Source organism: Eubalaena glacialis, chromosome 17, assembly GCF_028564815.1.
Source record: "Eubalaena glacialis isolate mEubGla1 chromosome 17, mEubGla1.1.hap2.+ XY, whole genome shotgun sequence".
NCBI classification, from domain to species: Eukaryota; Metazoa; Chordata; class Mammalia; order Artiodactyla; family Balaenidae; genus Eubalaena; species Eubalaena glacialis.
This window is the reverse complement of record NC_083732.1, coordinates 29,990,058-30,062,146: the sequence shown is the minus strand read 5'-3', so window position 1 is coordinate 30,062,146 and position 72,089 is coordinate 29,990,058. Positions and strand designations below refer to the sequence as shown.

At 38.7% G+C, this 72,089-nt stretch overlaps 1 protein-coding gene across 1 annotated transcript; it reads right to left on the bottom strand.

Moving 5' to 3' along the window:
* Nucleotides 1-23,661: 23,661 nt before the first annotated feature.
* ATP6V0D2 (ATPase H+ transporting V0 subunit d2) lies at nt 23,662-69,897 on the bottom strand. Its single transcript, XM_061171555.1, has 8 exons — nt 69,639-69,897; nt 57,609-57,780; nt 36,120-36,298; nt 34,837-34,916; nt 33,301-33,378; nt 27,292-27,468; nt 26,010-26,087; nt 23,662-24,386 (listed from the first exon to the last, which is right to left on the bottom strand). Exons 1-8 carry the CDS (start codon nt 69,766-69,768, stop codon nt 24,225-24,227), a joined length of 1,056 nt encoding a protein of 351 aa, XP_061027538.1. The 5' UTR covers nt 69,769-69,897; the 3' UTR covers nt 23,662-24,224.
* Nucleotides 69,898-72,089: the final 2,192 nt, after the last annotated feature.

The following is a 72,089-nucleotide window of genomic DNA, read 5'->3' as shown; positions in this document are numbered from 1 at the left end:
CACAGTTCAGTTATGACTATTTCATAGAAATAAAAATTCATCATTTTGGAAATGAATTGTGATACTATCTCAATTGTGATACTATACTAATTGTGATACTATCTCAAGTGGAAAATAGAAAAAACTAATAAAAATAAAAATGTAAAAAATATATTTGTTCAAGAAGCAAAACATATTTTTATACACTCAGTCATATTGACATATTATTTTATCATTTTTGAGGCATCCTTATAGGCATCACATTGTTTTGAGACTTATAAAATCCACGTGAAGCAGGTGTTTATTCAGTGGGTGCTTATGGAGCACCTACTCTGTGCCAGGCACTGCTAGGCATTGAAAACATGATGTTGGGTCACTGATATCTTGGAGTTTGTAGGAAGGAAGAAGAGCCAATATATTTGCTAGTTCTTAAATCGGAGGAAGTATGACTTATTAGAGGAGCTTAAAGTTGGTCAGTGTGGTTGAAGCACAGAGTGCAGGAGGGAGTCTGAGGCTGGAGAGAGGAATAGGCAGTGGTTTGCTGGTAAACTTGTTCTCCCAGAAAAAACAAAAAAGCTCTGCTTTGTAACATTAGCCAATTTCCATAGGTTACTTGTTCCTACCACAGGCAACTTTAAACTACCAGTGGTTCAACAATCGTTTTCAAAATTCCAGAAAATTTAACCATCTGCATGCTAGTGTCAGCCAGTGTGAGCCAGCTCCAACACACCCCTTTTCTCATACAGGGGCAGATCATTGAGGTCCTTGTATGCCATGATATGGAGTTTATTATCTTAAAAAACACATAAAGCCATAGAAGGAATTGTATTTTTTAAATGTAACTTTGGCAATAGTATGAAGAAAAGATTGGAGAGAAATAGGATAAGATGTAATGAAATAAGTTCTGAAGCTGTTGTTGCAGGGGCCCAAGTGACAGAGGATGATGGCTTGGACACGCGTGATCAGGTGATGGAAATGGAGAAAGAGAAATAGAAAAACTCAAAAATGTTTTGAAGGTAAAATCAACAGGACTTAGTGATAGATTAGGGTATTAAAGAAGAGGATGGTGTCTAGTATAATATATAGGCTTCTGACTTGCAAAATTGGATGGGTGGTTTGGTGGTGAAATCAAGACAGAAAACCCTGGGGGAAAAGATCATGAAATCAATTTTGGATCTGTAGGTTTTGAGTTGCCTTTCAGATCTCCAAGTAAAATGTTGAGTGGGCAGTAAGATATGCATATTTGGAGATTAAGGAGAGGTCTGGGCTAAAGATAACCTTTTGGGAGTCAAGGGTTCAGTTAGATGATAATTGATACCACGTGCTTGTATTATTGCCTAGGAAGAAAATATAGAGTGAGAAAAACGAGGGCATCTAGGAATAAGCCTTGAGGACTTACAGCATTTGAAGATCAGGCAGAAGAGACTGAGCCAGCATGAGGGACCCCCATGGCCAGCAGAGTAGGAGAAAGGCAGGAGAGTGCGGTGTCACAGAAGCTGAGATAGAGACAAGGCTTCAGGATGAACGGAGGGAGCAATATTGCTGAATGTTGATTGAGGGAAAAACTTGTCCAAACTCACCCTGGGGACTGGGAGCCAAGCATTCTCACTCTGTGTTAACCAGGAACAAAATCTCAGTATAGTTAGGCCAAATAGAAAGAAAGATTATTACAAAGATACATAGATTTCATTAAGAAATAAAGACAGAATCTGGAGGATTGTTGGGAAATGAAACTGGAAGGTCAACTTTTATTATATGTCATTTTATTTTATTAGAAATGTTAAATTATATTTAATATATTACATACAATTATATTAACATTAATTGTTAGTTTACGATGGGTCAGACATTGCTCCATTTTACAGATGAGAAAATAGAGTTTTAAAGAGGTAAAGTAACTTGTGCAAGGTCACGCTAGTTGATAAAGAGCTAGGGCTCGAGCTTAGGTTTAAATGATTCTGAAGCTCATACTCTTGAAGAGTATACAGGTTGGCATGAATCAAGGTAGCTACTCACTCCATTGTCCTCTCTTTCAGGGGTCCACAGTCACTTCTGCTTCTCTCCGTAGGAGTCCTCCAATCTCTTCTTTTTGATGGCTGGCTTCCTCAGCATTAGCTAGCACATCACCCATCATAGTCTCAGCCCTGACTCTTCATGAACTCAGTCTCTGCACAACTAAATTACAAACCCCACAAAAGAATAAGATCAGACCAGCTCATCCAGGATATAGAAGGAAGCCAGGTGCCCTTTCATGAACCAAACAGCATGGCCAGGGATTGAGGTCACAGAACAGTAGGGATTTTAGGCAGGACTGTTCCTTCAGAAGAGAGCCATGGGCAAATAGAAACAAGACTGTCATCTGAGGTACATTCTCAAGTTCTCAGTCTTTTGGTATCTTCAACCTTTCTTTTGGTTTTCTTCCTGAAACATATAAGCATGATGCTCTCAGTATTAATTGAACACTTTTGATGGTAAATGACAGAAACACAGCTAGAATTTACTTAAGCAGGAAGGGGATTTTTATTATAAGGATCTTGATGATCTCACAGATCTCAAGGGAAAGAATGTTGCTGGGTCTCAGGAACAACCAGAAGCAAGAATCTAAATGTTGCTAGTACACTGACCTTCTTTTCTTTCTTTCTGTCAGTCTTTAATCTCTATATTCCTCTTAATCCTAACTTCATTTGTCTTTCTCATTGCAGGTTGCTTTTCAACACATGATGAAAAACGTGGCTGCCAACTTATTTTACAGCTTATAGTTTCAACCGCTGGAATGAAACTGACTTGCTATTTCTCTGGTAGGAAACCTAAAACTCCCATGGTAGGGATACTCTGGCTCACTTTAGTAAATTAGCCACTCCTCATTCATACAAATGATTTGTGGGGTTGAGTTCTTTGGATCAATTTGGATTAGATTTACCCTTGACCAATTAACTCTGACCATGAAATGGGTTATATAAGAACATGACATCTCAAAAAAACCCCATAAAAACCAAACTGCTTTGGGAGGAGATGGGAAGAGGGAACAGTTTTCAGGAGAAGAAGTTTTCTCCATTGTCATGTTTCTGATGGGTGCCTCCCTCTGCTGCAGCCTGCACATGGCCCATCGAAGACTGAGCCCTGACCCTTCATGAGCTCCATTCCCATGACAGTGCTGAGCTGACTGATTTCACCTCTCACCTTCCCTTTCACAGCCCAGCTTGTTGAAACAAAATCTATATTCATATTCATTTCCCTTATCTAAAAACCAGTTTTCTATCTACTGTAATTGGACTTACATTTTCATCACTACAAGAAACTACGTTTGCCAAGGTTGTCACTAACTAATTCAATGAATACTTTTCAGTCCGTATCTCACAAGAACTCTCTTCAGTTTGTGTCATTGTTCACCAACTCCTGCGTGGCAGAAATTTCCAGTTTGCTTTCAGGATCTGTTTTCCCCTTCTTAGCAAAATAGGGCTCTATTTTCAGCTGGACTCATGGTTGTCCAGAATTTGATGTACATTTCCCAGCCTCCTTTAAAGGCAGATGTGGCCATATGGCAAAATTCTGCCAATAGATGGAAGAAGTGTCAAGTGTAGAGTAATGTCTTTCAAGGGAGCGGTGCTCCCTTCTTCAATGTGTCCTCCTTCCCCTGAGATGAATCTTGAGGAACCAAGTTGGACTATCAAGATGCTGGGCAGAATGCAGAAAGAGCTGGATTATAATGGAGCCCCCATACTGGTACCAGCTGCTTAGCTCCACACCTAGTTTATGTAAGAGAGAACTGTAACCTGCAGCTAAGTCTCTTCCTAACCAATATGTACTCTTCCTTGAAACTCTCTTCCCTTTCCTCTGTTTACTTTCTGTTATATCTGCTCTTTACTGGTCTTCCTCCTATTATTCTTTTTTTTTTAATTTTTGAATTTTATTTTATTTACTTTTTTATACAGGAAGTTCTTATTAGTTATCCATTTTATACATTCCTCCCATTATTCTTGATTTTCCAATTCAGTCTTCTTTTCCTTGGTCCATCCCTTAATTATAGTCTCCAGGGTTCCATTCTGAGGTCTGTGCTTATTCGAAATATTCTATGTATGAAACCTCATCAATACCCACACTCTGAATGGCTATCTTATGCTGTTGACTCAGAAATATCAATGTCTCTCTTCTGACTCCAGACTCATGTATGCACTTGGCCTCTGAATGGCTTCAACATTCTCTTCAGTTCCTCCTCCCTGTTAGTGACCCCACCATTTAGTCTGCTGCCTGAGAAAGAAGACTCAATTTCCCTGGACCTCCCTTTTCTGCTTTTTGCAGCTTCCATGTAGCAGATCTTCTTCTCTTGTTCATACTCTTTTCCACCTACTGGAAAAGACCAAAGTGGTCATTCTGAAAACAACATTGACATGTCACTCCCCCAAATCACAACTCCTTTACTGACTCTCTGTTGCTTGAAGCATCTGGTCCATAGACCTTAATATTATATAATAGAAACTTCAGGGACGTGCCTTTTCCTCCAGACTTATTTTCAGCAACTTCCCCTTCAGATTCTCAAACTCCAACAATACTGGATTATTCACATCTCCCCAGTGAGCCACACTGTCTCTTACTTCTACCCTTTCTAAGTATTTTATGCTTCAAAAATGCGTTTTTTGGGCTTCCCTGGTGGCGCAGTGGTTGAGAGTCTGCCTGCCAATGCAGCGGACGTGGGTTCGAGCCCTGGTCTGGGAAGATCCCACATGCCGCGGAGCAACTCGGCCCGTGAGCCACAATTGCTGAGCCTGTGCGTCTGGAGCCTGTGCTCGGCAGCGAGGGGCCGCGATAGTGAGAGGCCCGCGCACCGCGATGAAGAGTGGCCCCCGCACCGCGATGAAGAGTGGCCCCCGCACCGCGATGAAGAGTGGCCCCCGCTTGCCACAACTGGAGAAAGCCCTCGCACAGAAACGAAGACCCAACACAGCCATACATACATACATACATACATACATAAAAAAGAATGTAAGCAGCCAAGAATAGCATTAAAAAAATAAAAAGTAAAAAAAAAATGCGTTTTTTCTGTAGGGCATGCCTCTCATCACCATTTCATAATGAATTCCCACTTATCCTTCAAGACTCAACTCATAACCTATAATGGAAAATAATCTGAAAAAAATTTATACATATAACTGAATCACTTTGCTAAAAATTTGAAAGTAACACAAGTAAATCAACTATACTTCAACTTTAAAAAAAAGACAACTCAAAGATTCTTTCCTCTGAAAATCTTTCCCTGACATCTTCAGGTATATGTAGATTGATACTTTTCTTCAAAGCTTCTAATAATTTCCTAAATATGCACAAGCCTGAATTATATCTGTTATGATGCTAATCATTACTTACACATCTGCAGCTCTTACTGGAGTGAGAACTTACCTTTTTATTTTTTATTTATTTTTTAATACATTTATTTATTTATTTATTTTTGGCTGCGTTGGGTCTTTGTTGCTGTGAGCGGGCTTCTCATTTCAGTGGCTTCTCTTTGTTGTGGAGCCCGGGCTCTAGGCACATGGGCTTCAGTAATTGTGGTACGCAGGCTCAGTAGTTGTGGTTAGTTGCTTAGTTGCTCTGCGGCATGCGGGATCTTCCTGGACCAGGGCTTGAACCCGTGTCCCCTGAATTGGCAGGCGGATTCTTAACCACTGCACCACCAGGGAAGTCCCAGAACTTATCTTTTTATACCTGGAGTTTTGTCGTCTCCCTGGCACACTGTAGGTATTTAATAAAGTGTTGAAATTATTCATTAATTTAAAAAGATAAAAATATAGGAAAACCAATTGTCTGTTTATAGCTCCATGAATATAGAGCCTGATTATGACATCACCAATAACAGTAGATGGAATGGGGTTGCTGCTCAGTGCACAATGATTCTCTGAGTGACCTTGACCATATTCCCTTCCCTTTCACTCTCTACCCTTTATCCTTGGCAGTGGCTGTTAATCCAAGGGTAGAGATGCTAACTGTGCCTGGGCCAGTAGGATGTTCCTTCCCCAGACATTTGACAATGAATGGAGATCTGCAGACACTGAAGCTTCTCAGAGTTGAGTCACCTGATGTGAGTCCTAAGAGAGGAATTTCGTGAGCAACCAACCTCAGTGATTTCCCTGGATCTGCTCTGATTTCTGTCCTCTGCAAAGTCTGCACTGCCCTTCCTTTGATTTTGTGAGCACCCCTTTAACACACTCTCCTAATTCATTTGGATTAGCTAGAGTAGGTTTCTTTTGCTTGAAAATGAATAAATCTTAACCGAAGTGCCAATTATAAAAGTACTGAAGGATGGCAAACATGATTGGCAGGTCCTCTGTTCCATGGGTTAATGACTAGGTTCTTACAAACCCACACAGTGAAGCTCTTTGAGCAGACAGATTTTATAGCCCTCTAAGAGATTAGATTTAGCAGAAACAAAAGGGGATAAATACCCAATAATCTTTTCCACAAACCATAATCAACTCAATTTAAATCATTTTTTCCTTTTCAGGTGTCCTATTCTCAAGTTTTTCATAAAAAGAATATATCTTTTCCCCTTCAAGAAGCTGACTTTTCACTTCAAATTTAAAACGTCGCATCAAGTTAGTAAAGAATTTTGGCTTAAATTGTTCCTAGAGATTAGGTCTACTTTCCCTCAATGCCAGTTAAAATGACATAGTCTGACAGAATGTAGTATCATCTGATGTTTCCATAACAGCTGGCACTAAGCAGCTTTGCTTACTAATTAGCCTCACAGTACAGTCTGAAATACCCTCTACCCAAAGACCAGAGGTTAGAAGATACAGCCTTTTTGTAAACATAACTTTATATGACAGGAAACCAAAAAAACAAAATTTATCCGGACAAAACAGAAAGGGGAAATGTGCTCAGCCAAAGTGTTAATTCAAGCGGAGAGTTGGCAGAACACTAGGAAGAAAATATCCTCTCCTGATTTGTTATCACACACATACTCAGTGGAATACTTAATAATCAGAAGGAATTAAAGGCTTGTTTTTGTAATGCAGTTTAGCAGTTGGCATCTCCAATACCCGAGGTCTTTAAATTTTGTCACAAGACATGATTTAACACTGATTTAGAGGACATATCCGTCTGCTGGTTCAGCAACACCACTTCCTGTCAACAAGAACAGTAATATTATAAAACTCTTCATGTACCCAGTGGTTATTTAACAAAGTAAGCTCAGCTCTCAGGAAATAGAAAATAATCCATCAAGCCAAAGGGCTTAGTGAGAATTCAAAACTGCATCATAACACCCAGGTACTTAAGCTTACCCTGAGCTCTATTACGTATCTTTTGGACCCATTTCTAATTGGTATAAAAGTATAGTTTTATTGCTCCCCTTAGGTGAGCAGAAAATCAGATATGATAGAAGGAAGCTAGAGAAAAGTAATAAAAAATAATAATTTCTATTGCACTGACAGTGAGAGAAGGGGCAAGAAAATTATAGAAAAAGCAATCATAAGACTACAAAACATGGACTTGTCTGGAGTCATTTCAAAGAAAGGCAAATGGGCTTATTCAGCTTAGTAGCTCCCGAGGCAACTCTGTATTATTATTGTTTTTGGCCTTTTTTTTTTTACCCCTTTTTATATTCTGAAATTATAAGGAAAGATACTTTCTAACAATAATAATTTTAGGATGGCAGCTGTAAATTTTTTTTTTAAACATCTTTATTGGAGTATAATTGCTTTACAATGGTGTGTTAGTTTCTGCTTTATAACAAAGTGAATCAGTTATACATATACATATGTTCCCAGATCTCTTCCCTCTTGCGTCTCCCTCCCTCCCACCCTCCCTATCCCACCCCTCTAGGTGGTCACAAAGCAGCGAGCTGATCTCCCTGTGCTATGCGGCTGCTTCCCACTAGCTATCTATTTTACATTTGGTAGTGTATATATGTCCATGCCACTCTCTCACCCTGTCACATCTTACCCCTCCCCCTCCCCATATCCTCAAGTCCATTCTCTAGTAGGTCTGTGTCTTTATTCCCGTCTTGCCACTAGGTTCTTCATGACCTTTATTTTCCCTTAGATTCCGTATATATGTGTTAGCATACTGTATTTGTTTTTCTCTTTCTGACTTACTTCACTCTGTATGACAGACTCTAACTCCATCCACCTCACTACAAATACCTCCATTTCATTTCTTTTTATGGCTGAGTAATATTCCATTGTATATATGTGCCACATCTTCTTTATCCATTCATCCGATGATGGACACTTAGGTTGCTTCCATGTCCTGGCGGTTGTAAATAGAGCTGCAATGAACATTTTGGTACATGACTCTTTTTGAATTATGGTTTTCTCAGGGTATATGCCCAGTAGTGGGATTGCTGGGTCGTATGGTAGTTCTATTTGTAGTTTTCTAAGGAACCTCCATACTGTTCTCCATAGTGGCTGTATCAATTTACATTCCCACCAACAGTGCAAGAGTGTGCCCTTTTCTCCACACCTTCTCCAGCATTTATTGTTTCCGGATTTTTTGATGAAGGCCATTCTGACCGGTGTGAGATGATATCTCATTGTAGTTTTGATTTGCATTTCTCTAATGATTAATGATGTTGAGCATTCTTTCATGTGTCTGTTGGCAATCTGTATATCTTCTTTGGAGAAATGTCTATTTAGGTCTTCTGCCCATTTTTGGATTAGGTTGTTTGTTTTTTTGTTATTGAGCTGCATGAGCTGCTTGTAAATCTTGGAGATTAATCCTTTGTCAGTTGCTTCATTTGCAAATACTTTCTCCCATTCTGAGGGTTGTCTTTTGGTCTTGTTTATGGTTTCCTTTGCTGTGCAAAAGCTTTTAAGTTTCATTAGGTCTCATTTGTTTATTTGTGTTTTTATTTCCATTTCTCTAGGAGCTGGGTCAAAAAGGATCTTGCTGTGATTTATGTCATAGAGTGTTCTGCCTATGTTTTCCTCTAAGAGTTTGATAGTGTCTGGCCTTACACTTAGGTCTTTAATCCATTTTGAGTTTATTTTTGTGTATGGTGTCAGGGAGTGTTCTAATTTCATACTTTTACATGTATCTGTCCAATTTTCCCAGCACCACTTATTGAAGAGACTGTCTTTTCTCCACTGTATATGCTTGCTTCCTTTATCAAAGATAAGGTGACCATATGTGCATGGGTTTATCTCTGGGCTTTCTATCCTGTTCCATTGATCTATATTTCTGTTTTTGTGCCAGTACCAAACTGTCTTGATTACTGTAGCTTTGTAATATAGTCTGAAGTCAGGGAGCCTGATTCCTCCAGCTCCATTTTTCATTCTCAAGATTGCTTTGGCTATTCGGGGTCTTTTGTGCTTCCATACAAATTGTGAAATTTTTTGTTCTAGTTCTGTGAAAAATGCCAGTGGTAGTTTGATAGGGATTGCATTGAATCTGTAGATTGCTTTGGGTAGTAGAGTCATTTTCACAATGTTGATTCTTCCAATCCAAGAACATGGTATATCTCTCCATCTATTTGTATCATCTTTAATGGCAGCTGTAAATTTAACTCCTGGACATAAGTACATACTGTGCACTGAAAGAAAAAATGCAACAGCACCCAAAGAGAGGGCTATGGAGAGAATAATTGCACTTGGGTGGGCTCTGGTGTGAGGATGTGCCTATAAGTATCAGGTGAGAGGGTTGGGGCACAGCAGAACACATTCTAAATGCTGGCTGCTCTGTGGATGCCCTCACCCTTCCTGGTACAAGGAGGTGTTCTATGTCCTTGGAAACGAAGCAAGGGCAGGACTCCAGATGTCCAGGTGCCCTGGGACCTCTTTTCATCTCAGACTTTGTGACCCCACAGATATTTTCTAAAAAAGGTAAATCATTAAAATATAAATTGTGAAGGCAAAACAACAAAAAAAATTGAGAAGCAGGTGGTGGAAGGAAGGATCTCAAGTCACCGAGAAGAGTTTCCATCCAGTGTGGAGGCTTCTACTTAAGAACGTAGGGACATATTTATGTAATTTTCTATTAGAATTTATTGTAAGACTGAGTTGAGGCCTGGGGAGGGGAGGAGACTAAAAAAAGAAGAGCGATGAGTCCCAGGAAACATAATAGGTGACATGACTATGGGCTAAGTGGTTTTGCAGCAGACATGCAGTGAAGGACTTGGAGAGTGAAGGGCAAGGAGAGCTGGAAGCAGTAACTGGAATTGCAAGACCAGAACACGAACTGCTCTAGGATTTTGGGGAAGGGAGTCCACGGACTGGAACCAGAAGAAATTACTGTACACGAGAGACCATATAGTGTTGTGCAGGCTGATATGGAAGGTGACGGTCCTCACTTATTAGAATTAATTAATCTGGGCTTCCCTGGTGGCACAGTGATTGAGAATCTGCCTGTCAATGCAGGGGACACGGGTTCGAGCCCTGGTCTGGGAAGATCCCACATGCCGTGGAGCGACTAGGCCCGTGAGCCACAATTGCTGAGCCTGCGTGTCTGGAGCCTGTGCTCTGCAACAAGAGAGGCCACGATAGTGAGAGGCCCACGCACCGTGATGAAGAGTGGCCCCCACTTGCCGCAACTAGAGAAAGCCCTCGCACAGAAACGAAGACCCAACACAGCCATAAATAAATAAATAAATAAATAAATAAATAAATAAACCCAAAGTTTAAAAAAAAAAAAATTAATTAATCCGCAGCCAACCTGGGAATTAAGTAAAATTATTTTGGTCATATATCTGTATATGTCAATATCCAGTAGCAAAGTTTGATTTTATTTAAAAGCATGTATGATTGATTTTAAGCAAACATTGTGTCGTGAACTAATGGAGACACAAAAGCAATTAAGAGATGGTGCTTTCAAACTGGTGACTGGGACAGTCACATGCACAAGTCATTCAAATGCAGGTCTGTCCAAAGGAGGTATGAATAGGACATTTACTGAGCTCCTACTTTTTGCCAGGTTGTGTACTAAACATTTAAATATATTATTTAATCTAAATTCTGTAGCAATCTTAAGAAGTAGTTATAATTCTGTCACTTTCACAGATGGGGAAACTCAATCTTAAAAAGTTCAGTAACTTGCCTAAGGCCACAAAGTTCTGGAAGCTAGGGAAGATATATTCAAATTCATGAATCTCATACTCTTTTACTCAAAGGCTTTTCTGCTCTAACCAATTAATTTCTTAGAGTCTAAGTGTGTTTGTTTGATGCCTAACAAGATTGAGACATGTATTTATGAGGCTCTTGTCTGCTGTGCTCTGTCTAGCAGAGTAAAGACCTCTGTTTTGGAGGATGGTGCAATGATATTAAGAGGGAAGGACCTCCATGGAGGACAGGCCCCTCTCTGTTATCCTGAAGGGTGACTATAGAGGATGAAGCTCACCTCTGAAATCATTTAAAACTTTGGTTTTGGGCTTCCCTGGTGACGCAGTGGTTGAGAGTCTGCCTGCTAATGCAGGGGACACGGGTTCGAGCCCTGGTCTGGGAAGATCCCACATGCCACGGAGCAACTGGGCCCGTGAGCCACAACTGCTGAGCCTGCGCGTCTGGAGCCTGTGCCCCGCAACGGGAGGGGCCGCGATAGTGAGAGGCCCGCGCACCACGATGAAGAGTGGACCCCACACCACGATGAAGAGTGGCCTCCGCTTGCCGCAACTAGAGAAAGCCCTCGCACGAAACGAAGACCCAACACAGCTAAAAAATAAAAATAAATAAATAAATAAATAGAGTAGCTAAAAAAAAAAAAAAAAAAACCTTTGGTTTTTTAAACCCCCACTGCTTGCTGCCAGAAAACTACTAGAGCTCATCACTGAATTCAGTAAAGTTGTAGGATACAAAATTAATACACAGAAACCTGTTGTATTTCTATACACTGACAAAGAACTATCAGAAAAAGAATCTAAGGAAACAATCCCATTTACCATTGAATCAAAAAAGAATAAAATGCCTAGGAATAAACCTCCCTAAGGAGGCAAAAGACCTGTACTCTGAAAACTATAAGACACTGATGAAAGAAATTGAAGATAACACAAAGAGATGGAAAGATATACCATGTTCTTGGATTAGAAGAATCAATATTTTTAAAATGACAATACTACCCAAGGCAGTCTACAGATTCAATGCAACCCCTATCAAAATACCAATGGTATTTTTCACAGAACTAGAAAAAATAATTTTAAAATTTGTATGGGAACACAAAAGACCCTGAATAACGAAAGCAACCTTGAGAAAGAAGAATGGAGCTGGAGAAATCATGCTCCCTGACTTCAGACTATACTACAAGGCTACAGTAATCAAAACAGTATGGTACTGACACAAAAACAGACACATAGATCAATGGAACAGAATAGAGAGCTCAGAAATAAACCCACACACTTATGGTCAATTAATCTATGACAAAGGAGCCAAGATTATATAATGCAGAAAAGACAGCCTCTTCAACAAGTGGAGCTGGGAAAACTGGACAGCTACATATAAAAGAATGAAATTAAAATATTCTTTAACACCATGTACAAAAAAAACCCCTCAAAATGGATTAAAGATCTACTTGTAAGAACAAATACTATAAAACTCCCAAAGGAAAACATAGGTAGAACACTCTGACATAAATTGCAGCAATATTTTCTTGGATCTGTCTCCTAGAGTAATGGAAATAAAAACAAAAATAAACAATTGACCTAATTAAACTTAAAAGCTTTTGCACAGCAAAGGAAACCATCAACAAAACAAAAAGACAAGCTACAGACCAGAAGAAAATATTTGCAATGATGCTACCGACAAGGGGTTGATCTCCAAAATATACAAATAGCTCATACAGGTCAATATCAAAAAAAGGCAAACAATACAATCATAAAATGGGCAGAAGATCTAAAGAGACATTTCTCCAAAAAAGACATACAGTTGGCCAAAAAGCACGTGAAAATATGCTCAACATCACTAATTATTAGAAAAATGCAAATCAAAACTACAATGAGGTATCATCTTACACTGGTCAGAATGGCCATCATTAAAGAGTCTACGAATAACAAATGCTGGCAAGGGTGTGGAGAAAAGGGAACCCTCCTACACTGTTGGTGGGAATGTAAATTGGTACAACCACTATGGAGAACAGTATGGAAGTTCCTTAAAAAGCTAAAAATAGAGCTACCATATGATCCAGCAATCCCATTCCTGGGTGTGTATCTGAAGAAAACCATAATTCAAAAAGATACATGCACCGCAATGTTCAATGCAGCACTATTTACAATAGCCAAGACATGGAAGCAACCTAAATGTCCATCAACAGAGGAATGGATAAAGAAGATGTGGTACATATATACAATGGAATATTACCCAACCATAAGAAAGAATGAAATGATGTCATTTGCAGCAACATGGATGGACCTAGAGATGATCATACTAAGTGAAGTAAGTCAACAGAGAAAGAGAAATATCATATGATATCACTTATATATGGAATCTAAAAAAAAAAAAATGTTACATATGAATTTATTTACAAAACGGAAATAGACTCACAGACATAGAAAACAAGCTTACGGTTACAAAAAGGGAAGGTGGGAGGAGGGATAAATTAAGAGTTTGAGGTTAACATATACATACTACTACATATAAAATAGATAACTAACAAGGACCTACTGTATAGCACAGGAAAACTATACTCAGTATTTTGTAATAACCTATAAGGGAAAAGAAACTGAAAAAAATAGATATACATGTATGTATAATGGAATCATTTTGCTGTACACCTGAAACTAACACAATATTGTGAATCAACTATACTACAATAAAAAGTTGTTTGTTTTGAAAAAAAAAAAAACCCACTCCTACATAGTATCAAAGCAAATAATGCTCTTTGAGGTATCCTTGTCTTAAAATAGTTCTCCATAACGGTGAAGTAAGTTCTGGAGAAAGGACTTCAGACAGATGGTCAGAAAAGCAACTAAATAATGAACAGGATGTGCAAAATATCTTCATCTTGATTACTTTCCTTCAACTAGGGCTGTATTTCATGTCTTCCTAAATTTCACTAAGTTCAAGTATTAGGACTGTTGAACTGGTTTATTTGGGGAGTGTCTCGTTTGGAATGACGCATTTGAGAAACATTTGGCAGATCAGATTTATTGTTTAAGCACCTAGGAGGAGCGGGTGTCATTGAGGAAACACAATGCTATTCCTCAGTGAGTGCATTTTCAGCATTCCTCACCTCGAAAAAGAATTGCATAAGGACAGAGGTTTCATGAGGTTTCATAAGGTTTCATGAGATCATGCGGCTTTTAGTCTGTGTTTGGGCATGGTTTACCTAACTTACACCTGAAGAAGACCGCTGTGGAACAGCCCTCCTTCTCTCCCCAAAGGTTCCACATTTAAGGAAAGAAAATTGTTTGTTTGGAACAGATGCCTAAATACCACCTAATATCAGGAAACTATACTAAGAGTATGTAATAAATGTGAACCCCCCAAAACAATTATTTCCAAAATCTCAGCTACTCCTTTAGTTGAAAGTAGCCTTCTCTGAGTGCCTTTCTGTTCTTGATGGGATGAATGGGGTGTGGTTTGGTGCCTGGTGGACAGAGAGACACTCAGTAACGTTTCAGTCATGTCCGGACTTTGCAATTAACCTTAAATTCCACCTGCAGTTGTTTTAGATAATTTCCATTCCTCTCCTTTTTCTAAATATCATTCATCTTTTTCCCTCTTAATATACCCATTAATTTTCATCACTAAAGTGGAATATTCTATGCTTTTGCTGTTATCTACATGCCTTGAACCCTTTGAAGGAGAGAGATAACATAATTAGTTGAATAAACACACAGTGCATGGCAGAGTAAACCTCGTTTGATAATTCAGTCTAATTGTTTTCTCTTTTAATATGCTGCATAAATGAGGGAAATAACCAGTTCTTTATGTATGGTAAACCCCTGTGAGTTTCAAGTTAGATGTTAAGGGTTTGAGCAGGCAGGCAAATTGGATTGAGAGTAATTACCCACATTTACCTCAGTGTTCAGGGAACACCAGGGAGCAATTTTGGTTAATTTCCCTGTTCCTCTGGTTTGTCCTTTGTGGACACCTGTGTTTGTAAGCCACAGGAGGTAGGCTCCATTTAGTTAAGCAGTTCTTGGCTGAAGTGTATTTCTGTGATTGAACTGGATTGGTTTCTGCTGTGGTTGCGCCCAATGTGACTGCAGGCAAAGATGGCAATCTGGCTGCTCTGGCTCTCAGCGCATGCTGTGCTTGGTGTGGATCCTGGGTCAGTTTTTCCCCTTTTGTTGCAAGGGTCAGGGGTGGATACTGATGCAATACCTGCCCCGCATATGGGTTTATTCATCAACAAATATGTGTTAGATGCCTGCTATGTACTGAAGATCTCACTTTGGTCCAGAGGAGCCAGCAGGGTCACCACCTTCGAGTGTGTTTCTGTTTTCACTGATTGAGGAGGTGACAATCTTTCAGACTCAGTTGTTTTGGCTTTTCTATCTTCCTGGGCACTGAAAATATCTGTGCCCCAAAGGAAATTTATGTATCCCTGGCCTAGTTATATTATGGCTTTTCCTACTATTAAATTAAGTACACAAGGAGGACATTAGACTGAGATGGTCCTAATACCTTAGCAGCCTTTGTAAGCAAACCAAAATTTAGACGTGTAAATGCCTCATGGTTAAGAGATGAAAACCTGAGGGCAACGCATCACAAACAGCCAAATAAGCTTTCCAAAACAAGGCAGACACATAAGCTATAGCCATTCGAATAATTTCCTTCCTTTGCTTCAGCCTTTTCTCTATAAGTCTTTCTCCTTAGCTGCTGTCAGTGGAGCATGCCTAATTACTTCCAGTTTGGAGCTGCCCAAGTGAAATCGATTTTGCTTAAATAAACTCTTAAAATTTTTAATATGCCTCAGTTTGTCTTTTAGCAGTTCTTGCTTCGAATCTATGAATTTTGCAGGTGGAAGAATTTGCTCATTCATTCATTAAACAAATATCTATTAAGGGCTGCCATATGCCAGCCTCTGTGCCAAATACTGAGTATACAGCAGTGATCAAAAAAATAAATATCCTGCTCTCACAGAGCACAGTTGGGTGGGGGGGGACCAACATTACAAAACAAACAAACAAATACATTTATGGTTACAAATTGTGGTAAGATTTACAAGGTAATGAACAGGGTGATTTCAGAGAGACAATACAAGGTACCTCCTTAAGATTGAAAGAAGTCTTTGAGAAGCTGAATATGCATGATGGTTGTGTACTGGTGGTTTTCACAATTCCAAAGGTATGAAAGGTGCCCACTGGAGCTGGGTAACATGGAAAAATATGATGCTAAAACCTGAAGGAAAGGAGCAAGCCATGTGAGAATCCAGTGGAAAAAGATTCTATGTAGAGAGAAGAACATGGTAACCCCCAAATGAGGACAAGTTCAGGGTACTGGAAATCTGAAAGAAGGCCAGTGAGCATGGGATAGTGGACAGAAGGAAGTCAGTGGGAGAAGAGAATGGTAAGGCAGCAAACGCCTGACCATTCTGGGCCTTGTAGGTCGTAGTAAAGTTTTGATTTTATCTCAAGAGCAATGAGAAACAATGGAAGAGTTTTCTGTTTGTTTGTTTGTTTGTTTTTTAAAAAGGGTGATAAGGTCTTAGGTCTCTCAGTTGTAGTGGGGATAATGACAGACTAGAGACTAGTTAGAGGTTTATGGACCTAATCTACACAAAAGATGATGAGGGATTAGATTTAGGTGGTGGATTAAAGAAATATTTTTCTTAGTAGAATTGGGAGAATTTACTTACGGGCTGTATATGATGGGCGAGGGAGATTAAGATGTCATGATATAACTTAATTATTAACATTTTAATTTATTTATTTATTTTCTTTAATTTTTTGGCTGCGTTGGGTCTTAGTTGAGGCATGCAGAATCTTCCATTGTGGCATGCATGGGCTCTTCATTGCAGCACGTGGGCTTCTCTCTAGTTGTGGCGTGCGGGCTCCTGAGTGCATGGGCTCTAGTTTGCAGTACGCAGGCTCTCTATTTGAGGCGCGTGAGCTCAGTAGTTGTGGCACTTGGGCTTAGTTGCCCCGTGACATGTGGGATCTTAGTTCCCTGACCAGGGATCAAACCCATGTCCCCTGCATTGGAAGGCAGATTCTTTACAGCTGGACCACCAGAGAAGTTCCAATTATTATCATTTTAAATTTAAAACCTTAATAAACCAAAGCTTTCATAACTAGCATTCTAAATAATTTTACGTATTTAGCACTTAGTGTTGAACGATGGCAAAATTATTTCCAAAATTACCCTGGGCATGATATGGCCTGGTACTCAGTAAAGGCTCAGTGTTTAAACGATTAAATGATTACATAAAATAGGTAGTGTTTCTACTTTTCTAATAATTTATAAAAGTAAATTAACAAATTTAAAAAAAATGCTTCCTCTTTTCTCAAATATTAGTAGAATAATAAAAATTATAATTTCAAACGTTTATGTGAAATGCCTTGGCAGGTCAGTTGCTGTCAAATCCAGAACATTTGTTGCTATTGGACTAGAGGAACAGTTTCCGCTAGGCTGGGTAGCTGGTGCAATGTGACCCAGGGCTGCTGCTGGTCACCTCTGACCCCACATGGGGAAGAGAGAGAAACAATTTTTAATGAAGTCTTTGAAGCCCTGGGTCCAGTTCCATGAGCTCTTCAAATTCCCAAAGGCATGAGATGGTAAGTTTCCTTTTTGTATTTTAAGCTAGTTTGACAGGATTTCTGTCATTTTTCACAGGACATATTTGGACCAAACAGGAACCTCAGTCTTAAACTGGAGGCTGTAACTTAAAGAGAAAATAAAAAATGAAACCACCATGAAGAAATATATATATATTTATATTAAAAATATATTTATAAGATGGAAGAGACAGGACACTTGAGACCTAGTTTTGGCTCCTCTACTCTTAGCTCTTCTGACTACAGTTCCCTTATCTGGAAAACTAGTGTCCATTCTAGTTCAGTTGACTATACTTATAAGGTCAGCAATTATTTTCAACCAATCTGCAGAGTTTTCACCTACTTTACTTGCAAAAACCCCAGTAGCATTATTTAATGTATTTGATGGATATGAACATCAATAGTTTTAAGTAGGGTTAGATGCTTTAGCCTATAATGAGAGCAAACTGACTGTGACCCCTGTCCCTCCATCATCTCCACGATTGCTATGACTGAACTTGCTGGCCAAGAGGGGAGCCCTTTCCACCACAGCACCAGTTTCCATCCCAAAGTTACTTGCTCAGCTGAACAAGGTGCCCTTCTAAGAGATGAGAGGTGTATATGAGTATCTATATTTTATTCATCAAATTAAAATCCTTTCCCATCTATTACTTTCTAACCTGTCATTTTCTTTCATTCCTCAGCCTATGCAATGGAGGTTTCCAATCTGAGTCTATAGACTTCTAGGTTGCTCATGAGTGAATTTTACAGGATCCATAATCTTTTCATATACTATGCAAATTTTTAGGTGAATGTGCAATGTCTATTATTCTAATGGAAGGTATCCACAGTGTTCATCAGATTCTTAAAGGGTTATTTGAACCCAAATGATTAAAGCCACTGTTAACAACTCATGTTAAATTCAGTGGCTCAGATAATCCTGGTGTTTCACAGAATTACCTCCAGCACAGGGAACAGTTGAACTGTGAACTGCTAATTCCTTATGATATGATTTATGTTTATTTATTTGTATGTGTGGATCTTGCATGACTTTCCTCTGATCTTTCTACTGAAAAGCCTTTCAGGCTCTGAAAGATTTATTCAATATAAACCACTCATCACACCACCAGGGTGAATCCTTGCACACAACAATGTGATCTGGACCCTGGGAGCTGGGATTGATGGTCACCCACCCTTCCATGCCTCCACACATCTTAAGAAATATATTATTTTTTAATAGATCTTTATTGGAGTATAATTGCTTCACAATGCTGTGTTAGTTTCTGTGGTACACCGAAGTGAATCAGCCATATGCATACATATGTCCCCATATCCCCTCCCTCTTGAGCCTCCCTCCCACCCTCTCTATCCCACCCCTCTAGGTCATTGCAAAGCACCGAGCTGATCTCCCTGTGCTATGCTGCTGCTTCCCACTAGCTAACTATTTTACATTCAGTAGTGTATATGTCGATGCTACTCTCACTTCGCCCTAGCTTCCCCCTGCCACCCCTTGTCTTCAAGTCCATTCTCTATGTCTATGTCTTTATTCCTGCCCTGCAACTAGGTTCATCAGTACCATTTTTTAAAATATCTAATCATGAAGATCACTAAAATATTAGCCATACATTTCCTTTTAATTTTCACTTACATTTGGAATCTAAAGAAAAAAAAAAGTCAATCTCATTAGAAGCAGAGAGTAGAAAGTGATTACCAAGTGCAGGGAGTGGTACAAATAGGGAGAGGTTGGTAAAAAGATACAAACCTTCAGCTGTAAGATGAATAAGGTCTTAGAATCTAATGCATTACATGGTGGATATAGTTGATAACACTGTATTGTATAACTGAAATTTGCTCAGAGAGTAAAACTTAAATGTTCTCGCACACACAAGAAAAATGGTGTTAACCTGATGGGGGAGAATCCTTTCACAATGTCTATTCTGTGTATGTCAAATCATCATATTGTACACTTTAAATATCTTATAATTTTATTTGTCATTTATACCTAAAGGAAACTGAAAAAATAAAAATTCCTGATGTTGCAGAAATAAACTGTAATATATTATTATTTCACTCATATTTAAATAAAAACCAGAAAATTAAAAATAAAACCCAAACTGAAACAAAGCAAAAATTTTAAAATGGTGAACATCTTACACAATGAAATATGCATCTCAGCATTAACAGTTAAATAGAGAATGAACTGCTTTAATTTAAAAAAAATCCTACAAAAGAAGAATGTATAAATGATTTAAAATCTAAAACTGCTGTTTGTTCAAAAAACAACAAATGTTATAATGGCTGTCACCTCTGAAGAGCTAGATTCAGTGTCAGTGAACCTGTTGCTGCCAAATCTTATTGGAAAACAAGATGTCACATTGTCACCTGGAGTTGCTTGTTCATATCTGGCCCTGAGGATGTCATTTCTGTCTCCGAATGGCATAGAGGTAGTCCCTCCAGGCCAGAGTCAAGACTCATTTGTAGGTGATATGTGCAGAAAACCACACCTGCCCCGACCACCTGCAAAGATGGCTGGAGAGTGGATGACTTAGGCAGGCCTTAGAAAGGACTTCAGAGAGGCCACAAAACCCTGTAGGACACATTCAATGGATGACTGCTGAGCACCATTGTTCCATTTGTACTACTGCATGAAAGCATCCCAAACTCAGTGGTTCAAAACAACTCTTTTATCAAGCTCAAGGATTCCATGGGTCAGTAATTAAGAAGGACTTGTCTAGATAGTTCTCACCTGGGATTTCTTACGCAGCTGTAGTCAGGTATTGGGCTTGGGCTTTAGTATCTGAAGGACTGACTGGGCCAGACATGGCTGCTAGTTGATACTATTGGTTGGAGCTCTCCTGGGACTGTCATATTTGCCTACACCTGGCCTCTCCATGTGGTTTGACTGTCTAAACTTGGCCTCTCTATGTGGCTTGGCTTCCTCACAGAATGGGAGGCTCAGGGAAGCTGGACTACTTATGTTGTAGCTCAGGACTCCAAAATCCAGTAAGCAAAGGAAACTGCATTGCCTTGGTAGTCATACAGCACTGCTTTTCTGGATTTGGTTGGTTATGAGTTAAGTCACTAAGGCCAGTTCACATTCAAGGAGGAGGGACAAAGACCCCATCTCTTGGTGGGGGAGTTTTTTTTTTTTTTTTTTTTTTTTTTCTGGTGGGGGAGTTTTAAAGAATGTGTAGACATGTAAAGCCACTGCAACCAGTCTCAATGATAGCCCTCTCTATTGATTGGGAGCCTAGTTCTTGCTACCTGAAATGGAGACCTAATACTTTCTTATTTCTTTATTTAGTTATTTATTTTAAAAACTTGTTTCCAACTTTGTCAATAAAGGAGCCACACTGGCTGGAATGTTAACAACATTCCCAGGGATATCAGAAGTCTGCAGAGAGCTACTGATATACTTTTACAGCTTGTCAATGATCCTAGTCTTTAAATGACATTTTGTGGATCTGGTCAGAGTGATAATTCTCTGGGGACAATTCCTTTCTAATACATTGATTGACACTAGTTTCAATGTGCATCTTCTTAACGTATCTCTTTTCTTTCCAAAGAGAATTCCAACTTGACCAGCTGGATTTCAATTAGTGATCAAGCTGGTGGTGGAAGAGGAAAACTGCAGCACAAAGTGACTGAGGAGAAAGTGGGAGGAGGGTGGAAAAGTAATTGATGGGAGGCCAGATAGAATAATGAAGTTGTAAAAGAGGAAAAACAGGACGGGAAATTGCTCAGGGCAGGTGGTTTGGCCTTTATGATAGTTTCTGCATCCTATTTTCATATTTATAAAGCTTATAGATTTTGTGACTATGCAGCAAACCATAATGTCATAAAAACTCCTAACATCAGCTCTTGTGAGACATACGGGATGAAATCACTAAGAATGATATGGTCTGATAATGTCACATATATTCCTCAGCAATTCTATTCCCCACATATTAGTATTAATGCCTCCATTTGTGGAAGGGAAGAGAAAATGACTCAAAATGACTGAAATGAATCAAACAATAGGGAGAATTTTGTCTGCTGCTGAAACTAAGACAAAACAGGGTGAAACTGCAATCGTATCCTTCTCACAGAGCTACGTCTTACCTGTGAGATCTGACATTGACAACATTTTTCAAGTGGTAGGCTAAAAGTTACTACTAATGAAACCCCTCAAATCTGATCATCACCAAGTCTTTCTTCACTCTACAAAGATTTATTTCCCTTTCTCAATGTCTTATTACATTGCTGCCATGCCAATGGTTAACTCAACTCCTCCACTATCCAGCAAGTTAGGCTTAGTCCAAACTCACCCAGATTAAAAATGGTCATTTCCATTTACTCTCAGCATTCCTAAAGCATTGCAACAAATAAAAGGACGGCATTTTTTTTCTCAGATATTCGCCAAATATCCTGAGAACTGCAATTGCGAATTTTGAATCCCCTAGCACTGCAAATTCTCCTGACCGCAAAACTTTCTTAGAGATTTAACGGGTTCCTGCCCATGGAGAGATGGATAAAGTACTTTCGAACCTTTGAGAATGAAGCTAAAGGGAGCTGAGTGAAGGGGAGGGCGTGGCCGGAAGTCGGCACCAACGCACAGGCAGGATTGGTTGCAGACTGACAGCAATTTTGGGTATAGAATTCACTGGAATACAATGTTCCAAGACCAACTGCAGAAAATTATACAGGTGGAAATATGACAGATTGATGAAATACTGCTGGGAGGAGGGTGGGAAAGGGATGGTAAGGAGCCTCAGCTTCAATCACTTAGAAAAAGAAATACATTTTTGTCTCATTGTTTTCTACGTTGCTTTATGTACCTGATTTGTTGGCCTCGTTTTCTAGCATATGTAATGTTTTTCAAATGCCCATATTCTCCAGTGTGGACAAGTTGCCTGAGGTAAGACAGAGAAGTCATATCCCAGCAACACTTAAAAGCTGTAAGTTCAAGGCAAGTTCTTCAAATTGCAGAGCGTGTATCCCCTTCTCTAATAGGGGCACATTCTACAGTATTTGCCTCGTGAGGTTATAGGAAATTTGTCTCTGTTCACACAATGGTTAGACTTGGTGGCTAGGGAAAGGGTTTGGGGGATTGGCGGCTTCATTGATTATATGGAGGGAACAAGAGAAGTATCATCAGCCTGTGGCCTTGTGGCACATGAAGGGCCCCCACGCATGTCATGCAGAGGTGGGTGGGAAGGGCTTAGTCTGACAATCAACTTTCTCTAAACTGCCTCTTTCCTATCAGCATCTTTGCTCTCAACCCTTAAAGAAGCCCTGAATTTTACCCCCATCCTCACCCACCCCCACTGTAGACACCATGGGTGAAAATGTAAAATGTAGATGTCTCCTGGCATCCAGGCCTCAGAGTGGAAGACAGCAGCTGCATGCAGGGGCAGGAACAAGTCAGGGAGGATGCTTTCCAGACCAGAGGCCGTACATGGGAAGCAGGTTCCCTGGGTCCAGCTGATGGATCTGCACCGGAGCCCTGCGTCAGCTGCGGCCTCCCTGCCATCAGAACTGGGGTGTGGGCTAGGCTTCTCACACAGCTGAGAGGCTAGGCACTTGGCTTTCTTTCTGGTGGTATGAGCCGCTGTTTTTCCTTATGCTTAAACATTCCTATCACTAAAATTATGAAAATGTTCTACAAAAAGATTTCTGAAATTTTGCAGAAAAATTGATTTACTTCTTGGTCTTTGTGCCTAATTCTAGTTACCAGTATATGTATATTCTCTATAAATATTCTCACTTGAAGAACTTTCAAATATGTATATATGTTTAGTTTTTAAACTATAGCAAATACAGATTTTTCTATTTAGGAATTTTTTTATTTTTGAAGAAAGCACTAGAGCAGTGTTTGTCACTTTTTCTTTTTCTGGGTAGCTCTCTGCACCAGTTCTACTGAAGTTCTATAGAGAATCCATATCCTGTAAACCGAACCTGTGATTTATGCTTCTGAATGAATAAAATACAACTAATGGAGTTACTTTCTTCTCAGGCAAAGTATGAAGAAACTGCAAGAAAGAGAGGTATACCTTTTATTTAAAGAAAGTTGTGAGAAAATTAGTTATAAGTGGTAGCCTTAATAACAAATTTAACACTACCTGCATCTATGGAATATGATTTGGAATTATGTAGCCTTCCCAAGCCTACCAAGTCAAAGTGTATTAGAAAAAAATAAGGTATTTTCCACCATATGTGGTCCATGTTGGCTATGTACAGCTCTGGATTTTTGTGGACCTAGGGAAGGGATGGACAGTTAAAAAATAAAAGCAGACACTCAGTATTTGGGCCTGTGGAGAATCATGAGAAACCAAAATACCTTTAATAGATTTGATTTTTAAAAGAACAAAAATAAGAATAGGAAAAGTACCATAGGGTTAATCAAAATTAATGTCTAAGGCAAGGTGAAGAATGAGATATAAATGTGGAAGCAAGATTTAAGGCTTCTGGAAGAAAAAGAAATGCTTTGTTTCAGGGTTGGCTTGCTGCGTTTCCAGTCGGTCTGCAATTCATGAAGTGCCGTGTGGCTTACTTTTGTGTGATCTAGATAATATAACATGACTCCTATTTCCCTCAGTAACTTCCTCTTAACATTTATGATTTTCTGCATTTCAGGCCCCTCACTGGGTTATGAGATTGGAATGTAACTGTTAATTTTAGTTCGATGTCTTTGTGAAATGCATTCGGCTATCCACACGACATTTCTCATTTCTTGTTCCTTCAGCTTGGTGTACGCATAAAACACACCATAGTGGAATTGCCTGTTGAATGCCAGCACGTTCATCTGTACCTGGGGAAGGAAAAAAAAACATGGACCATCAACTCTTCTGGAACATACTACTTTAATCAAATAATATTAAGCTACAGACTGGTTTGTGCTTGTGTAGTGCTTATCTGTATTTAAATAGACAATTTCTAAATTGTGTCAAAGAAAGGAAAGCAATAGGAAATTCAGCAAGTCTAAAGGGAGAGCGTCACTCTGCAGAGAAAGGCAGACAACAGTAGTTTAAAAAGGAAGTTTGTAAAATCATAAGACAAGCTCCAAATCTCAGCAGCACTGCTAGCACCAAGATTCCTAGGAGGACTTTGGGGTGTGTGTGTGTGTGTGTCTGTGTGTGTGTGTAACTTTGTAGTGATATTTATTTGGCTTCTAGCTAGTAGGCTGGTCTCATTTAGATAAAGTATTTTTCCTTGGCCACAATTTTTAAAATTTTAAGGTGGTTTTTAGGCTACTGAACTCCCTTTCAGGGTAATGTCACAGGCCTCTGGAATTTGGACCAGGTGATATTATGAGTTTCCTTAGGATGCTCTGAAGCAACTTGACATACAGTTGAATAGTGGTTTTCTGCAGAAGGCAGATCAGTAAAAGAAAATTTTCAAAAAACATTTTTTTAACTGGGGTACAGTCTGAAATGGAACAATTCCTTTATTCTTTTCCATTTAGAAAAAAGGAGAAGAGGTACTGAGTCCCACATGTAATTCTGAAAACCTCAAGCAAAGCAGTCAGGAAGGGGAGGCCCCCTGCTCTTAGAAACAGGCACACATTTTTCCTGCCAAGGGCAGCTCCTTTAACAGCTGTCTTTGCAACAGAAGTGCAATAGTGTGGAATTTTAAAACATCCCTAATATATGGGAATACTTGCATTGTTTTTACTTCTTTCTAGAGAATCGTTAGAAAATGTCTAGAGTAGGACTTACAAGAAGACCCCCATACTGCTTTCTCAAGCCAGTCTAACCCTAAAGTGTGGGTGAATTTCAGGGTTCTCTGTCAGTTCCAATCAGACTGAGATGGAAGGACCAGTGGTTTTAGGGAAATGAATAAAGTACACTAGAAAAAAGTCTCCAGATTTGGGGGACTTTACCTGGCTACCCTCCCCCAAAGTCCTCTTGTTGCACACGTCAGTAGCTCAGGAATTGGCTATAAATGGATCAAGTATTCTTCTGCCTTTTCAGGGAAAGAGAATAATCTAGATGGGATGGATTTCCATGCAAATAATTCCTAAGTGTTCTAATTGTGTGCAGGAGTGATAAATCCTTCTTGAAAAGGGGATGGATTCGAGTGGGATGCACTTAACAGGGTGTGCCCCCTGGGGACAGTCAATATGTGATCATGAGAACATCCTAGCTTTGTTTCTCTAGATAATTACAGAATGGCTGCCTTACTTCCAGAGCTTTGCTATGTGCACATCTGTCTGGATATGACAATCCCACAAGAAGCCATCATATGTGAACCACAGTGCCTTGACTCTCCAAGGCAGAGATACTAACTAATACACATTCAAACTATGAATGTACATAATCAATTGGCCTGATCAACTGTAAAAAGAAAACCCAAGTAAAAAAAAAGAAATACTGAGACCCAGAGTATGACAAAAAGAGTGTATAAGCTAGCAGCATTTCCATTTACATCATACCTCACGCTCATAAAATATATCCTCCAATGTCTTTCCCCCACTGCCATCACCTACAGCCTCAAACAAAGGCTTGTATAACTGAAAAACAAAGACAAGAAATTGTTTTTTTAACAAATTTTCATTTTTTATAAATATAAAAACTATATTTTTCCAGCAATATAGAAACTGTGCACCCATCTTAGAAAATCTATCCAGAAGGCCTGGATTTTTTTTGTAGGATCTTTGGCTTCTTGAGGAAATACCAAAAAATCCAAACAACGAGAGTACAGATGGCATTCCATCCTATTGGCTTGTTCAGGCCTACAAGGCAAGAGGCAAAAGCAGTTCTACTTTCAGTGTACACTGAGCTGATTTCCACATTTGATTCTTAGGGCTAGTTAGACACATTATAGAGGCTAAATGAGTGCTTGTGGTTTAATCAGTATGGCTTCATGGGTTCTTTGAGATGACAACTGATTAAAATTCATTATGGAATTTCAAGTGAGGAAGGGGTGAAAATTGGGGAGAAACTCAAATTTTAATATTATGCTAAAGAACCTCTTGCAGTGACACAAGAGATGTCACAAAGGTTCACACATTGTTTGCTGGCTTATCTTTCCTGGAGGGTTTCGGAAATCCATAGGCAAAGATAAGAGGGGTGTCATTCCAGTTCTGGAAAAGCTACCTGGAGGGTCTGTATGTTACTGTCTGCAGGTCAGAAGGAACGGTACCAGGGGATGAGGTTATAACCTTGAGCTGAGAAGCTTCAGGCTCTCTAAGAGCAATTGGGTGCTGGAGTGGGAGAGGACATAGCAGCCCTCTTTCCTTTCCCGAATCCTGGCCAGTGAGCAAAGGGAGTGGTATAAACAGTATGTCCATATTTTCCCCTGTCCTTCAAGTAGACAGTCTGTACCTAACACTGTTTGCCCAATGGGCACTTGAAAGGATGGCTGGGTCAGGCTCTTTTACATAACTCTGGCATGAGCTCACATTTCCAGAACACTGCACCAGTCCCTTGGGGAACTTGCTTTATCAAGCACTTCAAAAAAAAAGGGCTCAAATGACCGTTCCTTGGAGATTTAAACAAGTACTTGCTTGGCAGGAACCTTAAAAAACACCAATAGCTTGGGTTAGAAACTCAGCGTATTTCTTTGGGAGAGACATTACAGCAAGAGATACTGCTTTCTATTGCACAAACATTATAAATGTTTTAGATAAGAAGTGTAAATGTGATGTGCGGACCTCTAAAGTACACGTGATGAAATCACACAAGACATTTCGGGAACCTGGGATAAACACATACTCCATAATGGTCCGCTACTCTCTTCATTTGCTCGAAGTCCTCTGCTTGGGCCAGTAGGCGCAGTCCCTCGGGATAGAGCTTGCCACAGGTCGGGTAGAGGGTCTCGCGGTCCTCTTTGCTCAACTCAGTGCCAAAGGAGTTAAGAGTGATAATAAAAGCACGTCTGTCTGCCTCAAACTGAATTTGCAAGACATAAAATCAGTAAAATTGAACCATCTACTAAACGCTCTAGACAAATTCATTTCCAAAATGATTTGCTTTCCTTTCCTGATCTATGTCTAATTATAATACAGACATGTGTTATTAATGTTCCCGTAGTCTCTTCCTGTAATGGAATAACTCTGCTTGCCAGAGAAGGATCACACAGCAGTGACAACAGCCCAGGAGCCCAGGACCTCCCACTAAACTTCAGTTCCCAGGCTCTCTGTTATTAGTTACTCATGTGTCTCTCTCATGTAGGCCACTAGAGTCTCAAATGTGTCTTCCATAATAATTGGAATAATACCTACTTGCTGGGGTCGATTCAGAGATAGAACAAGGTAATGTAAATAGAAGGGCCTAGCAGAGTGTTTAGCACAAAATGTGCATGTCATACATGTTAAACATCCCTTTCTGCTTGTTGATGTCAGTAGGATTTTTTACATAATGAAACTGTGCTACTTACCATTTGTTTGTACTTTCCTGGTTTTGTTTTTATTCTTTAAAGTTCTAGGTTAGATATCAATAAATTTAAGTCTGTAGCTAAGGATTACAGGGCTCGGGACAAGTGATCTTCCTCTCAGGGCCTCAGTTTCCTTATTTGTAAATGGTGGGGTTTGGCTACACGATCTCTCAAGTGGGTCACATGTACTCCCGGCCTGTCTTCTCTGTGTTGAGCACCACTAGGCACCCGAGCTCCCAGCCCCACGGCAGGCCTCTCTGTCTTATCTAACCACGGAGTCCTTCTTGAAATTGCCTTCTCTTCCTTTGGACTCCTCTTAGTTTTCCTTCTACCTACTCTGACCATTTCATCTCAGTCTGTCCTCCATGGGCACCTCCTCTGCCCACCATGGGAGTTTGCCATGATGTCCTTGGGCTAAGAAAGCCTTCTCCATCCACCCAAAGGAACCTGCAGTTACCACATTATTTTAAAATCTGTGCATGTGTCTTTCACCCCACCACACTCTAAAATCTTTGAGAGATCATGTCTCTCTTGTTGATTGTTCATTTTTGAATATCCAGTGCCTGACACAGGAAGATCTTAACTGTTTACTAAATCCAACGGAATGGTCCACGGTTCTACTATGGTTCTACTATTTAAAAAATTCTCTAATATTCTCTACAATGTTGCTATCCAAGGTGTGTTTCAAGGATTAGTAGCTTTGACCTCACCTGGAAGCTTGTTAGAAGTTCAGAATCTTAGACCGTAGTCCAGACCTAGTAAACCAGAATCTGCATTTTAACAAGATTCCAAACTTATTCATATGCACATGAAAGTTGAAATGAATTGCTCTACAATACTATGTTTGACTAATTAATAACAAATCCAGACTTGCAACAGATTTTACTGGAGCTCTTTTGTTAGAACAGGTGTTTCCTATCAGTACAGTGAGAGTTGGTTCCTTCTGATACTTTTGATTGCTCTCATGGAAATTATGGGTGCGCCAGAAGCGAGGAGTGGGCTTATCTGGAAGCAAAGGCAGCTGCCTCTGGCTACTGAATATAACCAGTCCTTCCAGTAATTTCAGACTTTCCAGGGATAAAAGAAGAAATGCAAGAGGGAGATTTCATGGCAATAAAAAAACCTTGAAATAACAAATAGGGCAGGAGGAGCAACAATGGAGTTAATTGTCCCAGATGATCTTCAACGTCCTTTCTAGTTCTAGAATGTTAGAATAATAAGGAGAGAAATAGGGCCAGGTAGGCAGCACTGCAGGCATGCAAGGCAGAGGAGGAAGCTGCATGGAGTAGAGCATGACATTTTGGAGGAATGGCCATAGCTCCAACCCTGGGGAAGCAGCTGGAGAGGCAGGATTGACAGGTAGCTGGGGAGAGAATAGGAGAGGCTTCACAAGCCATGCCAAGAAGAGAGGACTTTGACTGATGCAGCCGGTTATCTGAACACGCCACACACTTTCCAACTTCTTGTCCTGGTTAATACTTGTTCCCTTTGCCTACAGAGCACATACTCCATCCCATAAGTCTCCAGGTTGAAATCCTACCTGTATTTGAGGGTTCCATCCAATGCAATCTTTTTCATAAGAAGCCCTTCTCTTTCCTCTCTAATTGGATATGATTTCCTTTGACTCCTTATTATACTTTAATTTCCCTTTTATTATAACTGTCTATCTACTTTACTACTTCTAGCCGAGAGGCTGTGTGTGTGTGTGTGTGTGTGTGTGTGTGTGTGTGTATTCTCTTAGTGAAAAGAACTATAATTTTTGAATTGTAAAGGAGCTATTCTGTCTTTGACTATCCCTAAGCAGACAGTTTGCTATGACATCTGATTATGGAGGAGAGTAGATGGGGTGGTACTAGTTTCCTGTAAGCCCTGTATCATTTTCAGAGGGCAGGCAGCCTGTGTGGTACAGTGTACATCGGATGTCTTTCCTTTCACTCTACCCTTCAAACACTCATGCATTTTAAAACCATAACTTATTTTTTGTTGTTGTTGCAAAAGATAACCATGCAGTGTTGATGTATTCAAAACCATTATCCGTTGCTCATGATGGAGTTGGGCTCATTGAGTCAAAAATTCTGGCCAGTTCCTTACAGGAGGAAGGGTCTCCCTGGTGGGAGCAGTGGATAGAGGGGTCGATGGCAGTGGAAGAGAGTGAAGTGAACTGGGACCAAACCCAGCCTTATTAGCATGTGTACTGACCGAGGGAGATGAAACAAACATATTCTGTGCTTATTTTTCACTGCTTCATTAACCTTACAGACTGTCAGAAGAGCAGGAATAAGAGACAAACAGTATACTGCAGCACATTTGTCTGGAACATAAGTCAATTTCTTTTTTTAAATATGAAGCTACAGTCTTGTGATTAGGTCACATTTTAACCTGCAAGCCTAGGTTAATGCCCTCTTCCACTGTATTCAGTCTTTTAAAGTCTCCTGTCAAATGAGATCAAATGAGAATATTGAAGAACTTCAGAAACTCTAAGTGCTCTATAGTTGCACAAATAAAAGGGGAAGTAATTACATGATCTGGTATATTTATATAAAACTGACAAGCCTCTTCCAATCATATCATTAGAAATGTTATAACTGCATAACATACATAACTGATATTTTTATATAAATGTACAAAGATAGTTAAATGGATTTTTATTTTTAACACAGCTTGAAAAAAATCTAATCTAATAAGGTAGTATCATGGGTATAGGAAAGGGACAAAGAGAACACAGGGTATATAGTACTTTGACCAAATCCTCCTGGTGATAAGTATTCTGCTAATACCGTGCTATCCTTTTTACATTTACAAAGACATAATTCTTATTTACTTCTGATTTTTGTAGCATGTGCAGTATGATCTTGCTTAAGAATTAGCACAGAAGAGCAGTTTTTATACAAAAGAACTGTGCAGGTGAATTTGATGTAGACGTAATTTAACATAGATAAACATAAAAGAACTGGAGCCAGACTACCTGTATTCAAATCCTGACACTACCACTTACTAGCTGTTTGACATCGGGCAACTTACTAGCCTTCTCTGTGCCTCAGTTGTCCCTTCTGAAAATGAGGTACTAAACTACCCATCTCATTGTGCTATTTTGAAGTCCAAGTGAATTTGTGTATATAAAGCACTTAGGATAGTATCTGGTATATAATAAATGTTAGCTATTAATAGTGCCATTGTATATCTCTGTAAGGTTATTATTTTTTCTTTTTTTATTGAATGAAAGATTCTTTAAATACTAAGTGCTTTACAATTTTGAAGTTTCACATTTCATATAATCCCAGAATAACCCTTTTTTCCCCCTTACCCCTCCCCCCCCCCACTGGTAACCACTAGTTTGTTCTCTATATCTGTGAGTCTGCTTTTTGTTTGTTTGTTTGTTTTATTCACTGGTTTGTTGTATTTTTTAGATTCCACATGTAAGTGATATCATACAATATTTGTCTTTCTCTGTCTTATTTCACTTAGCATAATGCCCTCCAATTCCATCCATGTTGCTGCAAATGGCAAAATTTCATCCTTTTTTATGGCCAAGTAGTATTCCATTGTATATGTGTACCACATCTTCTTCACCCATTCATCTGTTGATGAACACTTAGGTTGCTTCCATACCTTGGCAATTGTAAGTAATACTGCTATGCACATTAGGGTGCATGTATCTTTTCAAATTAGTATTTTTGTTTCTTTTGGCTATATACCCAGTAGTGGAATTGCTGGTTTATATGGTAGTTCTATTTTCAGTTTTTTGAGAAACCTCCATACTATTTTCCACAGTGGCTGCACGAATTTACACTCCCAACAACAGTGTATCAGGGTTCCCTTTTCTCCACATCCTTGCCAACATTTGTTATTTGTATTCCTTTTGGTGATAGCCATTCTGACAGGTGTGAAGGTTATTAATTTTAACATTAATCTTTTCCTACATATTTTGTAGGTATAAACGACATGAACCATTTCTAAACCACAGGAATTATGCCATGTAGAAACTACATTTTTGAGCCAGAGATAATGTGGCTTTTTATAGTGTGGCTAGTAGTTAAATTTATGAAAAGAAAGGGAGGAGCTTCATAGAGTCACTAGGCTGCTTGTGTTATGTTATCAGCATGTCTGGAAGAGACTAACTCACTTTCTGACAATTAGCATGCCATGAAAAAAATGTTATTTATCGATGCCCACTCTCTGTATAATATAGATAAAGACAAAAAATATTTTTTGGAGTTCTCCAAGGAGTTCTTACTTCAAGGACTGCTTTGACCTTAAAGTTTTAACAGTCTCTTTAACTGTAAAATGTTAATAATTAGATATTTGAGGGGAGCTAATTTTATCAAATGCAGTTTCAGAACATTTGGTTGAAATATATGCAGATGAGGTTATTTCAGGTTTTTTTCTCTTCTTACCCAAAGGGTAGTTCTTATCAGGCTTTTCTTGAAATCAGAAGTCACTGAACAGCTTAAATATCTACCCACCAGTGTACAAGCCACTGTAACAGATAATCTAATGGTTAAAGATATTCTTTAGACAAAACTTTGTTTCACAGGGCAAAGCAAGAGATTTTTAAGCCCAGAATGGTTTTTTTTTTTTAAGATCCAAGTGAAATAGGAAACCAGAAAGAGGGATCTATGTCAAATACTCAGTGCAAACTATGCCCAGAATTCCCCTCAGACCATTCTGATCTCTGGCCTGAGTCCCTCATGCATGTGCAGATTGACATTGCAAGCAAGAGGGCCTGTGGTCACAGATGAAATCTGTGATGATAAAGAGGAATTAAAGAGAATATAACATCAATTAGAGAGGTTGGAACCAATGGTGGCATCTGACACATTGTGAGGTTTAAGTGGGCATGGCAACTGTGAATCACTACCCATAGAATCTTCTTGCCAAGAGTGGGGATGCTCAACGGTTGTTTGGGGCAACCTTTACTTTAGGATTTATATAAGGAACCATGCCCACAGTAGACTTTGTTGCCAAGTTGTGGGGGTCCCCAGCTGCCCAATTTTGGGAGGGAAGTTGGTGATTATTATAAGAGTACCTATAGTGCACCAATTGTCCAAAGCATGCTAAATTTTTAACTAATTATAATCTACTTTCTTCATACTACATCAAAGTGAATCATGATCAAACTTCTATCAAAAGCATTCTTTTCTAATTCAAAAATAACTCTTACATATAGAAAACTAAGAAAATACCTCTTTTAACTGAAGACATCAAATGATATATGTATAATAAAATATACTGCTATTTTATTTCTAAATAAAAGAACTTCTAAGATTTAAAAAATTGGTAGGATTATATAAATAAAAAGTGTATAAGCACATTATTTGACATAAAAAAATTCAAGGACTCTTTCTTACCTCAAGAATGGGACACATAATTTCTGCTGTGACATCACCATGATTCTTACAGAATTTATAGAATGCCTCGATGTAAGACTTAAAAAGAAGAAAGATCATAAGGCAAGAAAATGAATATATTTTCCTTTTGGAAATTTCTAGATCAGCTTTTCATGGGTTATTACACTCTTTAATGGAAATTGAATTACTTCTCCCCTAGGGATATATTTTATAATAAATTTGGTGTAAACTTTCACCTTGAAGCACATTGCACAGCCTAAAAAAGGAACTCCATAAAAGAACAAAATTGTACTTATCATAGCTTATAATTACTCAACAAGCACTTTTTTGCATGCCTCTTGGATTATTTCACACTGTTGATTCTTGCTATTCTAACAAGAGTGCCAAACTCTCTTATGAGCTCTGCAAATAAGTCTAGATTTGGTCCTATGCTGATATTTAATGTCTCCTAGTGCTCAGGAGACACATTTGGGATGGCATTGAGCATGAAAGATACACTGGAAAGGCAGAGTCTAGGCTGTAGAGGCAGCCTGTGTTTGAATCCCAAATCTGTTACTTACTAGCTAACTGACTTTTGCCAAGTAAATTTACCTCTCCATGCTTCAGTTTTCTCATCTGAGGAATGGGGATGGCACATAGTTTTGCTGGGTGGATTAAGTGATCTAATGCCTATAAATGCTTAAAACAGTGCCTTCTGTTAGCTATATCTCAGGGATGCTTCCTCTAAGCCCGTAAGTCTTTATATAAAAAGGAAAACTGCTGCAATGCAATGCTTTTGAGAGGCCCACATGTTTCAACATAAGAAGCTAGATATACAGCATGGCAATGTATACATATATGAATATATATATATATATATATTCATTCAGGTACTCTATGAGAGTGTCCAAAGATGCTGTAGTGGTGTGAGTGAAAATGGATAGATTTTGCTCAGCCCTTATTACACAGAATGACTCAAATGGCGGCAGCATCATCCAGACAGACAGCTGGTCAGATTATACAAAGTGGTGCCTATGATGTTGTGTCCACAGATGGTCATCTTGGTATGCTGCACACTGTCAGTAGATTAAAATTGTGTGGACAGGTTAACTGTGAAATTCAGGGACTCTGTTAACAGGATTGAGGACAGAGATGGACACTACATAACACAAGGTTCACTATGTATGCTGGTTCTTTTGAAATGGATTCATATGGTTCACCGCACTCATCTATCCACCCACCCATCATCCATCCATCTATCCATCCATCCATCCATCCATCCATCTATCCAATTGACACCTTTTATGTTCCAGGCACCATGTAAAGAGTTAAGGGTACAGAGAAGCATGGGATCCTCTCAAGGATCTTGCTGGCTGGGAGAAGTTGACATACATGTATTTAACTAGAAGACAGGCCAGGACTAAAAGAGCTTTGTCCCCAGTATGCCTAGCTTCATAATTCAGCAGCTGGCTAACAAGCAAGTAACATTTAATAAAGAACTCTGGTTATGATGTATTATGTAATAAAGAAGAACATAATATTGGGGGAAACAGTTACCTTGTACAGTTTATTGCGCAGTATTTCAATATTCAGTTCGTCTAGAGTATTTTCAGACATACAGTCTTGAAAGAACGGAGCTGAAAGCAGAAATTATTGTACAAAATAAATTAATCAAAACATGATTATAAACTGTAGAAAATGTCTCCTGAATGCACCACCCTCTGCCCACCCCTAACTAGGACACTGTGGAGTGGCAATCCACAGACTCGGTGAGGCTAACAGTGATGGTGACAAGAAGGGTGATGACTTAGGAAGCATTTGCTCTGTGCAAGCTGTCACCAAACACTGGATATACTTGAACTTATTTAAGCCTCACAACCTGGAACTACTCACTTTATGGTTTACTTTTTGAAGCCCCCCCGACACCTGCCTTTAGATAACAGTAATATTTACCATTTGCAACCTTACTATGTGCCAAGCATTGAGTTGTATTAAAACCGTCTTAGTTTTCAAAACTCTGTTATAGTAAGATATTATTGTTTTTAAAATGAGGAAACTGGAGTGAAATGAATTGTTACAAGTCACCTGGTTGGTGGTGGGCAGAGTCTGTCATGCTTAGGGATATCTGCTTTCAGACTCACCCTCTTTCTGCCATGCTATGCTCCATTAGCACTGGACACTTAATAATGATGTAATTTTTTTCTTCTTAAAATTTGTTTTAAACAGCAACTATTTTGATGAATGATCAACAGTGAATAACTATAATCCAGGTTTCCTGACAATAACTGTATAAAATTATCCCATTAGTATTTTAAATGCTACAACTGTTGTCGGTGCCAAATTATAATGAAATTATCACTTATTTAATCATTGCTTCAGGTCATTAGACAGACACTCCTGAGCATCTCAGAAAAATGGCATTCTTAAAATTCCTAAAACAAAATGTTTCCTATATGCAGCCTTATTAAGACAGAAATTTAAAATGAAAAGATAAGGAACTAAACATATAAAACCCAGCTAGAAAATTAATTTTTTGAAAAATTACAAGTTCTATCATTTATTTGCTATGGTCAGGAACAAAGTACAGGGGTTTGGAGGTCGGGAGATGAGCCCTAGCTCCTTCTCAGCTACAAATGGTTTGCATGTGATCTGGTATACTTCATTGTCTTGATCTGAAAAATGAGGGAGCTGGACCAGATGATTCTTTAATGTCCATTTCACTTCTAGGAATCTATATAGTATGACACTATATTCATGGAGAAAATTGTGAATTGAAAGTGCATTTTCTAATACTGTGATAACATACACAAGCAGCTGTGCAATTATTTATGCATTCATACCTAATGGTGTTTCAACCAGAATGGCATTAAAGAGATCAGAAGGTGTCTCTGCAATGTTGACTGCTTCCATTTCTGTGAAACGGCCCAATGGGTGGCACTTCCCCAGAATTTCTTTCACAGATTTTTTTTGCAATGCACCGTTCATCAGTAGAATCACATTGTCTATCATGTAACTGCACCTGGTGTAGAAGAGGGCTCAATCGTTAGGAAAACAGTTGCATGAGAATAAGAAGCATCCCTCAGGTAAAAAACAAAAAACAAAACAAAAAAACAAAGCAAAGAACCCACTTTTCAGGCACACACGCTTTCATTAAGGAAATATGTATCTCCTTTTATTTTAAACTCTGGGTTTTGAGAGATGTAGGTGAGGTAAAATATCTGACTCTCAGAGGGTACCATAGTTTGAAAAACCATGTTCACAGTTATAATACCTGACTGGTGGGACCACACAGTAGATGACCCTTACACAGTAATTGCCAAATGTGGTGGGTGGGGCAGAGAGTAGTGAGGGTGTTAAATTGTTTGGTTTCTCATAATGGACTATGGGCTTAAAAAGTTGAGAAACACAGACCTAAAGGGTTTCATTCTACTTCAAAAACTGACTATTTAAATCTTTGATGAAGCCCATCGTTGAGTATTCAAAGTTTTAAATATTTAAAAATAAATAAAAATATTTATTAATTTTAATATTAAAATGTTTTATGTATTAAAAATTAAAATATTCTGGGTTTTTTTCCTCCTATGAGAGCAGATAGTCAACTTTCTAGCGTTTTCCCCTCCCAGAACCCCAAGAGTCCATAGGTTCACACTTTACGTGATTTCTCTATTCAGTATAAGCTCTACCCAGGATATTCCAAGCGATGAGGTCAAGAAGTAAGAGAGACACAGTCGCTTCCTTCACAGAAAATACAGTTTAAGGGAGGCACTGGTACATTGCAACGCAGCATACAGGATGCATAAAGGAGGTTACAGGGTGGTGTGGGGATTCAGAGCTGGGCACTAAACCAGTCTGGGATCAGACTTCCTAGGGAGTGACATTCAGGCTGCAACTTGCAGAATGAGTAGGAGTTGTCCAGGCAAAAGCGGTGGCTGGGAAAGAGTGCTTCCAGGCAGAAGGGAGAGCATGTGAAAAGCCCCAGAGACAAGAGGGACAGGAACAAGGACGTTCTTTTGCCTACTGAGCACTGGAGGTGGGGCCCAGGCTGAACGTGCAGGGTCCTGAAAGACAAGATGAGGAATTTGGATTGAGGGCAATGGGAGATGCTAAATACTTCAAGGACAGGGGGAATTATGATCTATGTAGATAGAATATGCATTAAAACAGGATAAGAGGTAAGCCAACACTTATATAGTAAAGTGCTTTACAAAAGTTATTTTATTTAATCATGATACTTACACTGTGATGATGACAGGTACTATTATTACCTCTGTTTTACAGATGAGGAACTGGAGGCCCAGACAGGTAAAAATCTCACCCATAATGACACAGCTAACAAATGAAGAGGGCTGAGAATCAAACTCAGACAGTCTGCTTCTGAAACTTTTCTCTTAACGCTCAGATTATGCTGTGTTTAGTTGTCAAGGATGACACACAGGTTTCTAGGTTTAACAGTTAGAAGCTGGAGCCATTTATTGAGATGAGAGCACTGGAGGAAGAACGGGTTGTAGTGGGAGCTGATGTTTTGGACCGAATGAGTTTAGATGCCCAGGAGGAGATGCCAAATAGGCCTCGGACGTCTAAGTCCTGAAGAGACAGCTGTGGACCAGAGACATTTAGGGAGCAGGGCAGGGGGCGCTAGTTTAAAGGTGGAAGCAGATGTCTTGGGAATGCTTGAGACCACATTCTAGAGTGTATGTCAAGAGTTCTGTCCTGAGAACTCTGGGGAACCCCAACATTTAAGGACCTTGATAGAACCTGAGAAGGAATGACCAGATGGTAGGAAGAAAACCAGGGAAGAGAATTCTAGGGAGAAGAGGTTAAAGGCCACAGGAAAGTCAAGGTAGACATTGAAACAAGGTGTTCTCAGGGTGCAGACGCTAAGAGGTCATCTGGCATCACAAAACATGTTCAGTGGAGTTTGCTTGTGGAAGGGAAAGGGGAGAAGCCAGAAACCTGACCACTGTGTGTTTAAAATGAGTGGGAAGTACAGAGGTTTTTGGTTTAATTGTTTTGTTTTTTAAAAGAGTTTAAATTATAAAGCAGGGGAAGGTAACTGTATGGAGACCCAGGGGCCAGAGGAGCTTTGGACTTTCAGTTTTGGTGTTTTTTTTTTTGTTTTTTTGTTGTTTTTTAAGATGGGAGAGAAGAGAACACGTTTAAGAGCTGAGGGGAAAGAGGCGGCCAAGAGGCTGAGGTGGCGGCTCAGAAGACGGAAGGGACAGCCAAGTGATGAGACAAGGTCCTCCACATTTGGCAGTGATAGGACTCAACCACTGCACAATTTAGGCTTGAAAAGAACACCTTTCACTGTATGAAAATGAACCTGGCCACTTAGAAGCACTGTCACTGGAGTCTGGCTGCAAGGGTTACTGACTTCCTGTGCAAGAATGCATTTCCAGCAGGATAAGAGTCTCTTGCATTGCAATTGAGCTTCTGCAATGTATCCCAATAAAATTTTTACCTAAAGAAGTTTAGAAGAAGGCAATTATCCCTTTATAAAAAGCACATGACTATAAAGTTTCTTCACTCCCCCAACAGCAGTACCAAATTTGGACATTATAGAATTTTAGAACCCTTTTTATCTCTTGAAAATGATTTTAAAATGGAAGTGCTTATTTAACTGTCCCCTTATGGCTCAAAAGCTATTACCTGAGAGGGGAATTGCCAGCACTTAATAATCCTTAGCAGACTCCAGATGTTTAATTGTTCCCCCACAGCACCCCGGTAATGTAACAGCATATGAGCCGCCAACATTCCCAATGTGCAGAGGACTATGAGACCAACGCTGACGGGGGCAACCAAAGTCAGTGCTGTGAGAATTTAGCCCACACGTAACACTCAAGCCTATGCCTGTACAGTGTGTGTGGGGATGTGCACATGTGTATGTGTGCACATGTGTGTCTGGAGTGCTTTTTTTTTTTAAAGTTAATAGAGAGGCTAGGCCCTCTATTGCAAAGAGCAAGGGCTATGGAGATTGAATTGTTTTATTTCAACTCATTTAAGTGGCCTTGTTTCTAAGATGGGACAACAGTAGCAGTTCTCACAGTTTTGTTCAGAAAATGAAGTGAGACTCAGGATTTGGCCCATGGCAGGGGAGAGGGGTATTTTTCCTGTCCCTCCCTCATCTCTGTCACATAGGCAGCAGGTATATAATTATCATTGGCTGTTTGGGATGCCGGGGGGATAATGTGCCCAGAAGACCGCTTGCTCTTTCCAGAGTATGATCTTGATAGACCTCTAGGGCCCTGCCTCCAGTGGTTAGGGAGGAAATCTCTACTGGCGTTGCTTGAGTAACGTTTGAGTTTAAAGACATCTGGGTGCTCACCTAGCTCAAACTCCTCATGTTGTAAATAATTGTGCTTATCAGTAGCAACAGAGCCAAAACTAGTGCCCACTCTGTTGGGTTAATTTTTCTCCCACTCATGGTCTAGACAAACATCTTCACTTCTAGCCCCTTCTAAATATTCTCTTCTATAATTTTCATATTGGCATCTGTGAAAATCATGAAGTCACCTGAAATTGTAAGAGTAAATGACTCTATTTCAAAAATTTTAGGTTGTAAAAATAATAATTTTTTAAAATGCCAACGCTTCTTGAGGTTGTTGCTATGTGCCAGGCATTACATGCATTACACTGCATTACATTACATACATGCAATACATTATATGCATTACATGCATGTTCCCATTCAAGCCTCTCCACAAGCCAGTGCTCTAAGGACCATTTTTACCACCACTTTACACATAAGAAACTGAGGCTTTGAGGGGTTCCATGCCTCATCCAAGGTCACACTGCTGGAAAGGTGCAGGGCTGGGACCCCACAGCCAAAGCCCCAGCTCCATGTTGGATTCAGATAAAGCAGCTCCAGCCAGAAGATATTTTAACATTTCCTTTTGAAGTTAGCACTGACCTTTTTCCTTTTGCTCCCAAACTTATTTAAGGATCTTGAAGCTAACTAAATTACATTTCTTATTTGATAACTACCACATTCTGGGCTAATATAACAGTTGCTAAATGGTCAGATAATGTAGAGACATAATTTGGTGAGTTAGAGGAACTGTTCTATGGATAAAAATTTTAAGTACTTAAGTGTCATTAGCAACAGCTGAGAAACGACCGTCATTCCCTGAGCACTTTGGCACGATATGGTTAGACAAAGAGAGAGAGGTCTTCTGAGAACACAGGTGACGTTAAGTGCAGAAGAAAGGTGTCAGGTCCTTTCTGAAGACACAGCTACAAAGATAGTGGGCACAGGTAAAAGCCAGGGAATTTTACAAATCCTTTTAGGATTCTCTCGTCAGATTTTGGGCTGAGCATATACCTGCACTATTTGACCCTCCCCAAACCATACTAATATTCAAGGTATACGAAAAGGAAAACATTCATCAATACAGTGACGTAAGGGAAACAGATTTCAATAAATTTCTAGAAGATCTCAAACAAATAGAATCTTATTGATGGATTAGAGCAAAAGAAGTCACTGATCAGAATGTACACGTGATAAAGCAGCGCAGAGCTGGGAAGTTATCAAGAAAAGTGTCAAGCTTGGATTGGTTCAGGAACAGAGATAAGGAATGGGATAAATGCAAGGGGTCAGGGTAATTAACTACAATGACTTTCTAGGGAAGTGACCTCCCAGGTGGGGTAAGGCAGCAAGTTTGAAGAGCATTGCCCTGGAACAACATAAAACAATTGTTGAAGCTATGCACTAACTCATTTAAGTTGATATATAAAAACTTTTATTATAAGTTTAAATACTGCAAAAATATTTCTGGTATATTGTGAATGTCAGTATTTAAAATGAACCTGTTAAATCAGTCAAATTAAATTATCCAATGAAGTATCTGAATACCCACTTGCTAAAGACAGATTTTTGTCCCCCTAAAATTCATGTTGAAGCCCTAACCCCCAATGTGATGGTATAAGGAGATGGGGCCTTTGGGGCTATTAATTAGGTTTAAGTGAGGCCATGAAGCATGGGGCCTACATGATGGGATTAGTGTCCTTATAGGAATAGACACCAGAGAGCTTGCTCTCTCTCCCTCTGCTACGTGAGGACATAATGAGAAGGCAGGTGTCTACACATGAGGAAGAGAGCCTTCACCAGGGAACCAAATTGGATGGCACCCTGATTTTGGACTTCCATGCCTCCAAAACTGTAAGAAATCAATTCCTGTTGTTCAAGCCACCCAGTCTATACCATTTTGTTACAGAAACCTGAGCTCACTAAGACACTACCACTATTCAATTACAAATACATAAACAGAAGGAAATTATGTTGTTCCTTATTTTTTTTTTCTGGAAATGTTATTTCTATTCCAATTCTCTGATGAAATTTTACCCTAATATAGCATTTATGTCTTTATGTTGAAAGTCTTTTATGGCTCCCTATAACTCTATGTACATATAATAGAATATTAATTTTTCATTTCTTGTGATCACAGGCTTCAAATGTTAGAAGAAATTTTATGAGTTATTATTACAATTACTACTACGTGGGCACAACAGCATGGTATAAACTTTTAAAGCTTTTTATCTTGAAATAATTAGATTGACAGGAAGTTGCAAAAATAATACAGAGAGGTCCTATGTACTCTTCACCCAGTTTCCACCAGGGGTTACATCTATATAGCTGTAGTGAAACATTAGAATTAGACAAGTGACATTGGTACTCTGTGTGTGTGTAGTTCTGTGTTAGTTTATCCCATGTGCCTATTTGTGTAACCACCACAACAGTCAAGGTAAAGAACTACTGTATCATCCAAAGATCTCCACTGTGCTACCCCTTCACAGTCACACCCTTCTCTTCCCACCCACCATCTCCTAACCTCTGGCAAATACTAATCTGTTCTTCCTGTAACTTTGCCATTTTGTCAATAATATTTAACAGGAATTGTATATTATGTGACATTTTGAGACTGGCTGTTTTAATTCAGCTTAATTCCCTTGAGACACATGTAATACATACAAGTTGTTGCATGTAAATAATTTGTCCCTTTATTGGTGAGTAGTATTCCACAGTATGTGTATACTTGTTTGTTTAACCACTCACCTATTTAAGGCATTTGGTTTTGGGGTTTTTTCCCCCAGTTTTTGGCTATTATAAATAAAAACTGTTATGGAAACTTGTGTCAGTTTTTACATGGAAATAAATTTTAATTTATCTGGGATAAATGCCTAGAAGTGCAATTTGAGTTGCATGGTAAGGGTATGTTTAGTATTTTAAGAAACTGCCAAACTATTTTCCAGAGTGGCTGTACAACTTTTAGAGAAGTGTATAAACCTTACCTCTTTTAAAATCTCCTTACCTTCCCTATTTATAATAGAATTGTCTTAAATATTTCCTCTGCATACAGAAAGGACCACATCAGACAAGTATTAATTTTTGCTTCAACTGTCAAATATAATTTACAAAATCAAGAGGAGAAAGTCTATTGTATTTACCCATATTTTCCTCTTTTTTTATTGTTCTTTTCCTGTTGTTTCAGACTCCTTTTATCATTTCTTTTCTGTTTCAAGAACTTTGTTCAGCCATTATTTTAGAGTAGGTCTATGGGTCACAAATTCTTAGTTTTCATTTATCTGAGACTGTTTTGAATTGCCCTTCATTCTTGAAAGATATCTTCATTGTATATAGAATTCGGAGTGGACATCTCTTTCCTTTTAGCATTAAAAAAATGTTACACCCCTTCTTTCTGAACGCCATGGTTTCTAATGAGAAATCCACCATTGTTCACGTTGCTTTTCCCCCACAAGTGTCACAGCTTTCAGGCATTTTTGTCTTTGTCTTTCAGAAGTTTGACTATGATGTGTCTTGGCTTGGATTTCATTGGGTTTTCTTGTTTGGGGTTCACTCAGCTTCTTGAATCAGTAGGTTTGTGTTTTGCCAAATTTAGAAAAATTTTAATTACTGTTTCTTTGAATACATTTTCAGCCTTTCTCCTTTTCTCCTCTCCTCCTGGGACTCATTGCTGCTGTGTATTTTGGGTCCCAGGAGTGAGGGAGGGAATGGAGTTGGAGGAGTCTTAATCTTAAAGGATGTAGAGGGAAGAACTGGAAGCTTGAGATCCAGAAGCTTGGAGAAGGGCTCTGTGCCCACCTCACCCCCCCACCCCCCCAGTCACCCCTGCAGACTACTTCTGCACTTCCACAAGCTAAGCAGAGGAGCCACTTGCACCCCATCATATCAAAGGTACATACTATTAGCATAGTTTATGACTGTTTGTGCTGATCTTGATCACCTGGCTGAGGCAGTGTTTGCCAGATTTCTCCACACTGAGAAGGTACTGCCCCCTCTTCCCATATTGTACTCTTTGGAAGAAGTCACTATGTACAGTCTACCCTTAAGAAGTAGGGAATATGGTTCCCCTCCTTGAGAATGGAGCATCTACACAAATTATTCTACAAGGGAGATTTGTCTCTTCTCCCTCATTTATTAAGTTAGCCAATCATTTATTTAGACCAGGATGGTCTCATAAATATTTATTTTACATTTATTTTATATTTGGGGTGATAATTCAGTACAACTTCCTTTATTTTGTTGCTCAAATTGTTCCAGCTTTAGCCACTAAGGGCTCTTGCAGTTGGCTCCTGTGTGCTCCTTTAACATACCCAACCATTGCAGGTTTTTTGTTTTGTTTCGTTTTTCATGTCCTCATATTCTGGTATTACAAGACAGTTTAAGCTCATCTTGTATATTTCTTGCCCCAGTCCTAGAATTAGCATTTTCTCCAAGGAACGCTGATTCCCTTTATGGGAGAATGGTATTAGAAACCAAGATCTGGGCATTAGGTGGGGTATTTACTAGTGTGGTTTTTATTGTAGGCATTCTCAGCTAAGAGCAAAGAAATATACACATACCTACTAAACAAGGATTCGATCAGAGTATTATTCTCACTCAGTAGGTCCCACTTCAAAAACCTTATCCATGGCCACACTTCCTTCTACCACGTAGAAGCAGAGTATTTGCAAATCTTCAGCTCCAGGCAAAACCTCTTTTGCCAGCCTCAGATCCATATTCTTTCACTTCCTTTCTGTGAATATGACTACCTGATTTTCTCATAGGCACCTCAGTCACACTATCTCAAAAATCTTATTGCCCCTAATCTTTCTCCTTCTTCTGGAATCTCTATCTTTATCAGCAACCTCACTACTCTTATTCCTAAAAATCTCTCAATGGCTTCCTTCTGCCTTTAGAATGAAACACAAGTTTCTCATCATTGTATGCAAGGCCCTTCATTCGTTGGTTTCTGATTACTTCTCTGGCTATTGATGTGAATGATACCATTAAAAAGAAAGTATATATTTTAGAAGAGAGAATAGAACAGACCCCAAAAAACTTTTAAAGGGTGGGAAGAAGACTTTGCAAGAAGAATGAGGAAAGGCCAGGATGGTAAAAGGAGCCCAAAGAGAAAGTGTCATCACAGAATGCACAGGATGAGGACATCTACTGTGAATACTGTGGTGAGTTATGAAAAAGCTGAAAATATATCCATTAGACTTAGCAACTAGAGTGGTTTCGAGGGCCTGGTGGGGTAGAAAATAAGACTGGAGTGGGTTGAGTAAATAAGTGAGAATATAGGAGTAGAGACTATCCTTTTTAAGAAGCTTGGCATCAAGGGGTGGGAAAGGGTAGAATACCATTATCTTCACGTGGTTGCTGTGTAAATTAAATCAAATCACACATATGAAAACAGTTTGGAAATCATAAATTGTCACAGTAAAAGGAGCCCAATCTTTGAAACAGATAAGCCTAATTCTAAGCCCAGCTCTGTTACTTAAAAACCAGTTTAACAAGAGCTTCATTTCCTCATCTTAAATGGAAATATTTATTCAACTTGAATGGTTGGCACCAGGATTAGTCATACATATGAAAGCATTACTGCGGTGCCTCCTGCAAAGAAGGCGGGTCATACATCCTTAGAGGAAGTTAATTCTCTATAAACCGGACCTTGGAGGAAGAGGAGGAGAAAATTATAAGCCACATACATAATCTTTAGAGTAAAAAATTTGCAATGTTCATACTCTTTCATCAAGTCTGAGATTTCTACATCTCTGTACTTTTACACTTAGTTCTAGTTAACAGAATCCTTTCTAAATTTACCTATTGCTCTTAGAAGATAAGGATTTAACCCCTGGTATGGCGTGGAGACAAGAAGCTGAGTGGTACAGTCATTTGGAAGACAGAACATCCACAAGACCATAAATCATAATACCTGTTGGGATACTCACCCTCAGGTCTGATTTATACCTTTCATAAAATCTGTTACCATCCTGTTCTACATCTTATAACCCTAGAATTATCCTTGTGTGGTCATTATTTTATATGATGTTTCCTTTATGATATCTGAACTTCAAAATATTTAATGTTTTCTCTTTGGAAATATAATCATTAATCTCAAAACAATGCTGGTTAACTCATCATAAATGATAGCTGCTTTTATGTATAAAAAGGTCTGAACCCCTTTGTTAAGATGGAAGCTCTTCATGACTCAGTCTGAATTCTCCTTTCGGGCACGACTGGATAGGAAATAACTTGGCGAATTTGGAGACGACAAGAGATTCATCATCTCATAGCACTGTGACTAAGGTTTGGCTTCATCACGTGAGCCACACCCTGATGTCAGGACTGGTTCCTTCTACCTAAGTGGCTGGATCAGCATCCTTTCACCTGCAACACATAATACAGTGTTCTCAGTGATAACGATGCTGTTTTAGGCGAGCAGGACTGTGATATGATTCTAGGTCACACTTGTACATATGGAAAATACAAGATCAGGGACATAAAATGCACCATCAAGAGTAATTGTTCATGGAAAGTATAGGGGTGTGTGTGAAATACATTAGGTGTACTTAAGTTATTTCATTCCTGAATGAAACTCCTCAGTGAAAGGTGCCGATCCACCCTTAACAAGCCCACCAGTTATTTACTGTCACATGGACAACAGGGCCATGTTTTTATTCCCATTTTTTAAATAGAGGAAGTGAAAATTAAAACCATTTTTAAAAGCAATTAATTTTGCTGTCACACTCATTTTTTTTTTCCTTCCAGGAAAATAAAATACTGAGAAACTACTAAGAAGTCAACATTGCTGTAGTAGCACATTTAGAACAAAAATGCTTATCACTATGCATTTCCCAAACCCTTGGTAGCTCTGGAATCTTTAGAAAACTTTTTTCTCTAGTACTTAAGATTCTCTACAATCTTGGTCTAACCCATTTGTTTGGATTAAAAATTCTTCAAACTTATTTGTCCTTTTCTCTATCAGTGTCTTTGTTCCTACTCTTCTCTATATGGATAAAGCATCCTTTCCCCACCAATTGCTAAAAGCTGAGATCTTTCCCATCCTTTAAGGCCAATATTCAAATATTCATTTTAAGCTTTTAAAATGTCTCTAGCTAGAAATGATATCTTTTTTTCTCTCTCTAAATTTCTGTATTTATATTTATCTTGGTGTGAAATTAATTTGCAATATACATTGGCAGTAGCAATGGTGAACATGAGCAACAGTTAGCTCATTCATTCACAAACAGTTATTATATATCTAAAGAGCCAAGACCTGGATTCCTGCACTAATTTTGCCACTAATCAATTGTTCTTGGGTAAGTGATTTTACATGTTCAAGTGTAATTATTTACAGACAATTCCTACTCATCTTTATTACTTATAATATTCTTAAAGATAAGGACTTTGTTCAGTACATTTTTTGTACTGAGGCCTGAACCATACTTGCACAGAACAGGGACACACACTGATGATTTTTTTCAATTGATGAATAAATTTTTCTCTATGTTCAGACAAATAGGTTAATTCTGATATTCCCTGAGTAAACAGAATCAAGAAGATAACTGGCATTTTTTCTAGGGGTCATAGCTGCTTATTCCTTGCTTTTTCTATACTTTTCTACTGAGGAGAATAACATTAGTGAGATTGCTCCAGTGTTGTCCCTTCTCTAGCACTGTATGTAAATATTACAGAAATTCATAGGAAAACACCAATGGAGTGATACTTCTTGTTCATTAGGCAGTTAAACATGCTGTGTCTATAATAGCCTGTTCTCCACCTAGTCAAGAACAGTGACTGGTAAATCTCATCTTTATTATATTCAAAATACCAGTCACAATAAATTTTGGAGAATCTTAATTCTTCCAATGAGGAAAGAAAAAAAGAAACAGCTGAGAGGACAGGGAGAGGAACAAAATTTTCATACATTGTTGGAGCATGAGAGAGCAACCTGTTAATATCTATCAAAATCTAGAACCTGCACAGCTGTTGACAAAGCAATTTCACTTCTGGGAATCCAACGTAAGGAAATTCTGGCATGAGTAAGCAAATATATATGTACAATGATGTCTGTTGTAGCATTACTTGAAATAGCAAAGAAATAAACTATATGGACAAAAGGGAGATGATTAAATTATGGTACATCCAACACAATGCGATACAATATATGCTTTAAAATAATATAGATCTGTATATACTTATGTAGAAAAATTTTAATAGATTACATAAAAAAGACAAATTGTAGGCAATACATAGTATAATCTCACTGTTCTAAAAAAAAAAACCAACTATGTGTATTTATATTTATTGGTTTAGATATAAACGTATGCATATATATAAAACTTTTTTCACATAGAAAGAAATTTGGAACGGCATGCATAAAACTTATGAGTGTTTGCCTCTGGGCTTTGGGAAGTGGGTACTGGAATATACTCTTTGCTTAGAAAATCTCTGTTCTGTATTTCTAAAGAGCCATCTCATAGGATTGTTGTGAGAATTAAATAAATTTAATACATGTAAAGTGATTATAAAATTACTGGCTTGTAGTAAGCACTAAATAAATTTTTTAATAAAAACTCTTTAAAAAAATATACACACGTGCCTCATTTTCAATTTAAAAAAAACAAAATAAATGAGACAAAATAAAAGACAACTAAGGCAGTGGTTATCTGGATAAGTACCACAATGGATTTCAATCTCTCCAGGTTATGCGACAGCCTTAAGTCTTTTACTAAACAATTGCTGGGGAAGGAGCAATACTCTGGAAAACAGGTTGCTGGGATCAATCATGCCCCCTGGTGGTTGATTGCTGCCTAGCCAGAAAGTTGGCAAAGCAAAGGAAAGAACCCGTCCACCTTGGCCCTGATGTATCAATATCATATGTTCTGTGGCATCCATTACCTTAACATCGTTAACCCTCAGACACCACTTTTGCTGATGTCAAGTGGCATTGGCAACCCAACAGCCATACTGGTTAAGCCTGTGTTTCTGCTCTCTCTGCTGGATTTGCTTCCTGCTCACATACAAACAGGGTCATTCTTCAGGCCTCAGTCTGAGCATCACCTCCTTTATGCAACCTTTTCTCACTTTCACAGGTGACTAGACCCCAATGCATAAAGTTAGCTACATTTTTTGAGTATATGTGGATATGCTGTATGTGTGGATTTATTTGTGTATTATATATGTGCATATTTTTCAATCAGCCAGTTTCATGGATGTGAGATTTGTATAGTCACACAGGATTCCACACTTAGTAGGGCCCTGTGCTTGGTTTAATTCTCTGCTGTTGTTCTCCTGAAATTAGTAAACGTTTTTTAACAAAGGCCCTGTATTTCATTTCACTGGGCCTCACAAAATAATGTTCTATTTTCAATTAAACTCACAACTCTAAATTTAATATAATAATTATTATTTTAGAGGAGGACACCAAGGTTTAGAGCGATTCAGGAACTCTTTTCAGGGTCTCACAACTGGTGTATTGTAGACAGAGAACCTACCTACTGGCTGTAAGAATTTCTCACGTGCATCAGGGTCACCTGATTGAAAGGCTCATTGAAAGTGCAGATTCCTAGATCACAGTCCAGAACCTACTAAAACATAATTTTTAGAGGAATGGTCTTGGAATCTGTACCTTAAGTAACTCTTCTACTGGCTTAGAGAACAAAGTCTATATTCAATTCATCTCTAATCTTAGAACCTAGCATAGGCCTTCACTCATAGCAGTAACTTAATAAACATTATGCTGATTAAGTATCATTCAGTTACAGATCGACCAAGCATCACTTTTGCAGAAGAGCACCAGTGTTTTTCCATTCAAGTGCTTGAGAGTTTTATACGAGGAAGGCTTTATCAGCAGCTAGAGTTGACACATTTTTGCCCTGCGCTTGTTCCCCATTGAACATTCACATGGATAGAAAGCCTTTAAGTTGGTGCAATCTTTATATTTCAGAACTTTTCTGGCCAAAGAGTCAGAATCACAAATGCATAGTGCTGTCAAATAGTCAGTCTCATAATATTATTGGGAATTTGATTCTTGAAATCAGAATTTAACAAATTAAATACTATGCAGACTTGGAGGTAAGGAAGACACAAAACATCTAGAATGTTCATGACCAGATGGAAGGCTATATAAACATTAAAAAATATTAGAGGTGGAAGGGGGTGAGGAGAGGAGAGGAGGTGGAGAGGAGAGGAGGTGGAGGAGGAGGCTTGGACTCGCGCTGCTGAAGTCCACTCACTCACTGGCCACCTCCTGACAAGTGGAAGGGATCCGCTGTGCACCAAGGAAATCGGAGGAGCCTGGTGACAGCCACCCCTCTTCTGCACTTCTCTGCACTCTCATCTCTCTCGGCCTTGGCCTCTGACATGAAACACAGATGCTGGTTGCAAGTTTTGGAGATCCCTGTTTTTTATGGAACACAGTTCTGTAAAATTTTCATAAGATTCCTTGGCAATAACATACACTTGTGATGGACCCTAGAAATACTGCTATGTTAGGATTGGGTTCTGATTCCGAAGGATTTTCAAGAAAGAGTCCCTCTGCCATCGGTACTGGCACACTGGTCAGCAAGAGAGAAGTAGAGCTAGAGAACAACACAAAGGAAGAAGGGGACCTTCGCAAGTGGAATCGGGAAAGAAACATCGAAGCAGGGAAAGGTGATGGTTTGACTGATGTACAGCAACAGTTTTCAGTGAAAGAAACAAACTTTACAGAGGGAAATTTAAAATTGAAAACTGGTCTTCAGGCTAAGAGAACTAAAAAACCTCCAAGGAACTTAGAGAACTATGTATGTCGACCTGCCATAATAACAACTATCAAGCACCCAAGAAAAGCACTTAAAAATGGGAAGATGACAGATGAAAAGAATGAACATTGTCCTTTAAGTGGTGTCCTCTGATGCACAAACGTTTTCAATTTTGATGAACTCCAATTTGTCTATTTTTTCTTCTATTGCCTGTGCTTTGGTGTCATAGCCAAGATATCACTGGCAAATCTAACATCATGAAGATTTTCCCCTATGTTTTCTTCTAAGGGTTTACAGTTCTGGCTCTTATGTTTAGGTCTTTGAGAGATTTTTCAGGTATCCATCCCACCCTGAACTTGCTCCCTGAGTTCAGAAACTGATTAAGATAGCAAGGCATACTTTGGACATGGGAAACTGTTATAAAAAATGTAATGTATAAGCTATGGATATTGGACTAGCAACTATTATTTTGATTAGGTAATACACTACTATGATTCAGAATTTAAAAGATAAAAAAGGAAACAATAAAACATTGTTACCATCATTACCCTTCTCTCCCCTGAGTACTCAAATCCATTTCGGAATCTCCTTTTAGGCAATCATGTGATAACCCCCTACTAACTATGATAGCTAGTTAAGCAGAACAACAACAACAATTTCTCAACCAAAATGAAGAAAAGTGTTCTGTATATTGAAATTGCCTTACTTGGAAAATAAATAGAAACAAATTGTTTGGAACCAAAATTGGTGCAAAGAAACTTCCAGGAGCGTAACTCCATCAGTGCCTTTGATATCTCCCACAAATATATATATATATATACACAAACAAGCAAATACATGCAAAACCCCCCCATTTAAAAATATAAATGGTACCATACTGTAAAAAAAAAATTAGAAAAACTTTTGACTTGAAAAAAATGCTGATAATAGATATTTTAAATTAATTAAATTATTTTTACATGATTTTCTTTTAAAATGTATAGAAAGAGTATAAAAATATGTCAAATCATGGTGAGATTAAGAATGATTAATTTATTCATATAATTTTGTCTAACTTAAATGGGCTTATTCTTTTTGATTAGAAATAACAAAATCCTTTTTCTGACTTGCAAATTCTTTCTTTCCTTAGCTTAGAATTCCCAGGAATCATTGACTGTTTTCTCTCATTCATCATAAATCAAGCTACTAAATTCTGTTGTCTACCTCTCAGATGCATCTAACCACTGTCCCCTCCTTCCTAATTCTACTATCAATATTTCCACTCTAAACTTTAAAAATAGCTTCCTCTATGGTTTCTCTGCTTCAAGCCTCATTTCTTCAACACATCTTTCACAATACCAACAGAATCATTTTCCTAAAATAAGTATCAGATCATTAACCCTCACTTTTCAAGGCAAGAAGAGTTGAAAAGTAAAAACAAACAAAAAAGTAAAAGTAGCACCTTTGAAATGTTATTTGGAGAGCCCTGATGTTGCATCTTAGCATCTCTACTACTTACTAGCTACAAGGACTTGGGCACTTGAAGCATGAAATGGTAGCACCCTTTCTGAAAAGCCTTCCTTGATTGTTACTTATAGAGACTTAGGCCAGAGCCCTAAATCAGGCCAGCCTCTTGACTCTCATTCCCCAGTCTACACTCCTGCTCTGTGTGGGCTCCAGCCACACCTGAGATGACTTATATCAAGATACACAATCTTATCATGCCTCACTGATGTACATGTATTCCTTTAATCAGATGCCCACTGAAATACTGGTTAAAATTCTACTTTCTCTGCAAAATCTTTTAAATCCAGATTTAGTTATTTCATCCTCCAGACTCCTCTAATTGAATGTTCAAGTCTCTATTATAGCTGTTGCTTAATTCTGTCATCTTTTCACCCTTTGTGGACACATGTGCCTGCTCCATTAGAATGTAAAAGTTCTTAGTGACTCAGAATTAGGTTGTTTATGTTTTGACTAACAAGTGATGGGGTAACCAACTCATCCAGTTTGCTGAGGTTTTTTCCTGGTTTGAGCATCAAAAGACCTCATCCTGAGAAACCCTTTAGGGAAAACCAAGGTATACAGCCTCCTAATGTACAGCACAGTTCAAAACCTACAGAAGGGTTATAAAGTGTCACTGGAATTGTCAAGACCTTTGGTTAGCTTTCATAAATGAATCTCTAAAGATTTTTTTCACTGGGTGGTCCTTAACCTACGATTCTTGGTCGATGTTACTGTGAGGTATTGAATATTATATTTCCTTGGTCATCCTATATTGAGAAAATTTGATTATTTCAAGAGATTAGAACAATCTTAAAATAAAATTAGTATTTTGAATATTAAAATGTTATTCTAGTCAGATGGCTAATCTCAAAAGATAGGAGAAATTGAAATGCTGCTGGGAAGTGTTGAGTAGGAGGGAAGACAAATAAAATAATCCAAGCCTATATTATGTAGTCTCTTCATTAAAATGCTATTGGATTCATTCCTTTGTTTCACACCACTGTGTATAATTATAGTACATAAAACCTCCAGATCTTCCTGCTATTAGGCATTTAAAAATATCCATTCCAGATTTTCAAAACAAGTTTTACATATACAGTAATTATATCACACGCATGTGCAATGCTTAGATTATATTTATCATACCACCTTAAATTTAGACCATCTCTATTAAGGTTGACTTAATCATTTTCATAATGATGCCCTGGGCATTTCCTAATAGGGCAGGAAGTAATCCTATTTGATGGGAGTTCACAGGTGCTAGACAGACACTTGACTTTGCAACATGTTCTAAAAGAGAAATAAGAAAAATAGTTTCAGAACTATTGGACACCTGTCCTGCACACATAACTTTGTTACCTTTTGTTATGGTAACACATCTTGAGGCTCTGCAGAGCACAGCTGGATGCTGCCAGTGTTGGCAAGTCACACGACATGGTGGAACAAACCACGGATTGAGATTCAGAAGACCTAGGTTTCAGTGAAGTTGAGCTCTCTGGTCTCTGACAAGGAGATAATCCTATCCATGTAATTAACTGTGGTGAAAAACTCATAAGAATAATTGTGAAAGTGACTTCCAAGTCATAAAGTTGAGGCACCATAATTGGACATTTTTAATTAGGGGTGCACATCAGAATAACCTGCATGCCTTCCAAAATACAGGTGGGCCCCACTCCAAGGCCAACTGGATCAGAATCTCCTGGGATAGGGATCAGAAATATACTTATTTTTTAAAGGCCCACAGATATTTCTGATTTACTTGCCTTTTTATAAACTATTGGGACAGTACAAGATCATTAGTTTTCTAGAATGATGGACCTGAAATCAAATCCCTTCCAAATCTCTTAATAATGTTGTGACTTTGAAATATACATTAATATGTTGAGCCTCAGTTTCTCTAGTTTGAAAACTGGAGATATAAACACTTCTTTGTGTAGAGATGTAGGTAAAACATCTAGGTCAGATGTCTGATAAGTAACCTAAATACCTGAAGATCATAAGACAAAAGGGAGTGTTGGCGACTGTGGTTAATTGGAGAATGCAAGCCTTAATTAAACATATTTTAAAAAATTACTGTAAAGACTGACCTGGTCACACAAAATGTATCTGCAGGCATGACATTTGGTTTTTACCCCTAACATACTGGCCAGTAAATAACCAATTCTCAAGTACTATATAAAATATAAAATCCTGAACTGTCTGAAAGTATGTTTCTATATGTATGTGTAAGATACTGCTAAATACAGGATTATATATTGATTCAGCAAATATTCAGTGCCCATTATGTACTTGTAAGTCCAGATAGAGATACTAAAAGAACTAATTCAAAGAGTTTACAGCCGAGAGACAGAGAGAGGCAGAAGATAAATTAAAACATGTCCATTACTAACAATACTGATACTACCAAAACTACATTTCCACGTCTTATTTCTTATTAACATTCTACCCAGGTATTTGTGACTGTCTGAATTCTTATATACAGTTTTTAAACATCGCTAATGACTAGAAATATTTGGAATTTTAAGTAATTGTTTTTAGAAACAGAGTATATTTTAACTAGATTGACATGGTAGTTTGTTGTGAAATAAGAAGGCTAATTAATGCTAAGGCTCCTTCCAGTTTTAAGATTCTATAATTAGGAAGCAATAAATCGTGGAATCATCACATAAGAGGAACCACTGACCAAATGACTCAGAGTCATTCTTAGAGCTGGAGCATCTCTTCACATATTTGGGGAAAATTTTCATCATGTGAGATCATCTTGCAACCTAAAATGTACAAAGTCTGGCAGCTTTCTCATTCAGTTAAAATTGGACTGTCCCCTGTCATCATCACAGGTCAGATTTTCCGAACTCAACTAAAGTCTGAGCAAAATAATTTTACAAAGCCTACTGCTAACATTTATTTCAAATCATGACTCCTCCACTTTTTAGATCTGTGACTTAGGCAAGTTAACTGCACTTAAGTTTTCATTTCCTCATCCTTAAAATGGTGATGATCAGAACTGAATAAGACTTGTCATGAGGGTTAAATGAGACAATGTTTGTAAAGCACTTAGCAGAGCCTTGGCATATAGTAATAGTTCATAAATGATGTCTAGCATTTGGATTATCATTTTTACTGTTACACAACTATGGCCATGTTGTCTTAAAGCTCAGGAATCTTTAATGTCTTCATAATTACCCATGCCAGACATTTTTGCAGGAGGCTTCCCTGCTTGCAAATCCTCTCTCACAGGCGGCCATTCAAGATTAGATATAAACTCGGATCTGACTCAGTCCAAAGCTCAAGTGCATTCTACTTCACCCCAACTGTTATGGAGAGGAATAAATCTTGGGAACAAACCTGGCCTTTTCGTTTGTCTCTCCTACATTTGGGGTTTCTGCTAAAGATTTTATTTTTAAGGAAAAGTCTTGCAGATACCAACAAAACACACACACACACACACATACACACACACACACAAAAAATACTCTGATGTGATAAAGGCCAGCTTCATTAGCCTGCCACTGAAGACTCCATGATCTGGTTGGAATTTACTTCTCTAGCCTCCCTTCCCCATTTCTCTCCTTCCCTTTTTGCACAGCCTACTCCAGCCAAAACTGACCAGTTATTCCTCATGCAGGCAGAATCCTTCCCTCTTCATGCGTCAACGCCAGATGTTCAGCCTTTTCCCGAATCTCCAAATTCTACTCCATTTCCAGGCTTGGCAACAAAGTCAGCCCTTCCAGAATTCTCAAAAAAAGTGCTTGGGCTTTAGACTGAGTCAGACCCGAGTTCATATCTGATCTTCATCCCTGACTAGTTGTATATTGGTGGAGTCTTTAAAAATGTCAGCATCTGTGTCTTGCCTATAAATAAAATTCTATACTACAGTGCTGATAGGAGGATCGACTGCACAAACAAGGAACATAGGCACTAACAACATGTCTCAGGGACATCAGTGGTTACTTCCTGCCTGGAATTATGATCATTTCTTCTACTTGCTTATTTACAGAAATGGTACAGAACAACTGGATCACTATGTGGGAAGAACAATTTGAGCTGGATCTCTAGTCTCATTCCTTGCACCAAAATAAATTTTAGATGAATCAAAGTTTTAAATGTAAAAAATGAAACATCAACAACAACAGCAAAAAAATGGAAGAAAAGACAGGTGAGTTTATTGATGAGTTGGAGTGGAGAAGGCCTTTCTAAGCAGGACACAATAATCAAAAGATTGTACAATGAAAAGACTGCTGATTATAGCTAATTAAAAATTTTCAATGTTCCTACAGCAAACAAACCATATAAAAATAAAAATAAAATTATGTTATATAAAACTGAGAAAATAAATTTTCAACCCATATGATGAAAGGTTACCTTTCTTAATTTAAAAAGAGCTTTTATATATAAACAAAAAATGCTGAATACCCCAATTAAAAAAAAAATAGACAAAGTATTTGGTCAGGTAGCAAATAAAAGTATTTGATCAGGTAGCAAATACACATGACTAGTTAAGTGTGAAAAGATGCTCCCTTTTGCTAATAAAAAAATACAAATTAAAGCAAAGAGACAGTTTTTAACCTATTGGAAGGGCAAAACTTAAAAAGGTAGTATGTGATGTTGGTAGTAGTTAGGGCCGCAGGCCTTCTCATGCGCTGTTGTGGGGATGGTTCAACGTAGCAAATTTTGTTAAGATAAATACGGGACATTCCTTTGATTCACTACTCACACTGCTAGAAATTTAGCTAGAAATAAATTCAAGACCTACACAGTAATAAGCTAGCTGCAAAACATTTTGTAATTAAAAAAAGTTAGTTAGTTGTTAATAGATGCCTGATAAATGGAGTCACGATACGTACCAAACACGGACTTCCACGCAGTTATTTAAAAAAGTATGACATTGATGAGGATATTTCTAACAAATATTAAGTGGGAAAAAACTGATTCCGTTTGTATAAATTGAAAATGTGGGGGTAGTGTGGGTTGAGTGTGCATCAATATACATACACAATGTAAATTTTTTTAGAAAAATAATAAGACACTGAGAAGTACCTACTTTTAGGGAGCGGAACTGAGTGGGGAAGGAGGGGACATGTGGAATAAAGGGATATTTTTATTTTATGCGTTTCTCAACCAGTCGAGGGCCTGGATCTAGTAATCATAACTTTGTATACTACATCTAAATTGTATATACATGATAAACATCTCATCTATTGCGGGCGTTTGTTCCCAGTTTGTCAGCTAAGACAACTAGAGAGGCCCAAAGTTTTGAGCACTGGATATAATTTATTAACTGGATTAAGAAATACAATTTGCTATTGTGTAGAAGTTCAAACATTTTTTAAAAAGAAGGGCCTTCACACTGAAAGACTGGAACCACTGGTGACAGAGAGGGATAAAAATAAAACACATATAACTGTGATGGGAACTCCTTATGCTGTTGAAGAGGAATCAGGAAAGGGTAGGTGTGGCTTTAAGAACAATTTGTGATATTTCAACCCCACCCTGACCAGCGATCCGAAAATGTCGCATAATATCTACCTTCACTCATCAGCAGTACTTATTTTTTAGAATGAAAACTGAAAACACTGCTTTACACGGAGGCCATCGTCACCTATCTAATCATGTTTATAAATAAATGAAATCTATATTCTAACAGTGAAAATGCAGCTCTGTGAGCTTATCAGTTGCTCAGATTTGAATGTATTCAAACTTACAAACAGTAGAAGAGTTCTTAAGCCTCATGTCAGCCTAACACCCCACCTGTTAACTGTTCGGGGTTGTTTGCACAATCACACTGGGGAGGAGTAGGGCCTCCTGCTACCACTTACGTCATGTATGTGAAAAAGGTGCTCAGGGGCTCCAGGGAATGATTCCGGAAATACTCAAATTCTCTGCATAGCTTTTTTCTCATCTCCGTGTCAATAATGGAAACAGTAAGAGGATTTGTTTGGTTAGCCAAGAAGTTGCCATAATCAGTGGTCTGGAGATGAATTTTCAGATCTGAAATTAAATGAAACCCCAAATCAGGTTAAATTTTGAACATGCATGAATAACCTTTACAACATTAATTGAAAGTATGGTAACTTTATGACAAATGCATATTTAATTATTATCTTATTAGACCTTAACATAAGGTCTACATATGATTTAGATTTGAACATCAATCTCTAAAGCAATAAAAAATTCATGTTAACACAGTCTAGTACAATATAACAATTTTTAATTACCTGAAAAAATCTAGAATTATTTAGCACAGCTCAAAAGAACATAAAAAACCACCTAGTCCAGAGATTGCAAATTGGTTTTACCTGAGCCAACTTGTCATTTGCAAATAGTGCTAGGAAAACTGTTTGAGGATACTAAGCCTCCATCTCAGCTTGATGGAAAAGAAAAGTTTATTACTAATATTTACCATGGGTATGGTAGGGCAGCCACCAATATCCTTTGACTACAGATGAAGAAGTTGAGTTTCAGCAGGTCTAAATGGGAGTTATATAGTAGTGGAGCTTAAACTAGGAGATGGGTCTCCTTACTCTTGAATTCCAACATCATTTCCATGGGACCATGCTAGATGTCCTTTAAATGGCAATGTTTTTGGTTGCCAGATAATTTAATTGATTTCCAACTTCATTTACTGTCACTTCATCCTGAACAAACCATTTGTTTTCCAACCCTACACTTCTGTTAATACTGATCCCATCTAACTCTATAGAATTGTCCCCCTCCCCTTTTCAGATTGCTCATTATAATGTATCCTTCAACATTAAAATAATAGTTACCAGTGATTGAGCGCTTATTGCGTATCAGGCATTGTATCAAGTGTGTATTATCTCATTTACTACTCATGGCAACCCTATGAGTTAGGAATGATTTTTAGCCCCTTTTACAGATAAGAACCCTGAAGCTCAGAGAGCTTAATAGCTTGCTCAAAATCACGTTGATAAATGGACTCAAAACCAGCCTCGTATCTTAAAAATCTGTAATTTATTGCCAATCAGTTAAATCAGATTTTCAGTTCTGTAAAGCCTTAATTCTGTCTGGCAGAATTATTCAATCTCACGCTGAATTTCAAAGTACTTGGATAATATTTCTAGCACAGCTCCTGTCCCAGGATATTATAAAGTCTTAATATGTTAACTCCAAAAATGCAGTTCTGCTTTCTTAGTTATATCTTTTATCTTTTGGTTCCTTGTGTAGTACTCAACATATAAGTGTTCATAAATATCTGAATATCAAAAATGTCTTTGGCACCATCTAGCACACAACCGGAGACAATATAGCATCCTGGAGCTTACTATATTTTTCATTCAAACATTTATTAAGCATCTGCTATGTGCTGTTACCACAGGAGGCCCAAAATGGACAAGACATATTCCTCATCTTCAAGGAAACTCACAATCTGGTGGAGGTAGAGGCACAACAAACAGATGATGCAAACAACTAAGTTCAGTGATAAAGATAAGAACCTTGATTTATGGGAACATAGAAAATAAGAGCAAGATGCATAGGGATGAGAGTAAAAAACCTAGGAGAGTTTCCAGAAGAAGGTTAAGCCAGAGGTGAGCCTTAAGGTGCTATGTAAGAGTGCAAGGAAGGCATTCCATGAATTAGCATGGGTATGGTGGGTGCAAGAAACTCAAAACAGTTCAGTGTGGTTTGAAGCACTGAATGGGAGAGAAGGAGGGGTAAGAAATGAAGCCAGAGAAATAAGCAGGGGCTATCCCCAGGAAGGCTTGGTGTGACTTCCTTGATCCTGAGGATAACAGGGAGTACCTGTGGGCTATGAACTAATTGCTCTGGAAGCTGGGGGGAGGGTGGATTTGCAGTTAGGCACTCAAGTGGTTCTTGAGTTTCTGAGATTCAGCAGACAGGCATTCTTCCTCAGTGTCTGGAGTAGATCATGCACCAGAAATGCTCTTCATCTGATTGACTGCAGAATTTATTTGCTCAATTACCTATTTAATTAACTTAATTTAAAAAAATCATACTCTTTTGCCATGTCTTCTTTGGCTTTTATTTTGACAGTCAGATTTTTATACAATTTGACAGTTTGCATTCTCAGCACTGAGGAATATTTGCCAACAGAAGTGACACAAATGGTATTTCTTCCAGAACCATGGTATATTGCTCATGTGACATATGTTTCTTTTAAGCAAAATAACTTCCAAACCTTTCAGCTGCCAGTGAGATTCTGAAATTAAATGTCTCAGGTGTTTCAGGGCTTCCCTGGTGGCGCAGTGGTTAAGAATCCGCCTGCCAATGCAGGGGACACGGGTTCAATCCCTCGTCCAGGAAGATCCCACGTGCTGCAGAGCAACTAAGCCCGTGTGCCACAACTACTGAGCCTGCGCTCTAGAGCCCGAGAGCCACAACTACTCAGCCCGCGTGCCACAACTACTGAAGCCCGCGTGCCTAGAGCCCGTGCTCCACAACAGAGTAGCCCCCACTCCCTGCAACTAGAGAAAGCCCGCGCGCAGCAATGAAGACCCAATGCAGCCAAAAATAAATAAGTAAAATAAATAAATTTATTAAAAAAAAAATGTCTCAAGTGTTTCAGACCCTGTAAGCAATCTTGTAATACTGTGCTTGGTGGAGAGACAGTTGAGATAGAAGGAGCCCTGTCTCATCAGCCCCAAGATGATCCAAGGGACACTTGCAATCAGATCCTAAGAAAATCTTAAGACCTGAAATATTTGCTGAGATAATATCATTATCTGTCAGTAATGACAATAATGCTTATAGTTTTATAGTTTTTAAAATAGGATCACATATTTTTCCTCGGATTTCCCTAAATGCTTATCTAAATAGGTATGTGATGAATAGAGCTTTGTGGTCAAATACATTTGGAATAAACAGGCTTCTTAACTTCAGGAACTGAAAGCCTTTAATACATTAATTTGAATGATTTCTTTGGAAAGAGTATGGTACAGAACCTCCCAAGCCACCAGAAATCAACGGAGCCACCCACAGAGCACACTTTGGAAAATTACACTCTTTTTTAATCCAGAGTAGTGTGTCAAGTGGCATTTTTTCTTTTTTTATTCAAATGAGGAACTGTGAGATCACTACCAACTAAATCAATTTTATAGGTCCCAGATGTAATAACATAAAGGGAACAGATTGAGCTATTATAACAAATATCTGAGTATATCACCCAGAGTAGTATATATGCAATGTGCCCGCATGTGTGTACACAGGGTCATAAAGTAAAAATGCATCTTCTGTGTGTTGCAGTCACTGGGTTCAGGGAATTATCTGAGATCTCTTGGCCAGTGAGGCAGGACAACTATCTGGTTGTTATCTCTTCTTTATTAATTTGTTGGATAGATCTTTTTTTTTTTTCTGTGCAGCTTCCTGTTGATACTCTATAAAAATGAATGTCCAGACCTTTCACACTCCAGGTAGGTTATGCCAAGGAAGCACCTTCAGAGGTACCTGTGAAGGGTGCTATCTTTGAGCAGCCCCCTGCCTCTTCACCACACTCTGCCGGCGCTGAACTTATGAAAGTTATTTGACCTTTCTGAGCTCAGTTTCCTCATCTACAAAATAGGTATAGAAACTATGCTTTTGAGTTGTTGTGGGGATTTAAAAAGATGATGTAGGTGAAGAGCCTTTTTTTTCCTCACTTGTACCCATCTACTTCCAAAGTAATTTGATTTAGTTGGCTAAGACTTCGATTTTTATTCTCTAAACCAGAATTTTCTTAAATAATATATTGGAATCTACCATCATATAATTACTCAGATTTTAATAAATATATCAGGATCTATAAAACCAGACGCTTCTTCCTCCGTTTTTGCTAATGTACTGCCATTCTCATGGTGATAAAACTTCAAGTCCTCTTTGATGCTTTATTAACTCCAAATCCCCTGCATTGTTCCTTAATATCTTCCTGGATTTCCTCTCCTTATATCCCCCATTTAGAATGATCATATCATAAACCTAGAATCTCTTAATAGATTCTCCCAGGCTTGTTTCTCTTCATGTACTCCATGCCTCAAAAAATATTTCCTAAGAAATATTTTGATCTTATAATGATCCTATAAGTAGCTTGGAACTACTGAGTTTTAGGCAGATTAAAAGCAACTTGCATAATATTGGCAGAGTATTTTACCACTGACAATGATTTTAATATACATTATCTCTCAACCTTAACAATAATCCCCATTTCATAGATGAAGAAACCGATGCTCAGAGAAATAACTTGTTCATGTTTTCTATGCTTACAAGTATTTGACTGAAGATTCAAACGTACCTCCTCATCCAATATTTTGAAGCTCCATAATTAGACTTTCAAGGGCCTTCAAAAAATTTCCCAACCTAAATTAAATTCTTGCCTTATTCTCCAAGTATGTTAGTATTGCAGCCAAACTATTTTACTCCTCACCCATATGCTTTTATTGTTTTCTATCTATAGTTCACTAATTCTCCCCAAGAACCTAAAATGTCTTGCCATATCAACTCCCCTCCACCCACCTCCTATTCCATATCTCACTGGCATTTTCCCAACCTACTGTCTTTCAAGATTTGGTTCACTTTCAAATATATTTTCTATCTATAGGTTTAAACTCTTCTTATATTTTTAATCATTTTGTTTATTTATAGAATGAATATTTCCAAAACAAACCAGTGCTTTTGAAGGCGAACAGAATCAGCTACTTAGAATCATACACCAAACACCATTAACCATAACCAAGAAGTGGAAGGATTATTTTAGGAATTCAAAAGTCCAGCAGAAGAGGGTAAATTAATTCTTGTTGTATATACACTGAAGTTCAGGGGGTGTTCTTATGACTTCCCAGGAATTCTTATGGTTTACAGTTTACAAAACATCTTCAGAAATTTCTAATTCCCCTGGTAACTGGGAGTTAGGCCAGGGAGATACCATCTAAGTATCAGATAAGAAAGCACCATGACTAAAAGTTAAGCAGCTGACTTAACATCCCAGAGCCAGAAAGCAGAAGAGCCAGGACTTTAACTCAAACATGCAGACATTTCTAATGTGTATTTTCAGATTCTTACTACGTGCAAAACATAGCCTTGGGCTAGAGAAGCTAGGAGACAAAAAAGTATAAGGTGTGGTTTCTACCCTTATAAAAAAAGTCTTTTTTTAAAAAAATTCAGTTTTATTGAAGTATAACCAACAAATAAAATGGTAAGACATTTAAAGTGTACATTGTGGTGATTTGATATACATTTACATTGTGAAAGGATTCTCCCACCTAGTTAATTAACACCTCTATCACCAGACATATTTATAGTTTCTGCCCTTAAGGCTTAAATTTAGGAGGGGATAGATTCATTTATTCATTCAGGAGGTAAGCCCTTAACTGATAATTCAGGGGACTAGATAGATAAACGAGACAAATGTCCTGCCCCAGGGTGACATACTTACGCAAATATCACAGATGCTACACAGAATTAGGTCCATTACAAGGTACAATATAGCACAAAATTGAGATTAGTCAATTCTGTCCCAATAGGGATACAGTAGAAAAGGTTTTATAGAGAAATTGACTCTGAAGTGGAGACTTTAAAGAGGAATGGGTGTTCTCCAGGCAAGCAAGATGGAGAATGGAATTTGTGGCTGAAGGAATAACTGTAGAAGGGCAGAAGGGTTCTGAGGAAATGCTTACCAGGTAGAGATAGGACAGACTGCTCCAGCTTTTAAACTGAGTGAAGTTTATCCTGCCTGATGAAAGTATTTTTGAACAGAAAAGTGATGGTATTGTATATGCATTTTTAATACAAGGCAGAGAAAATAAGTACTATAATTAGAGGTACTCATTAATTAGAGGTACTTATTAAATAATGTCTAAAGGAGCTTGGTGAAAGCCCTTTGAAATAAGAGTCTTCCTTCTATATGAAGTTTTTAATTTAAAAATAGGTAGCAGGGGGCTTCCCTGGTGGCACAGTGGTTGAGAGTCTGCCTGCCAATGCGGGGGACGTGGGTTTGAGCCCTGGTCTGGGAAGATCCCACATGCCGTGGCGCGACTAGGCCCGTGAGCCACAATTGCTGAGCCTGCGCGTCTGGAGCCTGTGCTCCGCAACAAGAGAGGCCGCGATAGTGAGAGGCCTGCGCACCGCGATGAAGAGTGGCCCCCGCTTGCCGCAACTAGAGAAAGCCCTCGCACAGAAACAAAGACCCAACACAGCCATAAATAAATAAAATTTAAAAAAAAATAGGTAGCAGGTATAAATACAGGTAAACAATGAAAGGTCTCCTACTTGTCACCTACCTATCCACCACCCCCACCACTCACTACTAGCCCCAGTAAATTACTAGTTTTAGTTTCATTTGAATCCTTTCACAGTTTCTTTGTATGGAGACAATCATATAGAAAATATATTTTAAATGTATCTGCCTTTTTCAGTAAACAGTATCCGTATGCTACACAGTTCTTCCCCTTGCTTTCCTCATTTAATACATCTCAGCTATCTTTCCATATCAGTCCTCTTAGAGTGTGTGTGTGTCCTCATGCTTTTTTCTTTTCTTTCTTTCTTTTTTTTTTCTTTTCTTTCTTTCTTTTTGTAGTCAAAGAATATCCCATTACGTGACTATTCCATAATTTATCTAACCAGTTCCCTGTCAATGGACATTTGATTTGTTTTTCATTTTCTGCTATTCCCAACAATGCTACATGAAGTATCAGGTCAAGTGTACATGCATTTGGAATTTTGAGGCCCAATTGCTCTCATTAAGGGGTTCTTATTTTTTCAATATTTTTATTCTCTAGAGTTGGAGCCCTTCTAGGGCAGGGACTATTTCTTTTCCATCTTTACTTCCTCAGCTCTAATGAGAAAGTGCTTAATGTATGAATTAATTCCCATGTGAAGGCACAGTTGGAAAGTAATGAAGGACATGTCCCTTGAAAAGGAAGTAAATTGTTCATGAGCTATAATCACCTCCTCTCATCCCCTTCCCATAAATGATGGCAAAGAGGATGAGGTAAAGGCTGGGCCCAGAGCGCTCTTACCACACCCTGAGAGCCAGAGATCACTTTCACCATATATTTTAGAAAAGGCTATTTCTTACTAAATTCTAAAGCTCTGAAGTATTCATTTTACCACTTTGTCCTTTTTTTGAAGAGGAAAGAATACTTACAAAAGTCTTGTTTGTAATTAAAAAAAAAAATCTGATAAAAATAGCAGTGTTGCCATGAAAAGACATGGAGGGGCTTCAAATGTATGTTACTAAGTGAAAGAAGCCAGTCTGGAAAGGCTACATACTTACTGTATGATTCCAATTATGTGACATTCTGGAAAAGGCCAAACTAGGGAAGCAGTAAAGTGTTCAATGGTTGCTGGGCTGGGGGTCAGGGAGGCGGAGAATAGAGGAATTTTAGGGCAGTGAAAATGCTCTGTATAATACAATAGTGGTGGATACACGTTATACATTTGTCCAAACCCATAGAATGTACAACACCAAGAGTGACTGAAATGTCAACTCTGGACTCTGGGTGATTACCATGTATCAGTGTAGGTTCACTGATTATAACAAATGCACCACTCAGGTGCGGGATGTTGATAAGGGGGAGGCTATGCATGTGTGGGAGTAGTGGTTATATAGGAAATCTCTGTCTTTCCTCCTTAATTTTTTTGTGAACCTACAACTGCTCTAAAAGAAGTTTTAATTAAAAAAATTAGCAGTGTTAATTTTTCTAAAGACTATTTTATGTCTCTTTAACATTATTACTTTGGTTCAAGTTAATTTTAAAGAACTTGTTTTAAAAGTTACCTTTTAAGAATTTTCTATGTGAATATAGCCTCCAAGCAGTACCAGAGACACAGGCCATGTGAACTGGCTTCCTCTCCTGTCCCCTGGAAGGACTGAGTCACAGAGGGTCCTAGTGACTTGTTCGGGTCACTGTTAGTCAGGATCAGGCCTTGGAGTGGATGAGTATTTCTGACCACACTCACACAATCATAAATACTAGGATTTTTCAAAGCTTTTCTGGACAATTTTCATATTTCTCTCTTCCAAATTTACCTGAAACCTTATATGTTCCTGGTAAGTGGTTCTAAAACAACTTGTTGGTATCAGGACACTTTTCTTTTAAAGACTAGAGGACTTCAAAAGACTAAAGGCAAATATAAGCTTTGCCAAGTTAGCTTTCCTTTACAGAAAATGCCTGCTTCAACACATAGTACTATCCTGACACTGTTTTACCTACTCTTCTTTACCCATAATTTGTATGGTGCATATTATGTGAGAAAGTAAACAAATCTTAAAATCCTTAACTTCTGTCCCAATGAGTGTCCTTGAGTTCTTCTCTTCATGTCTTAAGCCAGCCCAGAAGGTGGCTGGGTTTCTCTCAGTACATTCACAGATGCAACAGTTGCACTGCTTTTCACAAGTGATTTATTTTTTATTTTTTATTTTTTTAAAAATTTTATTTATTTATGTATATATGTATGTATGCATGTATGTATGTATTGGCTGTGTCGGGTCTTCCTTGCTGCACGCGGGCTTTCTCTAGTTGCGGCGAGCGGGGGCTACTCTTCGTTGTGGTGCGCAGGCTTCTCATTGCGGCGGCTTCTTTTGCTGCGGAGCACTGGCTCTAGGTGCGCAGGCTTCAGTAGTTGTGGCTCGTGGGCTCTAGAGCGCAGGCTCAGTAGTTGTGGCGCACGGGCTTAGTTGCTCTGTGGCATGTGGGATCTTCCCGGACCAGGGCTCGAACCCGTGTCTCCTGCATTGGCAGGCGGATTCTTAACCACTGCGCCATCAGGGAAGCCCCACAAGTGATTTATTTCCCAACATCTTATAAAATAAACAGGCAGGGCAGACATTATTTTCTATATCAAAATGGAGCTGAGAGCAACATGGACCTATTCATGTATCTTCCATTCATGCTCAGGAGGCAGACATTTTAGTGGAAAAGCAGATGCAGATGTCTGCATACCCCACCCCTGACAAGGTGGTTAGATTAGTCACAGCCACTCTAAGTCTCAGAGTCCTCAACTGTTAACTGAGGACATGAAACCCTTACTTTATTTAGATTGATTTTCTCATGCATCATTATAACCTATAGTTTGATGGCTCATATTTGATATTCCTAGGAGTCTCCAACAGATTGGCAACAGATTCAAACACAGTTGTAAAACGAATGGTTGAAAAAAAATATATATTAATGGGAGGAAAGAAAGGTAGAAACCATGAGATACAATGACAATAAAGCAATGGTGTATATAAGAGGGTTTCTTACTCGGGGTGCAGGATGACTTCAGGTGGTCCATGACCGCCTGATGTTATATGGAAAATTCTGTATGTATGCACCTGTGTGTATTTTTCTAAGAAGTTCATTCTTCGGGTCTTCAAAAGGGTCTGAAACCTTTCCTTCTCCCCCAAAGTGAAGCTGAGGGTGGTTTCTCTCTGAATTCTTTAGTGAGTTGGCTAAACCTTGCTTTGTATCATGAAGACATTTCATGTATTGTTTATGTTTAAATTTGCATTCCTCAGCCCATTTAAAAGCTTGACTGAAAACTATTGAGAATTCATTCAAATGGCTTCTCTCAGAAGCATTCATTATGCTCTGTGTTCACTAATTTTTTCTACCTTAATTTATGCTGATTTTATATATATGATTAACATTCTCCGGACACCAAACTCCTAATTAAATATGCTGAGGTGATTTAGGATTTGGGATTATATTGTAATTATTTGTAGCCAACAGAATTAGTTATCACCTACAAGATTTGTCTAGCTGTTTCCATTGCTAATGAAAGGAGAGGGTCTCCCTCAACTTGGGCAGTTCTGCCTTAACTCTGACTCTAACTGGTCAGAACCATAAAGTGACCTCAGGACCATCAGCCCTACTTGAGAAGCCTGCAAAGTCACCTCCGAGTTTTTGTTTTATTTTGCCTTCTAATACTCTTCCTGGCAGTCTTGATCCTTATTGCTTTCTTGTTTTTTCTAGAATAGTCTAGAAGTTTTAAAGCACCCTATTATTGACATTATTATATTAATTTTATAAGCATGTTTCAAAGTAAACAAATGTAGTGTTTTTAATAATAAAAATACTATATATTTAAATGTGAAATCTTTGGTAAGCCTTTGAAAATACTGTAGCTTAAAGATAATTTCCAGGGACTTTCCTGGTATTCCAGTGGTTGAGAATCCATCTTGCAATGCAGGGGACGCTTGTTCAATCCCTGGTTGGGGAACTAAGGTCCCACATGCAGCGGGGCAACTAAGCCTTTGTGCTGCAACTACTGAGCCCATGTGCTCTGGAGTCTGTGCACCACAACTAGAGAGAAACCCACGTACCGCAACTAAGACCCCACACAACCAAAAAAATAATAAATAAATAAATATTTAAAATAAATAAATTTTTTTTTAAGAAAAAGATAATTTCCAGAGAGGAGAGGGAAATGGGGAGAAGGGTATGAAGTGTTGATTATACAAGATGAATAAGTTCTAGAGATCTACTGTAGAGCATAGAGCCTATAGTTTACACACACACACACACACACACACACACACACACACACACATAGTAATAACACAGGGCAGGAGGAAACCTTTGGAGGTGATGGATGGGTTTATGGCATAGATTGTGGTGATTTCCCAGGTGTATACCTATCTCTAAACTCATCAAGTTGTATACATTAAATATGCACAGCTTTTTGCATGTCAATCATAAAGTGGTTAAAAAAAAGAGATAATTTCCATTTGTAGAGTGCTTCACAGTTCTTAACACATTCTCTCATGTACTGCCTTATTTATTTCTCCAAACAACTCAGCAAAGCAGGCGTTACCATCAAGTTTTACAAATAAGGAATCAGGCTCAGAGGCTTTCAGCCCAAAGTCACCTACCTATTCTTGGCAGAGGTCAAAGTCAGGACTTTTGAATCTAGGATGGCCTCACCACATACCATGTCTCTTGATTTTTTTTCTTAAGCTCCATTAAAGACAAACCTCAAATATACATACTCTCGTGTTAATAGATACTGGTAAGTAGAATAGAATAAAATTCTCTAGACCAAGGTTTAGGGTATTTTTTTTTTTTTTGGCCATGGATCCCTGGACATTTTGGTGATATCCTTCTCCAAATAATATTTATAAATATGTAGAACGAGGGACTTCCCTGGTGGTGCAGTGGCTGGGAATCTGCCTGCCAATGTAGGTAACATGGGTTTGAGCCCTTGTCCGGGATGATCCCACATGCCGTGGAGCAACTAAGCCCGTGAGCCACAACTACTGAGCCCACGTGCCACAACTACTGAAGCCCATGCGCCTAGAGCCGGGGCTCTGCAACAAGAGAAGCCACCACAATAAGAAGCCCGCGCACAGCACCCAAGAGTAGCCCCCACTCGCCGCAGCTAGAGGAAGCCTACACGCAGCAACGAAGACCCAAGGCAGCCAAAAATAAGTAAGTAAGTAAATAAATAAATAAGTAGAACGAAAATACATAGTATTACAAAGGAAACCAAATATTTTAAAATATAGCTATTATTTTAAAATGTGTAATAACGTGATTCTTTATTAAGACATTAAATATCAAGGATGAATGCAATATCTAGTATAATTTTGAAATAGTGAAAACATAAATGATATCTCAATGTATCTGCAAGAACTGTATGAGGATATGAAAACACTGAATTTCTGTTGGTGACAAAGTACTAACCGCCGTGATTTGTTGCCTACATTCATAATGAAAGGAAATACTACATTTTACTTAGAGAATACTGAAAATAGAGATGTAATTTTTTTTTCCTCGTCCAAGTTCATGGACCCCTGAAGTCTGGACCCTGGGCCTAAGAACCCGCCCTGGACTCCCAGGTCCCTGGTCTGTGCTTCCAGTGGGCAGCATCAATCCCTTTTTTCCTTTTTAAAGGGCGAGAAGAGCGGCGCTTACCCTCCAGGGTCTCACACTGGACCAGGTTGATGTAGTCCTGCTGGGTCAGGAGGCCAGCTTTGCATCCTCGCACCAGGCCCTCCAGGTAGCCATGGTCCGCGTTGAAGTACAGCTCGGCGCCCTCAAGCATGGGGGAAGCGGTCGCGGCCGAGAGAGGCTGAAACAGCTCTGCGTCCCGGGCAGACCCCGAGGACGTGCACCGGTCTGGAAAGAGTGCTAGCAGTTCTCCGGAGTTACCGGGAAGCGATCTCTCAGCTGATAGTCGGGGTTTCGTGACTAGTTTCCTCCGCTTTCAGTGGCTTTCAACATAGCCTGCCCAGCCCTGTTTTTACATCAACAGTGAATCAGCTAGATAACCCGAGTGCACCCGGGAGCAAACCCTTGCTGGGAGAGGAGGGTCATGAGAAGGGGGGGTCAGGGCTCTTTCCCTTCGAGAGCAACTGGCCCCTTCCCCGCTTTGCTATTGGAACCCTTGCTACAGCAGAATGTTGTGTAAACATTCCTTCCCCATCTGAGCTTCTGAGCTTTCAATTGTAAATTACATTTGTCCTAAGTGTCCTGAGGACTATCAATAAGAAGAAAGAGAGGGCTTTTTTTTTTTTTTAATTAACTTATATGTAAATAGAGCAAACGTGAGCAGGCAGTTTGGAGAACCCTGAGAAGCTCATTCAGCAGCACCGTGTGTGTAAAACCAATGACTAGTAATGCCTTAACCTGGTCAAAGGTTCGTAGCTGCTTCCCTCCCCGCGCCCAGTCTTTGGGCAGAGAACAGAAAACAATCCTGGGAGTTGATACACAGTGTTGTGATTCTTAATAATAAGCCACTACCTTTGCAAAATCTGACCCTTTACAAGGCGCTCTTCATTTTCTTTTTCCCATTTGGATCTCAGGATACTCAGGTGAGTATCTGGACTGATAGTATTACTACTCAAATCACAAATAAGGAACCAGCTCTCAGAAGTCGGGAGGCAGCTCAAAATGCACAGCTTAATTAAGCCAGGACGTAATTGTTGTTTCATGCTCCCAAAAGGAATGCTGGTTCTCCCTTACACTTAGCTCTAAAATTCTATCAAATACCCTGAACACTATTTTACATATGTAGTATTTCACTTTCATATATACTGTGTCAAATTCTTAATTGAAGTTAAGGTGCCAGAAATTCTCCAGTCTCTTCTCAGTATTTCCAAGACTGTGAGCCACGTGGCAGAGCAGTTCTCCCGGGTTCCCTTACCCTGCTACTCTCCGCACAGGTGCCGCTTCCCAATAAAATCTTTTGCTTTGTCAGTACGTGTGTCTCCTCGGACAATTCATTTCCGAGTATTAGACAAGAGCTCACTTTCTGGCCCTGGAAGGGGCCCGTCCCCCTTCCTGTTACAGTTACATTGTGAATTGCAAAAAATTTGAAGAAGTAGTCTTTCAGTATTCAAAAAACTGTTTTATTCAGCAAAGAAGCCACGCACATGACATATGACTTCATTGTTTCATTTTTGTCCTACTCCTTAATGTAAATAAAAATATCAACCAACAGTCATTGGAACTATACTTGTTTGTCAATTGCAACCATAGGTTGGCTACAGATTCCAGAGTTGAACAAAGATAAATGAAAGCATACTGTGAAAATCAATGGAGTATATGGGATTTGGAACAAAGAGTATTATTTTATTGTTATTTGTAAATTGGGTAATATGCATCCTTTATATCATAAAATTTATGATAAACATATATACATATTTTGAGGGGAGAGCCAGTTGTTAAATATTTAGAGCACAACACAAAGTCTTCATAGTTTTGCTGAGAACTAGCCCTGAATGTCCACATGCTCAAAAAAGAATGGATTTTGTGTGTGTGCAAAAAACTTCAGTTTGCCATATTTTATATTTATAAGCAGACAAGTTCCAATGTTTCTTTAAAATGATGACATCTACTTGCTCCACTATTATGAAATTAGTGGATGAAGCAGTTAAAGTATTTCCTTTTCTTCACATTACTCTTCTAACCTAGCAAAAGCAAATATGTCTCATTCCTGCTAACGGTACTTATCAAAAATGAGATCAAACTCATGGGATATGAGAGGAAACCCAGCACAGTGACAATAATCTGGAGCTTCTTTGTAAATGGGTCCTTCTGGTGAAAATGTAATAAAAATGTTCATTTCAGGGCTTCCCTGGTGGTGCAGTGGTTGAGAATCTGCCTGCCAATGCAGGGGACACGGGTTCGAGCCCTGGTCTGGGAAGATCTCACATGCCACGGAGCAACTAGGCCCGTGAGCCACAATTACTGAGCCTGCGCGTCTGGAGCCTGTGCTCCGCAACAAGAGAGGCCGCGACAGTGAGAGGCCCGTGCACCGCGATGAAGAGTGGCCCCCGCTCGCCACAACTAGAGAAAGCCCTCGCACAGAAACAAAGACCCAACACAGCCAAAAATAAATAAATAAATAAATTTATTAAAAAA

Bases quoted from the DNA above. Each gene is read 5' to 3' on its own strand.
- ATP6V0D2 (XM_061171555.1), bottom strand. From the start codon at position 69,768: ATGCTTGAGGGCGCCGAGCTGTACTTCAACGCGGACCATGGCTACCTG. The intron at 34,917-36,119 runs GTATGAATGCAT...TTCTGCTTTCAG, and splicing joins TCTGGTTGAAACACCATTAG to CTCCGTTCTTTCAAGACTGT. The intron at 24,387-26,009 runs GTATGATGTAAA...TTCCTTCCCCAG, and splicing joins ATATATTTTATGAGCGTGAG to GTACAGATGAACGTGCTGGC.